General features: G+C 38.7%; 1 protein-coding gene and 1 pseudogene across 1 annotated transcript; one reads left to right on the plus strand and one right to left on the minus strand.

Annotated features, from left to right (window-relative positions):
- LOC136148655 (endogenous retrovirus group PABLB member 1 Env polyprotein-like) overlaps window positions 1–611 on the plus strand; it is a 1421-nt pseudogene extending 810 nt beyond the window's left edge.
- An 18037-nt stretch (window positions 612–18648) lies between these two features.
- On the minus strand, window positions 18649–54456 carry HPGD (15-hydroxyprostaglandin dehydrogenase). Its single transcript, XM_065907878.1, has 7 exons — window positions 53994–54456; window positions 53593–53716; window positions 50958–51064; window positions 40157–40253; window positions 26599–26675; window positions 23325–23488; window positions 18649–20389 (listed from the first exon to the last, which is right to left on the minus strand). The coding sequence occupies exons 1-7, from the start codon at window positions 54084–54086 to the stop codon at window positions 20251–20253; spliced, it is 801 nt and encodes a 266-aa protein (XP_065763950.1). The 5' UTR covers window positions 54087–54456; the 3' UTR covers window positions 18649–20250.
- Window positions 54457–72089: the final 17633 nt, after the last annotated feature.

Genomic DNA, 72089 nt, shown 5'->3' on the forward strand with positions numbered 1-72089 from the left:
GCCTGCTAATTTACCCCACCTTAAAACTCGGTGGGAAAGGTCTGCATTTCACTGGTATGATTATTTGGCTGCAATGTTTGTTCCCACTCTTGGAACTACAGATGCTATGCTATGAGTGGATGCTTTGACTAATTTTACTCAACAGGCATTACAAGATTCTCAAAAAGCTATCTCAGCTCTTAATGCCAAACAAGCACAAATTAGAAAGGTGGTTTCACAAAACAGATTGGCCTTAGATATTCTGACAGCTGCACAAGGAGGAACTTGTGCCATTATTTATACCCAGTGCTGTACATATATACCTGATATGAGCACTAATTTTACTCATTTTACTCAACTCATGAACAAGATGATTGAGGCTATGAATACTCCTGAAACCTCAATTGCCTCACTTTGGGAGATGTTAGCTAGTTCCCCATGGTGGAAAACTATCTTAATTACAATAATTCTGATTGTTCTGTTTCTGTTGTTTGCTCCCTGTATCTGTAGATGGATATGTTTCTAACTGTCTGAAAGCTTTTAAGTTACAAATGGTTGTCCAAGCTTCTAGGAGTGCCCCGGCCTCCTTCAACTATTACTTGGGGCCCCTGGATCAGAGACCCTCAATATGAGGGTTAGGGGGGTATGTTGCATCAACAACTTAGGGAACAAGCCCTTAAACAGCAGGAGGTAGCTATGGAATGAAAACAATGCTCCTTTCCCTTGGCAACATAATTCTCCTAAAAGAAAAGGGGGGAGTGAGAGAGACAATTCCTAGGCAGGTTGATAAGAAGTCCAGGGGTCCCCAAGGAGACATGGGTCTGGAATTCTCAAGGAGGAAGAAAGGACAAACTTTTTTTTTGCTCTACATTCCTTAGGATTATATGACAAGAGTATATCCCGCTTGAGGACAGTCTCTGGAAAAAACCTCCTGGTTAATCCTGTTATCTTAAAACTTAAATTATGAGAGTGGGTCTAGTGAGGTCTTTACAACCTCCAGACATTCTTTTGATTCAGTGTAATAAGTAATTAAAAAGTATATAACTCCATTGCTCACCATAGCGAGGGGGTACTCTTTCTGCCCCCTTCTAATGTCTATGTCAGAAGCTATCTGTATCTCCTTTATACTTTAATAAAACTTTATTACACAAAAGCTCTGAGTGATTAAGCCTCATCTCTGGGCCCAGACTGAATTCTTCTCCTCTGGAGGTCAAGAATCCTGGCGTCTTTCATGGTTCAGCAACAAGCTTTCAATAGGAAAGGCATTTTTCTAACACTTTAAAGACTTCTGAAATGCTTGAGGGAATTTCAGGTTTGTCATATTTATGAGTTTGATATAATATTAGGTTTACCGAAGTAGTTTAAATACTTGAGAAAGTACCTGGAAGAAAATTCACTTGTCAAGTCAAGTCAGATTAGGCAACAAATATATCAATCTTATGAATTCTGTCTAAAATGATAAAGGCAACTGGTTGCAAATCGGGAAAGGAGTACATCAAGGCTGTATACTGTCATCCTGCTTATTTAACTTATTCTCAGAGTATATCATTAGAAATGCTGGGCTGGATGAAGCACAAGCTGGAATCAAGATTGCTGGGAGAAATATCAATAACCTCAGATATGCAGATGACACCACCCTAATGGCAGAAAGTTAAGAAAAACTAAAGAGTCTCTTGACAAAAGTGAAAGAGGAGAGTGAAAAAGTTGGCTTAAAACTCAATTAAGAAAACTAAGATTACTAAGAAAACTAAGATTATGGCATCTGGTCCCATCACTTCATGGCAAATAGATGGGGAAGCAATGGAAACTGAGAGACTTTCTTTTTAGGGGCTCCAAAATCACTGCAGATGGTGACTGCAGCCATGAAATTAAAAGACATTTGCTCCTTGGAAGAAAAGCTATGACCAACCTAGACAGCATATTGAAAAGCAGAGACAATACTTTGCCGACAAAGGTCCTTGTAGTCAAAGCTATGATTTCCCCAATAGTCATTTATGGATGTGAGACTTGGACTATAAAGAAAGCTGAGCCCTGAAGAATTGATGTTTTTGAACTGTGCTGTTGGAGAAGACTCTTGAGAGTTCCTTGGACTGCAAGGAGATCCAACTAGTCCATCCTAAAGGAAATCATTCCTGAATATTCATTGGAAGGACCAATGCTGAAGCTGAAGCTCCAATACTTTGGCCACCTGATGCAAAGAATGGACTCATTGGAAAAGACCCTGATGCTGGGAAAGATTGAAGGCAAGAGGAGAAGGGAATGACAGAGGATGAGATGGTTGGATGGCATCACTGACTCAATGGACATGTTTGAGTAAACTCTGCGAATTGGTGATGAACTGGGAGTCCTGCAGTCTGTGCAGTCACAAGGAGTCGGAAACAACTGAATGACTGAACTGACCTGAACTGAATTTGTAAGAAACCTTGTTGTTTAGTGAATTCTGTAACTTAAGCGACCCAAACAGCAATCAAAAGCCAGTTTGAAAGTCATTGTTAACTTCTAAAGGTATAAATACAAGTTTATGATGTATATCTGTATATCTATTTATCTATGTCTATCTATCTATTTAATACCTATCTATAAACAATAAGATTAAGAGCTTAAGGAAAACTAAATTTTAGAATATTCACTTTTTTTCCCCCTTTTTTTTGGCAACACCACAAACTTGTAGGATCTTAGTTCCGCAACCAGAGATCAAGCCCACACTATCTGCATTAGAAGCACAGAGTCTTAACCACTGGGCTTCCAGGGAAGTTCCCTAGGATTTTTTACTTTAATAAATTAAATATCAATTTAAGAGAATCCCAATAGTTACTATTTGTTCTTTCTTTAAAAAAAAAATAATGCCCTCAGAGAAAATTAAGTCTGACATTCATAAAAGCAAATCTTCAGAGAGAGAGAGAGAAGATTCAAATAGACAAGAAGAAAGGGGTAGTGCTGATACTTTGAGATCTTGATCCCAGGTGCTCCTGCCATCAGATACCCATGAGTTATGAAATACATCTTGGTGTCCTTATCATTTTTTCTCTTGAAACCAAGAGGCTGAACTCATGTTTTTCCCTAGAAACTCTTCTGCAGAAATGTAATTTGTGAAACACAGACTAGAGACACTATCATCTCTAACAATACTAACTACGAGAGACAAAGGACTTCCTCGATGGCTCAGCAGTAAAGGATCTGCTGCAAAACTGGAGATGAGGTTTTGATCTCTGGGTCAGGAAGATCCCCTGCAAGAGGAAATGGCAACCCACTCCAGTTATCTTGCCTGTAAAATTCCATGGACAGAGAAGCCTGGCAGGCTACAGTTCATGGAGTGGCATAAGAGTTGGACACAACTGAGCCTGCGCTGGTGCGCGCACATGCATACACACACACATACACAGGAGAGTTAAAAAAAACTCTCCAGGATGGGAATGATGAATTTGAGAGTTTTATTCCTGATCTTCCATGCTTTTATCACAGATGTGTCAATTTCTCTGTTTATTAAAAACAAATAAATTTTATATTTGAGCCCTTCCTCAGGTGGCTATGGAGGAAATAACTTCAAAATGTGTTAACAAAAAGTGATTCTGGTTCAAGGTTTCTAATAATACTGTTGCATTTTAATGATGCTGTCAATGTTTTTTAAACTTAGTGGTTTTTTAAAATTTTGACTTGTCCTCCCTGTCACAGCTCACTTTCCACATGGCACCACTATTCTGATGCCTAACTGTGCCCTGTCTGTGTGTTTATCTTCATCTCCACGGTTACTGGATGTATTGAGTTTGCTATCATCTATCTTATGGAGTTTCTGATGTTTTTCCACTTAGTTACCCAGGCTTTCAGGTCAACTTTTATCTATTCCATTCTGAAGGCATCTCAATATCATCTTCTCAAATACAAAAACACCTGTACTATTTCTTTTTAAATATTATTTTATTGAAGAATAGTTGCTTTACAATATTGCATTGCTTTATGCCATATATCAACATTAACCAGCCACAAGTGTATGTACTTCCCCTCCCTCCTGAAGCCCTCTCCCATCTCCCACGCCACCCCACCTCCTTGGTTGTCTCAGAGCACTGGGTTGAGCTCCCTGTGTCACACAAGTTGCCACTTGTCAGACACCCTGGAGTGCAAAGTCAGGTGGGCCTTAGGAAGCATCACTGCAAACAAAGCTAGTGGAGGTGATGGAATTCCAGCTGAGCTGTTTCAAATCCTAAAAGATGATGATTTTCTGCACTCAATATGCCAACAAATTTGGAAAACTCAAAAGTGGCCATAGGACTGGAAAAGGTCAGCTTTCACTCCAATCCCCCAAAAAGGCAATGCCAAAGAATTTTCAAACTACTGTACAATTACACACCTATCACATGCTAGCAAAGTAATGCTCAAAATTCTCCAAGCCAGGCTTCAACAGTACGTGAGCTGAGGACTTCCAAATGTTCAAGCTGGATTTTGAAAAGGCAGAGGAACCAGAGATCAAATTGCCAGCATCTACTGGATCATAGAAAAAGCTAGAGAGTTCCAGAAAAACATCTACTTCTGCTCCACTAAGCTAAAGCCTTTGACTGTGTGGATTACAACAAACTGGAAAATTCTTCAAGAGATGGGAATACCAGACCATCTTACCTGCTTCCTGAGAAACCTGTATGTGAGTCAAGAAGCAACAATTAGAACCAGACATGGAACAATGGACTGATTCCAAATCAGGAAAGGATTATGTCAAGGCTGTATATTGTCACCCTGCTTATTTATGTGCAGAGTATATCATGTGAAATGCCAGGCTGGATGAAGCACAAGCTGGAATCAAGACTGCAAGGAGAAATATCAATAACCTCAGATATGCAGATGACACCACCCTAATGGCAGAAAGCAAAGAGGAACTGAAGAGCCTCTTGGTGAAAGTGAAAGAGGAGAGTGAAAAAACTGACTTAAAACTCAACATTCAAAAAACAAAGATCATAGCATCCGGTCCCATTACTTTATGGCAAATAGACGGGGAAACAATGGAAACAGTGACAGACTTTATTTTCTTGAGTTCCAACTGCAGATGGTGACTGCAGCCATGAAATGGAAAAGACACTTGCTCCTTGGAAGAAAAGGAGTCAATGCTATGGTTTTTCTAGTAGTCATGTATGGATGTGAGAGTTGGACCATAAAGAAAGCTGAGCACTGAAGAATTGATGCTTTCGAACTGCAGTGTTGGAGAAACTCTTGAAAGTTCCTTGGACTGCAAGGAGATCAAACCAGTCTATCTAAAGGAAATCAATCAATCCTGAATATTCTTCAGAAGGACTGATGTTGAAGCTGAAGCTCCAATACTTTGGCCACCTGATGTGAAGAACTGACTCATTGGAAAAGACCCTGATGCTCGGAAAGATTGAAGGCAGGAGGAGAAAGGGACAACAGAGGATATGATGGTTGGATGACATTACCGATTGGATGGACATGAGTTTGAGCATGTTTCAGGAGGTGGTGATGGACAGGGAAGTCTAGCCTCTTGCAGTTATGGGGTTTCAAGGAGTCGGACATGACTGAGCAGCTGAACTGACTGAATGCTTATGTTTCAGTGATACTGTCTCTGTTTGTCCCAACCTGTCCTTCTGGCACTGTGTCCCCAAACCTGTTCTCTGTTTGTGTCTTCATTGCTGGCCTGCAAATAGAACCATCAGTACCATCTTTCTAGATTCCATGCACATGCGTTAATATACAATATTTGTCTTTCTCTTTCTGACTTATTTCACTCTGTATAATAGGCTCTAGATTCTTCCACCCCATTAGGGTTGACTCAACATCCATGAAAGGTCCCCTACTGCCAAAATAAATTGCAGATCCCTTAGAATGAAACACAAGATGCTTCACACCATCTTTCAACACTACATTTCATCCTGAACTCATAAGCAACTGCTTATAGTTTGTCGAACCAACTATGCACTTTCCCTCTCCTTGGAACATCTTCTGCCAAATTCTTGAAAATCTGTTAAAGTTGGGCTCAAGAGTCTCCTTTTTTACAAAGTCTCTCCTTTAAACAGAGTTTCCATTATAACTTCCTTATGTATCTGGTACATAAATCTGTTACAACCTTTATAAAGAATCTTGAATTGTAATTCTCTCTTCTGCATGCTTGTTTTCCGAACATGATTGTGAGCTCCTTGAAGGCAAACACATAATTTATTTATCCTTGCTGGCTTGATTTTTAGGGCTGTGCTTGAAACAAGAAGGTTATCCAATAAATATATGTAACTGAAAGTAGATCTATTCATATTCTTGGCATTTACAATATTAAATGTAATTTAAATTTAAAAATTCACTCAGTAGATATCATATTTCAGAACCCTGAGAAAATTATTTAGATTTTCTTACAAATTTCTCTTTAACAGAGCATTATATTAAAGTAAAGCAAGTTTGTCTCTTTCTTGAGACTGAGGGACAGGGAAGAATAGAAAAGTCCTTTACTGCTTTAATGTTTAACATGCAGGTCGAAACATCTTTAAAGTAAGATTTGTCACAAGCTGAAACACAACAGGGTTGATTGACTATAAGTTAAACAGGAGGAAGTTAAAGAAGGATTAGTTTTCCACTTTATTGACATTCGGTTTTGTTGTAGAAGGGGAGAAAGGGCTTCCCTGGTGGCTCAGTGGTAACGAATCTGCCTGCCAATGCATAAGATGCAGGTTGGATTCCTGGATTGGGAAGATCTCCTGGAGAAGGAAATGGTAACCCACTCCAGTATTCTTGCCTGGAAAATCCCATGGACAGAAGAGCCTAGCGGGCTACAGTTCATGGGGTCACAAAGAGTCAGACACTACTTAGTGACTTAAAACAACAACAAAATGGGAGAACATCAATAGGGATGGACTTAGGGAAGCTCTAAGAATTCTTCTGGGGCTGACTCAGCCTCTTCTCTTCTATAAAATGCTTGAGGAGCCAAGAGAAGGTCAATGAAACAAAGATACTAGCATTTGCCTTAGAAACCTCTACAAATGAGTAACCTTTTAAAAGAGAAAATTTTAGAACTAGTTATAGATGTAGAGAACAAACTTATGGTTCCCAAGGGGTGGGAGTGATAAACTGAGAGATTAGGATGAACATATATACACTAACACATGCAAAATAGATAACTAATGAAGACCTACTCTATAGCACAGGAAACTCTACTCAAGAATCTAAGGACCTATATTAGAAAAGAATCTTAAAAAGAGTGAATATATGCAAGCTGATTCACTTTGCTGTACACCTGAAACTAACACAATATTGTAAATCAGCTACACTCCAATAAAAATTATTTTTGAAAAGGAAAGTTTTATTGGCAGTCTGCCATTTCTCTTCATTCTGGCTTTCTACCCAATCAAGCTGTGTGTTTGCGTGTCTGTGCATGAAGAGCTTGACAAATAGTGTTACTGTTCTTAGTTTATTTTTTTAAGTTTTAAATATTTTACAGCAATGACGAAAAAAAATAGGACTGTTTGGAATTTAGTAATTGTTGTTAGTCACTCACCACAACTTATAATAAGATGAAAAAGATAATGGGAAGCAGAGATCACACAGGGCTCTGTTGTCCGTGTGTGAAATGATGCTGAGTGGCAGAGCAACCCCGCAACACTGGCGTCTGATTTGTTTTAGAACACAAGAAGGAGGAACAGTCAGGGATCAAGTCCTATGTTGGATGAAGCATATTGGATTATGACTGATAAGCCCCCATCACTAAAGAGTTCAGTAAACCAGCAAGTATTAACAATAAGCACTTTATGTGATAAGCACTTAACCAGTGAGGTATTGGGAACCACAGAAAGGTATTTACTGCTGTGATTATAAGAAAATCTTATTCATTGTTCAGTTGAATATGAATTCACAATGATGGCAAACATCTGTAGGCAGACAATTAGATTCAGAAATCTATTCCTTATGTTTTTATACTAGACTAAATATGGAAACCATATTTTTCTGAAATATATCCAAAAATGTTCCCAGTATCATTACCTTAAAACTTCCATTATCCCCTCCCTCTTTTCCAAATTTTAAAATTATTTCACTGCAGGAATTCTATCTGAAGCATCCCCCTGGCATATTCTTTTACTCTCTTCAATATGAGAGAGATTTACAGATGAGTACAAAAAGGAAAGAGAAGAAGCAAAAGTCAGTGTGGGGTTGGGGTGGATTTGAGGCAGCCTAAAATCACTGCAGATGGTGATTGCAGCCATGAAATCAAAAGACGCTTACTCCTTGGAAGAAAAGTTATGACCAACCTAGATAGCATATTAAAAAGCAGAGACATTACTTTGCCAACTAAGGTCCATCTGGTCAAGGCTATGGTTTTTCCAGTGGTCATGTATGGATGTGAGAGTTGGACTGTGAAGAAAGCTGAGTGCCAAAAAATTGATGCTTTTGAATTGTGGTGTTGGAGAAGACTCTTGAGAGTCCCTTGGGCTGCAAGGAGATCCAACCAGTCCATCCTAAAGGAGATCAGTCCTGGGTGTTCATTGGAAGGACTAATGCTAAAGCTGAAACTCCAATACTTTGGCCACCTGATGCAAAGAGTTGACTCATTGGAAAAGACACTGATGCTGGGAGAGATTGGGGGCAGGAGGAGAAGGGGACGACAGAGGATGAGATGGTTGGATGGCATCACCGACTCGATTGACATGAGTTTGAGTAAACTCCGGGAGTTGGTGATGGACAGGGAGGCCTGACGTGCTGTGATTCATGGGGTCGCAAAGAGTCGGACACGACTGAGTGACTGAACTGAACTGACAATTTGATAAGGATGAGCCCAGATAAGGCAGGACTGATGAGTAGTGGTTTGATTGAGAAAAGTCTGGAATGTTCAGCTGGAGATCTGGATTTTGTGCCTCTGGAAATAGGAGGTAGAAGAGTCTGAGCTGGGGAGTGACCCAAATGGAGAATGTGTTATGTTACACCAACTCAGTGTTTAGGAGTGATAGACTAGGAAAGACTCTGGAGACTTCAGAGCAGTTAATGAGAAAAATAAAAGTAAATTAGCACATGTAAGATATTATGAGAACTTGATTTGGGGCAGTGGAAGTGAATCAGAGGGATGAGAGAAACAAAAGATCATAGACTAGAAAGATCCAACTTTCTGACTCAATTTCACATAAAGCAGCTTATTCATCTCTATAAAACCCTAGGTGTCTGTTTGTGCTGGTCCTACAAACTTACAACATTCCCTCATTGGTAAGATACAGGGAGAGGAAGCAACCATAAAAGATCATTTTTGCCATAATACTTGAGCAGCCATCAGATAAGGATGACAAAATTTCCTTAAGAAACCCAATACTCAAAACATCCTTCTTCCCAAAGAACCCTCCCATTCCCATGGGCAGGAAGAATGGAGCAGGCCATTCATCAACTAATATTTTGTGAGACTTTTGCCACAAAATCTGAATAAAATAGTCTTTGGATTTATCCAGTTAGGTGGCCATAATGATGTTCTTTTAAGAACGTCCTGCCAGAGGCTAAAAGTAGACGCTTGGCTATACGATGAGGGTAGAAGCTGCAGAAGCAGCCTCTGTGTAGGGCCACAGAGTTTTGGAAAGCCTCCATATGTGAAATAGTTAGGGGAAACCAGACATTTTAAAAAAGTTAGAAAGGAAGCAAACTAGTGCAGGAATCTCATAACAATCTTTTGTGATTAAGAAAAGTATTACCATGGATCATATTTACTTTGTATAAACTTTACTGCAAAGACCATTATATAGTGCACAGAATAGAAATAAAGTTTAAAAGAGATATAAAGCTCTTTTGGTCCAATTTCTCACTTAGGTAGAAATGCTGTGCATAAGATTCCTAATCGGTGGCTAGTGGGCATCAGCTTCAATCATCTCACTGAGCAATGAGCTGTCTGCTTCCAGGGCAAATGCATTCTTTTTACAGTTGTTGTTCAGTCACTAAGTCGTGTCTGATTCTTTATGACCTCAAAGACGTCAGGAAGGCAGGCTCCTCTGTCCTTTGCTATGGCTCAGAGTTTGCTCAAATTCATCTTCATTGACTCAGTGATGCTATCTAACCATCTTTTCTTCTACCATCCCCTTCTCCTTTTGCCTTCAATCTTTCCCGATTTTGAACCAGTCAGTTGTTCCATGTCTGGTTCTAACTGTTACTTCTTGAATCATATACAGGTTTTTCAGGAAAGAGGTGAGGTGGTCTGGTATTTCCATCTTTTAAAGAATTTTTCAATTTGTTGTGATCCACACAGTCAAAGGCTTTAGTATAGTCATTGAAGCAAAAGTAGGTGTTTTCCTGGAATTCCCTTGCTTTCTCTATGATCCAATGAGTATTGGCAATTTGATCTCTGGCTCCTCTGCCTTTTCTAAATCCAGTTGGTACCTCTGGAAGTTCTCGGTTCATATACTGCTGAAGCCTAGCTTGAAGGATTTTGAGCATAACCTTGCTAGCATGTGAAATGAGCACAATTGTATGGTAGTTTGAACATTCTTTGGCATTGCCTTTGTTTGAATTGGAATAAAAACTGACTTTTTCCAGTATCCTAAATTCTGATGGTACCTTAGATCGCATCCCTCAGACTTCCTGGAGAAAGAAATGGCAACCCACTCCAGAAGTCTTGCCTGGAGAATCCCATGGACAAAGGAGTCTGGTGGGCTACAGTCAACGGGGTCGCAGAGAGTCAGACACGACTGAGCAACTAACACACACACACAGTTGGACTTCCACTTATTTAAAGTTCTGTTCCCTGGAGAAAACGTTGTCTATTCTATCTTCCTGACAATAACTCTAGTGAGAATTTTGTCTTAACTTCAGAGGGAAACCAATGAAGGTTGTAAAGAGAAGTGTAGGATGACATATTAGGATTTGCACACTCAAACACCTAATACTGTTTTTTGGGTTCACCATTATATGTACTGTTTTTTTCTTCTTTTGTTTGGACTTATCAAATAATTATTATTAAAATTTCTTCTCAGTTAGCTTACCAGTTATATATGATTTATCATATTTTACCCTAGGTATGCTTGGTTTATTGATATCTAATATTAATTAGTGGTTTCAGCAAATTTTAGAAAATATAAATACCTTAATTTTATGTACTCCTTAACATTTGTGCTTTCATATATTTTCATTACAATTTTAATATGATAATTTCACTGATTTAATTTAAATATTAGACCAAATTTAATTACTATACTAACCAACTTGTTGATTTCTGCTATTGTTTTGATGTGAAAGAATTTTTTTGCTAACTCATTGAAAATTTTTGTGTTTATGTTTATTACAGAAAAAGTGTTATTGGCCTATGCTTTTTAAGATAATATCTTTGGCAGGTTTTGGTGAAAATTAATAAAGAAGAACCTCAGGGACTTCCTCAGTGATCCAGTGGATAAGACTCCACACTGCCAATGTAGGAATGCAGGGGGCAAGGGTTCAGTCCCTGGTTGGGGAACTAAGATCCCACATGTTATGTGGTATGACCAATAAAAAAGTAAAACAACAATAACAAAATCTCCAATGAAAAAAAATTAAATTAAAAAATAAAGAAGAACCTCACTAAGAGTCAGGAAGCCAGAAGGGGGATCTCTCAGGCAGAACCACCTGATGTCAATTACAGGAAGACTCATTAATCACACATCCCAACAGTCACCGACAGGAAAGAACCTTCAATCACAGGCCCCAACAGGGAAAGATGTGTGTCTACAATAGGAAACTGATAATCCCCGCAACTCAGTCAGTGAGGAACAGTCATCAGCCTAAACACTCACTTTTCTCCAATAGATTTTTGTTCAAAACAATCCGTTTCAACTTGCCCTTTTTCAACTTTCCTTTTCACTGTATTGGACTTGCCAACAGTTTTTGCTATAGCTTGTTTGTCCCAAATTGCTGTTTCTCTGATATTCCTGAATAAACCCATTTTTGCTGGTAAAATAATCAGCTGTTTCATTTTTAAGATCAATATTTTGAAATCAAGGTTATAAGTTGGAATTGACCTCTGGAAGAGTCAATGGAATGTTGGAATTACTTCATCCTTAAATATTTGAGAGAATTAACCAGTGAAGCCATCTGGGTAAAGACTTTTTTTATGAGAAGTATTTAGTTATAGATTAAATAAATTGGCTAGTTTGCAATCTCTTTAGTAGTTATCTGACTAATCCAATTTTCTTTCTCTTCTTGTGTCCATTTGAATAAGTTATATATTTCTAGATGTTTTCCCATTTAAAGTAAATATTCTGATTTACTATTGTAATTTGTTAATAATATCCTTGTACTATCTTTTCATTTTCTAAAGAACCTATTTTTATTCCTAAAGTTGTTATTCGAGAATTTTCATTTTATTTTTAATAGTGTGAAGTGTTTTACCTCCATTTCACATAATTTAAACTTCATTGACAGAGTGCTATTGAGTGAGAGTAGCAGCTATGGCTAACAGTCTTTTGATAACTTTCAGTTTATTAGTAATAGTTCTGGCAGGAAAGAAATGGCATTCTCTCAAAATGGGAAATTTGTGGGTTTTTTTCCCCATTTATTTTTATTAATTGAAAGCTAATTACTTTACAATATTGTAGTGGTTTTTGCCATACATTGACATGAATCAGCCATGGATTTACATGTATTCCCCATCCCGATCCCCTCTCCCGCCTCCCTCTCCATCCCATCCTTCTGGGTCTTCCCAGTGCACCAGCCCTGAACACTTGTCTCATGCATCCAACCTGGGCTGGTGATCTGTTTCACCCTTGATAGTATACTTGTTTCAATGCTGTTCTCTCAGAACATCCCACCCTCGCTTTCTCCCAGAGTCTAAAAGTCTGTTCTGTACATCTGTGTCTCTTTTTCTGTTTTGCATATAGGGTTATCGTTACCATCTTTTTAAATTCCATATATATGCATTAGTATACTGTAATGGTCTTTGTCTTTCTGGCTTACTTCACTCTGTATAATGGGCTCCAGTTTCATCCATCTCATTAGAACTGATTCAAATGAATTCTTTTTAATGGCTGAGTAATATTCCATACAAACTGGGCAATTTGAAGCAAGTTTAATAAAACAATTATTTATTAAATTATCTGTGGTGTTCAGGGAAACTGCAAGGGGTGGGAACTTCAGTAGATTGTTACCACCCTTGGACCTGGAGGAGAAAAGGAGAGAATGGTCACCAGGACCGATGCATTGTGTGGAGCTGGGGTGGGGGGCAGTGGTGGTGGGGAAGGACTCTCTGACAGATGCTGATACCAATAGCTCAGAAGTGAAGCCAAGGAAAAGTAGCCTGACCTCACTTTCTTCGGTCTTCCAACCTGTTCTGAGAGCCTCCTGTTGACTGGACCAAATCAGGTGCTGACAGGTAAAGGGGTAGTTAGTCTTTATGTACATCAGCAACCTAGGATGGCACACACAAGATATTCAACACATCTTGGATAGCCATTCTGTTACACGTCCCAGCAATTCGGAAACTCACAGACTCCAAGTGAAGGATTACAAATCCTTTGGCAGGAAAACTGACCTTTCTTTACTTTCAAAAAAAATTGAAGGAGGAAATCACTGAGTTGTCACTTAATAGATTTCAGAAACAACACTTTTTTGAGGACAGATTATTGCATGCTTTTGGAATAAAATTCAGAGAGAATTCAAAGAAGACAACAAACTCCAAGCTCTTTATTTACAAAGTTTCTTAAATCTTAAAGTTATAATAGGAATAGATTTGATATTGATACTTATTTTATCAACAAGTACTATTTATGCCTATTCTTGAATACATGAATAATTTGGGGGAAAATCTCAATTTCCATATACGTTTCTACTGTATTGTAGTTTTTGAAAGTGGACTTGGATTTTTAATATTTTTAAAAGATTATATATATTAATAATGGTGCATTGTGCTTTTAAGAATAATTATTACTTATAAAAATTTAACAAGCATACTTGTTATTAATAATTTTAATGTTACCAAATCCAAAAGAAATTTTTTACCATCTAGAGTATTATATGCAAAGCAAAAATTAATTTTTAACTTGTGTGTGTGTATTTATACTTGTTGCATAAAGTATGCAAGAGTGATGATCATATAATAATTCCTAGGAAAGCATTCTTTAGGATAAAATGGTATAGAAGATGAGTATGAGCTAAACAATAAAAAAAAATAAAATAAAAATTCTGACATTTCCAAAAATATTTATTCTTGAATTTTAGAGCAGCCGATATGTATAAAGTGGTTATGGTGCTTATTTTTCCCACTGGATATTTTTAAATGCCAATATTTAAAATATGCAAAAGTACATTCTTTGGAGTGATTTAAACTTGTATATTTATTCACTTAAGAGAATTGGTTTATTATAAAAAGATATAACTCAGGAACAGCCAGATGGAGCAATGCATAAGACAAGGAAAGAGAAAATGGTGCACAGCTGTCATGACCTCTCCAGCCTTCTCTCTTCACATCTGCATGTGTTCACCAACCTGGAAGCCATACATCATATATTTAACTTAAATCTCAGAGCAGTATGGCAGAGATGGCTAGCTCTTTACCAAAGATTTATACCCCCTTTCCAGGGAGTAGTGTTTTGCTGGAAAGTGGGCTCTCTGGCTAGGGTTACACTTCTCAGCACTGCACCCCCACCTCTTGTATCTGGAGGAGGGTGTCTGAGCAAGTCTTCAAATGGTTTGTGGGTTGGAGTGGATAAGAAGCAGGTGCATCTGGCTACTCCATGAGTAGACTCTGAGGCTCCCAAAAATACTGGATGTGGAGGATGGGAGGAAGCTGAATCCTTGACTCAGCCTCTTGGAAGTCTGCCCACTCCACAGCTGTATTAAATCCTTCTGTCTGACAGGAACTCTGTCTTATCAAGCCCCTGCAGTTTGGGGATTTATCCCTTATAGCTCTGAACACTACCTTAGCTAATTCACTCGGTACCAGAAGTAGAGCTGCCAAACACAACAACAATAAGCAAACAAACCTAAAACATGTGTCACTGACTTAGCAAGTAGATGGTGCTGCTGCTCACTTGTGCTCAGCTGTGTCCAACTCTCTGCGACCCCATGGATGGTAGCCTGCCAGGCTCCTCTGTCCCAGGGATTGAACCCATGTCTCCTGTGTCTCGTGCAATGGCAAGCGAATTCATCACCACTGGACTACCTGGGAAGCCCCTAGTAGGTGGATACTTAGACTACAAAACTGGAAAACCCTGTTAAGCAAAGATAAAGCATCTGACAAGTATTTTGTCTTCCCTTTCTCCTTTCTAGATAAAGAGGTTGGAAGACGGAATGCTAGTGATGTCTTTTGGTGCTCTCTGGTTACACTTAGCAGGGAAGAGAACTAGGAGGTAAGTTCAGGCTGGTTTAGGCTAGTTTGTGGTAAAAATGAAAATAAAAGGAGAAGAGAGGATCCAGAAATTTGGAACCTTTTGGGTTGAAAACTCAACTAGTTTTAGTCTCCGAAAATAAAAAGGTCCGATTCAGAAATGTTTTCTGCATTAAAGATCCATTAATGCAGAGTTCTGCCACAAAGTATAAGTGTTGAGTTCCCTCCAAGCTGGCTTACCTCAATGTAGCTGCACTTACATTGAAAGAAGAGAAGGAATGGAGAGAAAAAAAATTTACCAGGCTGGAGAATTATGATAATTAATTATGAATATTCAAGATATTTGGGCATTTTTCATGCAACTGAAATCAACTGGAAGCAAATAATCAGAAGCCTAGACATTTTTTTTCAAATTGCTCAGCTAAAGAAATCACAAGCCAGACTTTTCAACCTTTAACTGTTTAAGACTGAAAAAAAAACCCTCAGGTTTTGAAACTTGCATTGACAGGATAGCATGTGTGAAAACTATACCACTTCCTAGAAGATCTGGTACCAAAACAAGAAAAACCAAGAAGCCAAAAAACAAACAAACCATGGAGGATATTACAGTAAAAAGAACTCCCCTTAGGGCAAAGCTAGAGTCCACCTCCCCCTCCCCCTTTCCCAGCACAATGATAAAATCATTTAATTATGAATTGACTTGTGGCTTTGGGGTAGGGGGAGGATGGGGGGAATGGATAGTTAGGGAGTTTGAGATGGTCATGTACACACTGCTATATTTAAAATGGGTAACCAACCAAGACCTGCTGCACAGCACATAGAACTCTGCTCAATGTTATGTGGCAGCCTGCGTGGGAGGGGAGTTTGGAGAAGAATGGATAAATGCATATGTACAGCTGAGTCCCTTCATCCTATCACAGGATTGTTAATCAGCTCTGCCCAAATACAAAATTAAAAAAATTTTTTTAAAAATCGTTATTCTCAAATTGAAGACTGAGGTGAAGTCAAGGAAGTTCCCCACTTTGGGGCAGAGATTTCATAGTGCCTGCTTGCAGGGTTGTACTGTGGCTATTGACCAGTGATCCCATTCTTCCCTTTTCTAAATGAGAGAGTTGACTGTAGATTTTCTCTCTGCTCATGACTATAGAGTGTGTGCACAGGTCAGATAAATTGTCCCAGGATCATGAGAAGTCACAGAATCTTAATGGAGAGATCAGTACAGCTACTGGAGATCTGGATTTGAGCTGGGTACAGTAACTGCATAGAATTTTAGGATGTTTCTCTGGAGTAGGAGTGAATGTATTCAATGTGAGGGATTTACAGACATAGCAGATGTGGCAAAGACAAAAGATGCATTTGTCTCTTAAAAATTCATGCTTCCTTTCTGTGGTGTAGAGTTGTTTCTGGGAGGCATGTGTGTGTCGGCATTTCCCAGCATCTTTTGCTTTCAGGTAGGGCTTTTAGACTAGCTCTCATCAATGAGCTATGAGTAAAAATAATGACTGTTATTTCCAGGCTGAAATGTTTAAGAAGCAGGTATACCTTCTTCATTTTTTCTTCTCTAGTCAACTGGCTGGACTTGAATGACTCCAGAGTCCTACACGGTGGGGCTACAAGGCAGAAGCAGTCTAAACTACCTCACGGAAACATGCTTACTGAATACCAGCATTGGACTCTTGTGTGACCAAAGGAAAACAATTCTATTATGTTAAATCATGAGTTTCAAGGTTTATCTGAATCCTCTGCTACTCATACTAGATAATTACAATGGACACATAGTTCTAAAAATTATTTTGTGGCTATAGGAGCAAATATATATTTATATGTTTCTCTGTATATATCACACACACATGAATTTAAGGACAAAGAAATAAAATTTTTAAATACATTTAAATTTAAATCAAAATTTAAACTTACACATTTAGATTTTAGAAAATGGTGCCTGACTAGCATGAAATTACTTCAGGGCAAACTAAATCTAGGAATTTACCAGTTTATCCTTTTAATTTAAGCCCAAGAGGTTAAACACACAAAAAATGTGATAGGATTTAATAAGGCAGGCAATGTGTTTTAATATCATTGTATTCTTGGGGTTTCCCTGGTGGTTCAGATGGTAAAAAATCCACCTGCAATGCAGGAGACCTGGGGTCAATTCCTGGGTGGGGAAGGTCCCTGGGAGGAGGGCATGGCAACCCACTCCAATGTTCTTTCCTGGAGAATTCCCACAGACAAAGGAGCCTGGCAGGCTGCAGTCTGTGGGGTCACAGAGTCTGACATGACTGAACAATCAAGCACTGCACAGCACATCCTTCACAGCATCTATACAGTGATGGAGAGACGGTACTTTTTGAGTATAAGATAAAGAAAACAAATGCTTGTATGGATTAGTGATAGGAATTAGTAATAAGTCCATACATCATGCAAGATGACTGCAGGGTCGCTAGCTATTGTGGACCTAGACCCCAGAACGTCACATCATTATAGTATTATGGAGTTAGTGATATCTTTGGGCTTCCCTGGTGGCTCAGATGATAAAGAATCTGCCTGAAATGCAAGAGGCCCAGGTTCTATCCCTGGGTTCGGAACATCCGCTGGAGGAGGGCATGGCAAACCACTCCAGTATTCTTTCCTGGAGAATTCCATGGACAGAGGATCCTGGTGGGCTACAGTACATAGGGTCGCAAAGAGTCAGACATGACTGAGCGACTAACACTTTCACTTTCACTTTATTCATGGCTCTTAAAAACAACCTTTAGTTGGTGCTAAGTGACAAGCTCAAGTCTATAGCAGGGACACTATCAGGGAAAATATCAAATGTATGTCATGCCTGTCATTTGCCTATTTATTCTCAAATCCATCCCTTTCCACTACACTGCTCAGTTCTGTATCACCAGGGGCTGACCCTGCAAACTACATGCAAGAAAAAGCTATTTACAAATGATACTTAATTTGTGAAATGACTTAAATTTTTATTAAATATGTACACTGTCAGACCTCCTCAGTGTCGTAAATTTATACACAGGGCAAAGTTAGAAATTATCACATAATCACTTCTATTTTAAATGTTACTACAAGTATATAAAATTATGTTCATATGGGACAACTAAGTGTGTTAGACATTTCAGTGTCATTATCCAATCTCAATCTTTTTTCAGTACCCATATATTTTTAGTTTTGCTACCTTGGGACCCCTACTTCACATAATAAGAAAAAATTGTTCAAGAAAATTATTTACATTAAGGTTTTCACTGAAAAATTCCATTTAAGATTTCACCATTCTCTTCCCTGCAAATTTAATGTTTATTTTTCTTAACCAGTATATACAGCACCATATAACATTATGATTTATTTGAAGTTGTTTATAGAAGAAACATTTTAATGGAAAAATAATCTTAAAAACTAGAACACATTTTTTTCAGTTCTACTCAGTATTTGGGTTTAAATGTCTGCATAGTTTATTGATTTAAAAACAATAATTCAAAGTACAATGTATAGTGAAGGCCACAGTACAAAGACTTCTCCATAAATTAAAAGCTTAAGCTATAGCTTTGAGCATTACAGTGGAAGACAGAGTAAAATAAATGATATTCCTCATACCTACATCACTAACTGGTTTGTTACCGGCACAAATTATGAACACACTTGTGCCTAATTATACAACTTAACTTTTCTTAGATTTTCACTGATGTTCACTTCTTGGTGTTTTTCAAATATCTGGACATCTAGACAACAGTTCCTCATATTCAATCCACTCCTTAAAAGTGAAGGTAATAGATGTCTATGGCAGAATTAAAACAGAGTCATATCTGACAATTCACCAATATCTCTAAGAAATCCATACTAACCTCACATAGATGGATTTTGCTCCCACCTGGGAGCTTAGGAGCTAGCAGGCAGAATGAGGTACTTTTCAATATTTCTACAAGAAAATGACTGATTTGGAAATCTTGCATGTCATTATTATTAGCATTAATTATTGCTTGCAAATAGCATTATCCAAAGCAGGTGCATTTAATGATCCTGTCTTAAAATACCTGACAGGGAAAATGACAAAACACACAGTTATTTTTACCTCTTGCTATTATGGCTTTGAAAACACAAAAACATCTTCAGTTGAGGCTGTCACAATTGGTTTCTTCTCTACATCTATACATAGAACTCTGAATGAAGATTAGAACACTCATGAAGACTAGAAAAAAAAAAAGTTTTACTGAAAAGCAGGCATTTTTGAAATTGTCACAAATAAAGAAGGAATCTGAAAAAAAATTACATTTGTATTTCTTTCTTAACAAGTGTGTCTTTAATACAACATTTTAGGAGTACTAACTATGCTTATTTGCTATAGCTTTTAAAGTTTCATTCCTGAGATTTTTGGAGTCAAAATTTTTAAAGCAAGCACAGAGGAAAAGATGTTTTCACCAGATGGAAGGGTCAACTGTAGATCAACACCTCAGTCGTTATTTTTTGTCATTTTTCCATACATTAGATTTTTTATTTAGGATATATTCATACAGTCATTTACTCCTTACCTACTGGGCCCTAAATATGCCATGTTCTCAAAGAGCTAAAATAGTCAGCTGAAAGATGGTGCATAAGTAAAAGTTATTGTTACTAAATATTTGCCATTGTAGGTAGCTTCCTTCTTTAAAAGTGTGAACATAGAGACAAAATGAGCTTTTTACATCTGCTTTGAATTAAATAACAATCCAAGTATCTCTTTTAAAATGAAGTTCTGAAGAAATTAACATTTATGAATCACAAATTTAAATATATCTTCTGAAAGGCAGAATATTCCTGGAATATCCCTTGTTTAGATTATAAAGATCAAAACCTAGCTTTGGTCCATGTCATATTTTTGATAGTTCCTCATTTTTAAAAGTCTATATACTTAACTAATCATTTAGAGAAAATGAACATCACATGCAAGAAAGGAAGGCTTAAAACAGTAACATTTCACTTAAAAAGCTATATTCAATAGAAGATGGAGTATGTCATTTGTGCTTATTTTCAGTTAAAGCTGACATATAAGATGTTCACTGCATTTTCGTGTGAAATGGGGTTGTGTCATAATCTTGAAAATGAATTCCCTTAGAAGTTGTGATCTTCATAATAGCACCATTCAAAGCATCGTCCTCAATGAGTGTTATTAATCCATTGGCAATCATTGAAGGGCTAAATATAAAGGGAAAATCAATATTTTAAAATTAAAGAATAAGGCATAATTGTCACATCACTTTGAGTTACTTTTGAAGTATCTATTACCTTTAACAAATAATAGGGAAATGTATGTTATGCAGCACTGCTACCTGAGTTTTTAATTCAATGAGATATTCACTGAATTATAAATTTGCTGTAGATGTCCACACCTAACCTTCTGTTATTTTGATAGGAAGGATTAATAAATTTATCCTTATTATTTACATTGAGTAAATGATTATTTTCCCACCTTTAGCCTATCAGCAGAGTTTAGACCTATCAGAAATGTTCTTAGAGTAGAAATGTAAAGAATTGTCAGTTTAGTCACTCAGTCGTGTCTGACTCTTGCCGTCCCACGGACTGCAGTATGCCAGGCTTCCCTGTTCATCACCAACTCCCAGAGCCTGCTCAAACTCGTGTCCATCGAGTCAGTGATGCCACGCAACCATCCCACCCTCTGTCGTCCCCTTCTTCTCCCACCTTCAATCTTTCCCAGCATCAGGGTCTTTTCAAATGAGTCAGTTCTTCACATCAAGTGGTCCAAGTATTGGAGTTTCAGTTTCAGCATCAGTCCTTCCAATGAATATTCAGGACTGATTTCCTTTAGAATAGACTGGTTGGATCTCCTTGCAGTCCAAGGGACTCTCAAGAGTCTTCTCCAACACCACAGTTCAAAAACATCAATTCTTCAGTGCTCAGCTTTCTTTATAGTCCAAGTCTCACATCCATATATGACTACTGGAAAAACCATAACTTTGATTAGATGGACCTTTGTTGGCAAAGTAATGTCTCTGCTTTTCAATATGCTGTCTAGGTTGGTCATAGGTCTTTTTACAAGGAGCAAGCGTCTTTTAATTTCATGGCTGCAATCATCATCTGCAGTGATTTTGGAGCCCAAAAAAATAAAGTCTATCACTGTTTCCGTTGTCTCTCCATCAATTTACCATGAAGTGATGAGACTGGATGCCATGATCTTAGTGTTCTGAAAGTTGAGTTTTAAGCCAACTTTTTCACCCTCCTCTTTCACTTTCATCAAGAGGCTCTTTAGTTCTTCTTCCTTTTCTGCCATAATGTTAGTGTCATTGCATATCTGAGGTTATTGATGTTTCCACTAGTAATCTTCATTCCAGCTTGTGCTTCATCCAGACTGGCATTTTGCATGACGTACTCTGCATATAAGTTAAACAAGCAGGGTGACAATATACAGCCTTAACATACTCCTTTCCTTATTTGGAACCAGTCTGTTGTTCCATGTCCAGTTCTAACTGTTGCTTCTTGACCTGTGTCCAGATTTCCTCAGGAGGCCGAATTGTAGAAGGAAGAAGAATTTTAGAAGGAGAAAGAATTATAGCCAACATTTATTGAATATCTATTATTTATCTGCTGCTGTTTTAAGTACCTTCCATTTATCAACTTGTTTGTAGACTTTTCAAAGTCCTGTAAGCTTGTTATACTATCACTCCCATTCTACATTTGAGAAGATTGAGGTACCCAGAGGTTGACGGATAAGTCTGTGGTCGGTGGTGGAGTTAGGATTTGATACCGATGACTCCATCCTGTGAAATGTCGACTGCTCTAACTCAGACATGGTTAGCAAAGTGGTTGAAGTTAGAGGGCCACATGAAATGTCATGAAGGGTATATTTAAATATTTCTTGGAATTTAGGCTTGAGAAACCTGTATGCAGGTCAGGAAGCAACAGTTAGAACTGGACATGGAACAACAGACTGGTTCCAAATTTATTTAACTTATGTGCAGAGTACATCATGAGAAACGCTGGGCTGGAAGAAGCACAAGCTGGAATCAAGATTGCCAGGAGAAATATCAATAACCTCAGATATGCAGATGACACCACCCTTATGTCAGAAAGTGAAGAGGAACTAAAAAGCCTCTTGATGAAAGTGAAAGAGGAGAGTGAAAAAGTTGGCTTAAAGCTCAACATTCAGAAAAGATGAATGGCATCTGGTCCCATCACCTCATGGGAAATAGATGGGGAGACAGCGGAAACAGTGTCAGACTTTTTTGGAGGGGCTCCAAAATCACTGCAGATGGTGACTGCAGCCATGAAATTAAAAGATGCTTACTCCTTGGAAGAAAAGTTATGACCAACCTAGATAGCATATTAAAAAGCAGAGACATTACTTTGCCAACAAAGGTCCAGCTAGTCAAGGCTATGGTTTTTCCAGTGGTCATGTATGGATGTGAGAGTTGGACTGTGAAGAAAGTTGCGCACCGAAAAATTGATGCTTTTGAACTGTGGTGTTGGAGAAGACTCTTGAGAGTCCCTTGGACTGCAAGGAGATCCAACCAGTCCATCCTGAAGATCAGTCCTGGGTGTTCATTGGAAGGACTGATGCTGAAGCTGAAACTCCAATACTTTGGCCACCTCATGTGAAGAGTTGACTCATTGGAAAAGACCCTGGTGCTGGGAGGAATTGGGGGCAGGAGGAGAAGGGGATGACAGAGGATGAGATGGCTGGATGGCATCACTGACTCGATGGACCTGAGTTCGAGTAAACTCCGGGAGTTGGTGATGGACAGGGAGGCCTGACGTGCTGCGATTCATGGGGTCACAGAGTCAGACACGACTGAGCGACTGAACTGAACGTAACTGAAATTTAGGCACTTCTTCCAAAGACAATTAAACATCACCTTTTAAAAAAGTACTTCCTTATGGCTAAAGGTATTAATAATTCATTCTCTACATCTAAAAATAAAATTCATGATATATAAATAGAGGCTATTCAGAAACCCAGAAAAAAGTTTTTCGCAGAGATTTTGCCAAACCAAAACTCTGAAGCTCGCATGAGTTTCTCAGATGTAAAAGCTAATATTTTTCCGTTTTGATTGTTTATATCTAGATAGCCCTTTGCTTTGTCATATTAAAGCAAGATAGGTATAGCTTTACTTACTCCAAAATTCCATAGTATTTCATCATATCCTTGATAGGACCCATGTATTCTATATATTTCCCCATGTTTTCTTCTTTTTCAATGGATTTGAGGATGGGTGTATCAACAAAGCCTGGGCAAATTGCGTTCAGTCTCACACCACTGTTCATGAGATTAGCAGCCATCTGTCAATTGGAAGTAGAAGGTTTCAGGAGTTTTGTAAATGTATCATGTATGGGAAACTGATAATTAAAGCTACTTAGAAGACTCTGATGTGAAAACCAACAGCTATCCTTCTAGCTCTATAAAGATAGCTATGGTAAGGCTGACTGATGGCAGAAAGTAAAAGAATACATAACTAAAGTGGTAAACTAATTCCAAAAGCCTCACTTGATTACTTTCTAAAAAATTCAGTATTGAGCACTTCTGAAAATACTTGATTATCTAAAGTATTCTTACCTACTCAACATTGCAGGAAGCTGAAGGTAAGAAGCTAAGGCTTAGGTGGAAAGATGTATATGTATGACTGAACCCATTCACTGTCCACCTGAAACTACCACAATGTTGCTAATCAGCTGTACCCCACCACACACACAAAAAGTTTAAAATAAATAAAAAATAAGCTAAGGCTTTAGAATTGACATCCTAAGCTTTCTTTGAAACGGGTTGTATTAAAGTATTCTTACTTACTTAAAAATACTTTTAGTGGAAAATTTTAGGACTTTGATTATTCTAAAGACATTTAGTAATTGGCACTATCTGGAAGACAATTTTAAGTATTTTCAGACTAACATCTTTTGACTTAATTTTCAACCTATAGATTTTATTTGAACTATTTGTAAAACAAAATGTAAGTCAGTTGTTTGTAGATTCCTTTTTCTTCCTTGCTAAAATCAATACTCATAGTGCTTCAAGGTTATCTGTGGACAAACACAGAGTAATCAGAAATTTGAGTTGCCTGATGTGGACTAAGGTCAAACAAAATGATGCTCTGCTTTCTTGTTTCAGCTCCTCTACCATAAACAAGCATACTTTTCAGGGTACTTGCCCAGGTTTTTCTCATCTTTGTGCTTTTTGTTGGTTATGTTACTATTTGAAATGCCCTCAAGGCATAGTGCTGAAGTGCTGTCTAGTATTTCTAAATGCAAGAAGGTTGCAATGTGCCTTATGGGAGAAAATACTTACATTAGAGGAGCTTCCTTCAGGCATGAGGTATAAAAGCTATTGGCCATCTATTAATAACACAATACTTATTACACACAGTACATATTAAATAAGGTGTCTTTAAATAGAAATATACTTAAAACTATGCAGCGTGTGGATTGGTCGAACAGGACATTGTGACCAGAGGCTTGCAGGAACTTAACCCCAAATTTCCCTTAGAAGTAATAGTTCAGTATCCTCTAATTCAGTGTTTGCAAGTGATTTTACAGAACATAACTAACAAATAATGAGCATCAACTGTACAAGTTCCAGTCTTGTAACTGTAAACACAACATTTCTGGTCTTTGCTTTGATTTACTTTGCTTCCCTGGTGGCTCAGCAGTAAAGGATCTACCTGCAATGCAGGAGCTGCAGGAGACATGGGTTTAATCCCTGTGTCGGGAAGATCCCCTGTAGGAAGGCATAGCAACCCACTCCAGTATTCCTGTCTGGAGAATCCCATGGACAGAGGAGACTGGCGGGCTACAGTGGCAAAGAGTCTGACACCAATGAAATAATTTAGCGTGCACGCATGAATGCACTTTGTTTTGAAATAATGTTATGTGTTCATTAAAAGTTGATTTAAAGATTAAGACTTTGCAAGTTAAATTAAAATTTCCAATCAGTTTTGATTAAGAGTGTGACAGCTGCTTATTTTCCTTTTTGACTGAATATTTACTATTCACCGTCTGCTTTCTCTATGCCAATCATTTCTTGCTATTAATGATTTCCTCTTCATCAGGCCCCTCTCTCCGTCTCAACCAGAGTAACCACTGCAGAGATCTCCCAACTGCTCTTTTGTCTTCTACTTATGTCCTCTCTCATACATTTTCTTTGTTTTGTTTTTTGGCAGCACCACACGGCTTGTGGGATCTTAGTTCCCTGACCAGGGACTGAACCCTCGCCCCTGGCAGTGAGAGTGCAGAGTCATAACCACAGGATCATCAGGGAATTCCCATACATTCTCTAAATAGTAGCAAGAATGGTCCTCTTCACATGGAAATATAATTTTGCCACTCCTGTGCAGAAAAGACCCAATGACAGCTATACTTAGAATAAAGTCCAAGTTCTTGACCTTGACCGGTAAGTCGCCTTTGGTGTGGTTCTTGCTTATACCTCCGGTCAAACATCATTCTCCTTTACCCTTGTTCATCAGGCTCCACTTAAGCTGTACTTTTTTTTTTTCAGTTATTATAAAAAGGTACATCATACTATCAACGCATGTGGTCAGTTACAGTTAAATTATTTTTTTAAGCTCCGCACACATTTACCCTAGATCTCTATGGAGACAGAATCCTTGACAATGCTGCCAGGTAAAAGCTAGCCTCACCCCTTCCTCCATCCTCCAGGCTCTGACTCATTTTTACCATATCTTCAGGATAAGTAATGCATGGAGCATTTAAGGAAGTCTATAGTTAATGATTTTTTAATTTGGAGTCAATTTCAAAAATAAAGGTTTTTTGCTTTTTTAATCCTTAAGGATTTTTTCAGTAACCTGTGTTTAGAATCTACTTCATGTTAACATAATCTACTCTATAGTTGGTCCTTTATGTTACCCGGAAACTATTTTTAATAATAAATAAGGATGAGGTGGTTAGCGAGCATCACCAACTCAATGGACATTAATTTGAGCAAACTCTGGGAAATAGTGAAAGGCCAAGGAAGTCTGGCATGCTGCAGTCCATGGGATCACAAAGAGTCAGACACGGCTTAGTGACTGAACAACGACTCTGAAGTATAATTTATTTTTCTATCTTTAATCGAAATGTATCTAAAAATTTTAAAGCAAATTTTGGCTTTTTTTTTTTTCATAAAAATGTAAACATACAATGCACTCTACCTGCACTGTTTACTTTTTCTGTCTTTTTTTTGTTTGTGTTTTGGTCATACCATGCAGCATGTGTGATCTTAGTTCCTTGACCAAAGATTGAACCCATGTCCCCTGCATTGGAGGTGAGGAATCTCAAAAACTGGACCACTAAGGAAGTCCCTAAATGTACTGAATTTTAACTCTGTTCCCCTCTACTTTATAGAGCTCATCTGTCACATTTGCACAGAAAGAGAGAGAGAGAGATTGTGGCTGTGCTCTCACCGCCGCCGAGCGTGTGAATCCAACTATGCCATGTTTTGAAGCACAATAAACAGGCTGCTGTGCAACAGGCATGAGCCCTGAAACAGACAAATAAAAACCAAAAACAATTTTACTTTAAAAAAGCAGACAAACCCCAACAGTTGCTATGAAAATAAATAATCTGTGCCTGTTCCATTTTAAGATTGATCTTAGAAAATACTCTAAGGTCATCACTGGACAACTTTGCAAAACTCACTAGTCCTAGCATCGTATATTTCTAGCATGACCTCTGCTCTATTGTTCTGACTTTATAGTTGGTAAGTTACAGCCTAGGGATACAGGCAAGGGTGATATAAAAGTTTATCTGCTTCCTTGACAAAGTCAAGAAAAGTTGACCTTATCTAAAACACCAAAAGAATCATCTTGAAAACCAGTAAGTTACTATCTAATTTTCAGTTTTTAAGCCTGGATTTTAAAAAGTGTATATTCTACATTTTTTAAGGCTGAAGGAATTTAAATAGCTTAAGCAGGATTTGGAGAGTATTATTTGTCTTCATTTTAAGTTGGTCAGCATTCCTCTGCCCTGAACTGCCCTGAAAAATGCCTCTAAGTGTTGAAGAAAATTAAAATTTTAACTTCTTTTGATTCTGATCTGTAGCAGATGCCTAGATCTTCTCGTTCCATGACTTAGGAAAAGAAAACCAGAAACAAAAATGCTTGATCCTAATTTATTTCCTTTCATAATTACATACTCAACAACAGAATTCAAGCAATTTTACAATTGGCTTAATTTTCCATAGACATGCAATAGCAACTGTTCAAATATATGATTAAATTCACAGTCCAGGAAAAGGCAGTATTGTAGCATATATAGTATCTTTTCTCTCCTACCTCCCAGCCCAATAGCACCTCCCAGCCAAAGAAACGAAACAAGAAAAACAAACTTTACTGTAGATATTTGTACTACCAAGCTGATTTTTTTTGAAAAAAGTTTTTTTGTTTTATGGGAGTATAGCCAATTAACAATATTGTGATAGTTTCAGAACAGTGAAGGGTCTCAGCCATACATCTACATGTATCTGCTCTTCCCCAAACTCCCCTGGATGAGAGGGGTTTTGGGGAGAGACAGTAGGTCCTTGTTGGTTATCCATTTCAAATATAGCAGTATGTACATGTCCATCACAAACTCCCTAACTATTCCTTCTCCCATCCTTCCCCTCAGCAACCTAAAGTTCGTGCTCTATGTCTGTGAGTCTGTTTCTGTTTTGTAAATAAGTTCACTTTTATTTCTCCTAATTGTCAATTCTCTATCTCAATCAACAGTGAAACTTTTAATTACAGCCGTTTTTCCATCTTGGCTTTTAACTTCCTAAGTCAATGTGCTCTATCATTTTTAAAATTTGTGCCTTCTCCAAATCAGGAAGCAGCAATCCCTGATTACTATAATGTTATTACTATCAAATATCATGCTAATACTACTAAATGATTCTGCTGAGATGTGCTCACCTCCACCCAGCTAACTAGTCCCAGAACACTACTGATCATGAGCTGGTTACGCCAAAGTTCAGCGAACCTTAACCACTTCCTGGGTGCCTGCCAGGTCTCAATTTATGAAGTATGTTTGCTCAAGAGCAGTTTAAATCCCTGGGATGGGAGATCACACAGAGGGCATCCACCCAGTGATCTCAAAGCATGGAACATGTGCTTCTCCTTTTCATTTTGTTTTTGTTCAGTAACATGTGCAAGTTAATTAAGGTCTTCAGTGTCAGTCAACAAGAATTCATGATTCTTTCACAGATGAATTAGGTATACAGGTGTATTAAGAGATCAAGATAAAGCAAATAAACAGGCACAGTCAGACACTGCTGCTTCTTGTTCTTGTAAGTTAGTTACTGTTTTACCGTCTCCTTCAATGTTTATGAGGTCAAGGCAGTGGTTGTAGGTGGTGTTCACAGACAGCAGAAAATGCAGAGTGAACCTGAATCAGAGATGAGCTAGTTGACAGCCACAAAACTCAGAAGGACGCTGATCACAGATGTTGTCAAAGATGAAGGTGGGGTGAATTTCTGTTATATATGTGAGAGCACTCAACTTCTGAACCCAAACTGGTTCAAAGTGTCACAGCAGTGAAGGAGATCTAATACTGCTGTGTTGCTTCTAAGAAGCAAGCTGCAAAACGCATTTTCCTTTAAAGGTATATTGGAGATGCAATCAGAATTTGTCTGTATTTAAAGTGGCGCTTGGTCTTGTGCAAAGTGGCGCTCCTAGCATTCCAGTGATATTTTCACTGTGATCCTGCAAAATGTTTCCTCTTACTCTGCTTTCACTTTCTGGTATTAGATCAAAGGCTGCATGAATCCTTTTCAGACATTTTAAAACCAAACATCCTTTTAAGATATTTTTACAGCTTGGTGGTATAACTGGCATAAAATAAACTGCACATATTTAAAGTGTGTGGTTTGATAAGTTTTGACGTACGTCAACACCCACGAAATCATGACCACAATCAAGATATGGACACAAACATCCCCCAAAGTTTCCTTGTGCGTGCTCTGTCATTCCTTCCTTCTGCCTTCTCCTCCCCTCTAAGCCACCACTGATCTGTTCTGTGTCACTATAGATTAGTTTGCCTCTTTTAGAAGTTTATATAAATATAAGCACACAACATAAACTTTTCTACCTGGATTCTTTCAGGATAATTCTTATGGGATTCATCCCATGTTGTAATGTCTATCAATAGCTCATTTCTCATTCTTTCTTTTTCTGAATAGTATTACACTGTAAGGATATACCTATCAATTGGATGTATCTTGCTCTTTTGATACATATATTCAGTTTGGAGGATGATAAAAGAAAGAAAATTCTATTTTTCAATTATTTTATTTAGGCAAGTTGTAGTTAACTTAATTAAATAGTTTTTCTTTATCTCCCTACTACATGCAGATTTTAGCTATTGCTTCTTACATTTTGAACAGCTAAAAGTCCTACAGGGTTTTGCCCCCAACTTTCCAACTGACTTTCAATGTAGACATTTGCTCTCTCTCCCTCAGTTTGCTGCTTTGGAAAGGAGGGCTAGAGGGAGAGAGAAAAGTGTTTTTGTTTTTTTTTTTTTGACAATGACTTTAACTGAGGTTGAAATGTTTCAGAAATCCAACATTTCCTCTTGGGTCTCATGACCCAAGTATAAACATTATTTCTGTTGCAGTTGCAGTCAACTTCAGTATTGGTTAGCCATACTCTATTACTGACCTTAGACTCATAGTACTAACATATACTTATATATGGTTTCCACATGCTTCAGATAAAAATCTGTTCTGAGGCTAGAAATAAGGGTCAGCACAGAGAATTGTTCAGGGTGTGTCCAATATGACTCTGGGATCACCACTCACATGGTAGTTTATAGAAATTGTGCCCCACAGAGTTCCTGTAGTTTATAACCTGCACAACCATACATGGAAGCCCTCGGTGGTAGAGGAGGATGAACCAGTGAAAGTAGGAAGAAAACAAGTTTAAGCATCGTGTCATAGAAATTAAAGATGGAAATACTTTAAGAAGGCTACATTGGTTACTTTTATCAAGTGCAGAATCAAAAGAGAATCACTTTTCTTTAAGATATTAACAAGTCTTAAAATCTCTCATCTAAAATTGTAGCTGTCACCCAAAAAGTAAATAAAAAGAAAAAACTGGTGCCAAAAAATCCATGATGAACAACAACAACAAAAAATCAAACTTAAAAAAATAAAAATAGTAGCCCTCTTGGCTTCATCTCTTTCTCCAGCTACCTCTGCATTGCTCCATTGTTCACCCTAACCAGGCTTTCATCTGACCAGTCCAGTCAAACAGATCTTGTGGAGGTTGCCAGTGACCTATGTCTGCTAAGGCTAAACCTTAGTCTTGCTGGACACTTTCCTCAGCAGCAACCAACACAGTGAATTAAGCTCTCCTTGAAACACTTTCCTCCTGTCTCTGGTGTCCTTCCACCTCACGCTTGCTAGCAGCTCCTCCTCCTCCTCAACCAGACCCAGGAATAGGCTGGAGGACCCAAGAACTGACCTTGGCCCTCTCTGCCTTTTTAAATAATTTTATTTATTTGTTTATTTATTTTTGGCTGTCCTGGGTCTTCCTTGCTGTGTGGGCTTTCTCTAGACTCAGAGAGTGGGGGCTACCATCTAGTGCACAGGCTTCTCACTGCAGTATCTCCTCTTGTTGCAGAACATTGGATCTAGGTGCGTGAGCTCTATGGTTGCAGCTCCTGGGCTCTAGAGCATGGCTCAAAAGTTGTGGGGCACAGCTTAGTTGTTCCAAGGCATGTGGGATTCTTCCTAGACCAGAAGTCAAACCCGTGTGCCCTGCATTGGCAGGGAGATGCTTTATCACTCACTGAGCCACCAAGGAAGTCTCCTCTCTTTCTATGCACACTCTTGCCCTCCGTGACTTTAACCACTCTTGTGGATAAAATACATTCTCTCAATGTCTCTTTCATTCTCTCTCTCACATAAACACACATGATTTTCAAATTTAAATTCCACATTTCCAGCCAGGATCTCTTCCTCTGTCTCGAGACTTCCCATTAGTTTTCTTCCCTTAAAATACAGTGTGTGCTAATTCAAAAGCTTTTATAGGAGTGAATTCATTTTAGAAATATGTGTTTGGTACCAATTAGGTGCCAAATAGAATGAAAACATGTTTTAAATTGTTAGTTAAAAATGTATAAAACCAAGGGGAGGATCACTATTTGACCAGAATGTCATCTCGTATATTATTTAACCATTTAAAAATGTCCTTTTAATTGAATTTGTTAAGAGGAATTACAGGAGTTTGGATCTGGGGTGCCAGACTGCTGCTGCTACTGCTAAGTCGCTTCAGTCATGTCCGACTCTGTGCGACCCCATAGACGGCAGCCCACCAGGCTCCGCCATCCCTGGGATTCTTCAGGCAAGAACACTGGAGTGGGTTGCCATTTCCTTCTCTAATGAAGGAAAGTGAAAAGTGAAAGTGAAGTCGTTCAGTTGTGTCCGACTCTTCGTGACCCCATGGACTGCAACCCACCAGGCTCCTCTGTCCATGAGATTTTCCACGCAAGAGTACTGGAGTGGGGTGCCAGTGCCAGACTAGCTGATCTCAAATCCTGAATCTACCACAGTGAGCTCTACCTTTAGAGGGGTTACTTCTGGATACCGTGGTGTTTTCCTTGTGTGAACTTGAGGAGTAATAGTAGCTATTGTGAGTCCTAAATGAGCTAATTTACACAAAATACTTAAAACTGTGCATACCACATAATAAGCTCTACCTACCATTTGCTGTTATTTTTCTATAAATGCAAATTAAACATTTTTCTTAAGATGAGCCATCTCAAAGTCTTGTTTTATTAATTAGTTTACCTGTTTATCCACAGTGCACCTTTTTTATGAAAATGTATCTTTTACACTAAAATGCCACAAATCTGGTACAGCATCCTAACTCGATTTGGTTTCTGACCCTTAGCCAACTGTGGACTATTGCTAGTCCTAATTCAAAAGTCTTTACAGAGTGCCTTCATTTAAGAAGTATGTATTCAGTAACTTTAAATACAAAGGATAATGAAGTAGTATTTAAAATATGCTCTGATGAAATATGTAAATGAAACCGGAGGGCCCCTCAAGCAGGGGGAGGGTAGAACTTTGATATTCAACCAGCCTGATGACCCCGTCTGACTTCACGGGGAGTTCTGCCAGTATAATGACTGCAGGCGCAGTTGCTGGAATGAATTTAGATATTTTAAAATCTTGCAAATTAATTCCCATATGCACAGAGAAATTCTTTTGTCTTCATGTTAAAGGATTTAAGAATAACAAAACAAGGATTGTGACCAGGAGAGAACAGTCATTTTTGGACGTTGTGAGGAATCCTCAATTGTGCTTTAAAATAGATGCCTTAAATTATAAAAAAGTTAGGAAGAAACTTATAATGCTTATTTATTCTAGGCCCAGCACTGTGCAAGTTTACTTAAAGAATTGCAAAATGGCTCTCTCCAAAATAGAACACATTTAATTAGTAGCAGGTTTATGTCTGTCATAACTGAGATTAAGAAAAATAATATCAACAGAGGGAGACATTCTACCCATGAAACAGAGAAATATTTTCTACAACCACTCAGGATAGAAACCACTTAAAATAATGTACAGTGTAAAATAATGTATAGTGTATAATAATGTACAGTGTAAAATAAACTATACAGAAGTGTTAAAGAAATTCGACTTAGGAAAGTAAATTGAGAGTCTACACATACTGATTTCTTTGCATGATAAACTTTGGGCTCAGCATCTGTGCCCAAAAGCAGGAATTGGAACTCTTCACATTTTCTACCCATCTCACATTGTCTACCCACCTCTCTGCGTATGACCACTACTTCTTTAATAGAAGGGGAAAAGAGAACTAGTGAGAATGCATTTATCTATGTTTATGCAGAAAGCTAACTGAAGTACCTGGTGGATGTCCTCATTATATGATCTTTCACACAGTAGATTTTATCTGACCTTATCTGATGCCGCTTTTTCCCCCTCAGTCTCATGCCTGCCATTAACAAATAATGCTTTGAAATGTGCCATGACGTAAAAAGTGGCAAAAATTTTCACAAAACGACTACATCTTCTGTAATAAAAATCTTTCCAAAAGGTAACTTCAATAGCACTTTCCAGGGATTGTTAATTCTCAGAAAGTTGCCCCTAATGTCCCATCAAAATATCCCTTCCTAAAAGTTCAGTTATTGCTTATGCTGGGTTTAGAGGAAACCAAGATGAGCTTTTTTAGCCACTCAAAGAATGTCCCTGTGCAAACTTTAGGGGCCTGCTCCTCAAAGTGGGGGCCAAGGACTGGCATCATAACTGCAAGACCCACCCCAGAGTCAGAATTTACCTCTAAACAAGGGTAACATCTCTCATACTGAATTCTGAAAGACTATCCATTTCCTTAACGGTCTTCCCCACCCCCAACATGGTTAGGAAATGCTAAATTTTTTATTCATTTCTCAAAGGCCAATATATAAATATTTGATCTTTCCTATTGATTCATTCTAGTGTGTGTCTTCTTAATAATTTTAAGTCAAAAGACAGCAAAATGGTACCATGAAGACTTTCTTTGGTACTAAAGGAGGGAGGTGGTTCTTTGGACCAGTGAAAATCCAGATAATGCAGAGTCATCCATTGTACAAGATACACTAAAATTGTTGTTGTTCAGTCTCTGTGTCCGATTCTGCGATCCTATGGACTGGAACACGCCAAGCTTCTCTGTCTTTCACTATTTCCCTGAGTTTGCTCAAACTCATTTCCATTGCTTTCTTCACTAATTCTCACCACTTTTCCCAAGTTATGCAACTTGTTCAAGATGAGTTGTTCAACTATAAATTGAAGATAATTAAACGGACTTCTATTGTGTGGAACTGTGAAAGTTAAATGTGACATCATACAACCAATGGTTTATCACAATGCCTGGAACTTGGCATTTGCTAAATATGTTAGTCCCCCTTCTTTAAAGCAAGAAGAGTTACAGAGGGTTGTACCATGTGATTACCTGAAATTTCTGGTCTGTTGTGACATTCCAGTCCAAATGCTTCTCTTCAGGCCACGTGAGTCTTAAAGACTTTCACCACTTACTATGTTTCTGTTTCGTCTATGCCATGCTAATGGGTTGGCCAAAAAAGTTTATTTGGGTTTTTCCATAAGATGTAACAGAAAAATCCAAATGAACTTTTTTGGCCAACCCAATATTTAGTGCTGCATACTTACAAGAGACACTGACATATAGCTCCTGGGGTAGAAAGTTTGCTTTCATACCCCAATTCCTTTCTGTAGATGTTCAACATGTTTGGTTACCTTGAATGTGTTATTTAAAGTGGTAAACTTAGCATTTTTACTGTAACATAACAAATTATATTGTTCTAGATATGACATAGCTCAAATGAGTATGTCACTGGGCTGGTATTTAGCTACAAAAAATTCTAAGATATTCAAATATTTTCACAGGACTCTTAATGTTTTCAATTCAGTGATATGACCTTCATAGTGTCACTCACAAAATGCCACTGAGTGACTTATTTCTGAAGCACATAGATCACCTGCAGCAAATACCAAGACCACAGTAGCTGAGCACCTGGGAGCAGGTTTGGTGGGCAGACTCCTTTTCCTATGATGACTTCTCCTCTTTTCCCACTATTTGAGTAACTAAGTATAAAGAAGCATATTTGACCCTATTGGATGTCTGGGGCTTCCCAGATGGCTCATTAGTAAAGACCCACCTCCCAATGCAGGAGGCATGAGTTTGATCCCTGGGTTGGGAAGGTCCTCTGGAGGAGGAGCCACTCCAGTATTCTTGCCTGGAGAATCCCATGGACAGAGGAGCCTGGCAGGCTACAGTCCACGGGGTCACAAAGAGTCAGACACAACTGAACATTCACGCACACATGCTTGGGATGTCTTAAGTGAGTAGAGTTGTTTGATTATCTGCATTAAACCAGATTTTGCTCTTCTCTGCTGTTCAACTTTTTCTAGCTTAATAATTAAGGATGAATGTGACAAAGTGAGTGCAGGTTTATATATTATATTTATAGACAAAAGCTCATACAAAAGAGTCTGTGTGGTTAACAGAGACTGGAACAACTTCCCTAGCTCCAGACTGGAGACACACTTCCCTCAACACAGCAAAGAATCACTCTCTACTGTAACTACTCCTCTGTTTGTTAAACTTATTAATTACATCTGATACTCTGTCTGCGTCAGTGGTCATTACTCATTAACTTCTCTGCCCAAACCAGTGTGTCAACTTGAGGTTTTACTATGACACTAAATGATTCCACTGGATCTGGTCACGAGATCAAGGGATGGACTCTGGCTGGACTGAATAGTACCCACTATTCACTTCAACAGAGAGAGCAGTAGGGGGAAAGAGGAAAGGTCTATAGGGAAGGAACATCCAGAAAACACAGGAAGCAAGCACTAGAACTATTTTTCCTATGATTTCATTTGTCAGTTATATCTCATATAAGCTGAGAAATAAAAACAAACAAAACTTTGACTCTGGTAATTCTCAAAGATGTTTTTCGTCATCTGACATTTGCCAACATGCTCTGACTTCAAGGGTACAAAATTTTTGATATTAATTCAGAGGAAAGTGTGAAGATGTGAGACACCCACAATTTATTTTCTGCTATACTATTACAAAATCTTGTATTTTTATCAAACTGATAAAGGAAAGACCTTTCATTTCATTTCATTAAGGGAAGACCAGAGGCTCTTAGTGACTGGATAAAACACAAAACAGTATATTTTAATATTCTTTCGGAGATGAGGGAACCTCAGTATCAAAGCCAAAGGTCAGAAGACGGCTAGCAGAGGCTGCCAAGATGGGCCAGAGGCAACAAGGAAATGGTGTTAGATGTTGCAGGTATGGAGGATGGGCATTATGAAGGTACCCAGTCAAGTGTAATGGATAGAGATGAACTAATGAACCATCATCAGTGGAGTTACCCTGCTTATTGAAAGGAATATCAGAGGGAGAATCATTTTGGATTGCTCTGATTTTCACTAGATTGTAAGAGTGTCAGAAAAGTAACTCAAAGCCAGAATAGTCTCCTCATTGAATTTCTATCCACTCATTGCTTTGTCTACACGACTAGCAAAAGATTCACACATGGTTCCCAATATTAACTCTGGGATAATTAAGAAGAGAATTCACACTCAGGAGGGGAGGTGTGACAAACCAAGCTCTCAGCCAAGAAAGGCGAGTGGACATCTAAGGTGAGTGGACATCTAAGTTGCTCTTCTGTATGGCATGTTTTGACTTGTGACATTGGTAATCTCCCCACATGGTTCCAGGGCTTTACTGTGTGTGTGTCAAACAGGGCAAAAGCTTAAGCTTTCACTGAAGGTTGAGTAAGTAGTCCTGAGATTAAAATAGTGCCCAGGAGTCCTGAAGATACTGGGACATCACACTGGCTTAATCAAGTTACAGGACTTTAGTTTCTCCTTCTTTATAGTTAGGCTAAGACAGACATGGAAACAGACAAAGATTTAACAAACTCATAGACAGAAGAGAGAGAAAATCTCATGGTTAAGGCATAGGGGATCTCCTCTCAGGCTGCTGGTATGAGAATTCCAACTCCCCAGCTTACTCCCCAGTAAGTTTGTGCAAGATACTTGTTGTGCTTTCCAGCCTAGGCTCCCTTATCTTCAAGATGGAGATCATAGAAATACTGCACAGGGCTTTGAGAGAGTTAAGTGAGATAAGGACTTCCCTGGTGGCTTAGTTGGTAGAGAATCCACCTGCAATGTGGGAGACCTGGGTTGGATCCCTGGTTGGGAAAATCCCCTGGAGAAAGGCATGGCAACCCACTCCAGTATGCTTGCCTGGAGAATCCCCATGGACAGAGGAGCCTGGTGGGCTACCATCCATGGAGTCACAAAGAGTCAGACACGACTGAGTGACTAAGCACAGCACAGATACCCACAGTATTTAAAAGAGTATCCTGTAAATGGTGAGTGCTCAGTTAAAGTTAATTGTTGTTATATGTTTAAATAATTTCATTGGATAAGAGGCAGTACATTTCTCTATTCATGCTCTTGGGGGAAGTTGAGCCTCTTCTGCTACAGAATCTCTCCCAGAGAATCCTATATTGATTCAGCACTGAGGGCTTCTAGTCTTCTTGAGACTGAGATCAGTGTCTCCAATGATACAAGGTCAAGGGTCTCCCACTATATGGCATTCATGGTTCTCCAAGTGTTACTAGATCTCTTAACTTTTAGAAGGAATCCATGGAATTACATTTTGATTGTCACTATAGGTTCTTTTCCATGTTTATATTTTAATAAACATTATTAAACATTTTTCTTAATTCTCCAATCATTTATATATTTTTCCTAGGATTTTATTACAAAGGTGTATAGATTTAGCCTTGACAATTTCCCTTTAGGATTCCAGTCTCTGAGAATCTAAACTTCAGCCTTCTCTAGGATCAAATATGTCTTTCAAGTATTGCCCATGCTTTCACCTTTTTCTTAGATTTGAAATATTATAATTTGTAAGTAGATGTCACATTAGGAAAACTAACCAGATTATCCTGGAAAGTTTATATAACTACATCTTTAATAACCCCAGAGATGTCATTTTTGTCTTGAAGCAACCGAGAAAATGAAATGCTAGTTTATTTTTGAGAACCTCTAAAGAAGGAATGTCTGCATTTCTACTTGGGTGAAGTTCACAGTGGTTTAAGCACTATCTGACAACGATTCCCAATGGAATGAGAAAAACACCAAGCCTCAGACACGTATGTGATCACAGGCACCTCCAATGTGGATGCTCGCAATGCTACTGGAACTGAGAACAGGAAGTGGGTACACTGATTCTGCCATTACCACAGTAACTGAAACCAGCCTGATGATTGACAAAGTCTCATTGGTTTGGACACAGATAGTTTAGACTTGCTGTCAATATTGCTCAGGTTTCTACAATTTCACGATTCCACTTGAACTATTCAAGAACCATTCATGATGACTTTCCTAGAATTTTCAAAGTGACGACTTTTGCTCCAAAAGTTCCTGCCAAAAGGATTATAGCTGCCGCTGAGCTGCGCTTAGCGGTGCTTGACTCTTTGGAATCCCGTGGACTGTAGCCCACCAGGCTCCTCTGTCCATGCAATTCTCCAGGCAATAATATTGGAGCAGGTTGCCATTTCCTACTCCAGGGTATCTCCCTGACCCAGGGATCGAACCTGCATCTCTAGTGTTTCCTGCATTGGCAGTGGGTTCTTTGCCACTGTGCCACCTGGGAAACCCTAAAGGTTTATGGCTTATACCAAGTAAAACGATATCAGCTGATCGCAAGTCACACTACCCTGAATAAAACACAATTTGAATTGCACATTGTGGAAAGAATGATCAGCTCTCTGCTGATGTCCACCCTTAGGCACACAACTAGCCTGCATTTTCCAGATTCCCGGCTTCGGCCAGCCTGGTTTCCCAAAAGGTCGCATACAGAAAAGGTTTCCTGCAGTGAGCATCTTGCCCTAGGTTGATCCAGGAGTGAGGAACAAGTTTATGCTATATTTAAGCCACTACCCATTTGGATCTATTTATGAAAGAAGTTTAGCACTGGAGGGAGATGGAGTATGGCATATCAAAGTATGTCACCTGGGCATAAGGGCGACTTTTGAGCTAAAGGCACTTGCAAAACAGCAGGTGCAAGGGAGCACTTTAATCTCTCTTTTCTTCCTGAAAACAGGACACAGAACTTAAAAGATGCTGTCCCAGTACCAGGAGGAAGGAAACTATTATCAGATACTGGTGTCAAGCAGAAGAGACATCTTTACAGATCTTGTTAAAATAACTCCTATCTTTCTTGAGTCTCCTCATATATTTTAGTTACTTTCCCACAAATGCCTCACTTTGCTCAACCTAGTTTACAAACACTGAGGTCTCACCGTTTCTTTGGATCTTCATTTTCCCATGGGGGCTCTCGTGGACATGTGAAAACCTGTATGCTTTGCTCCTCTGTTGATCTATCTTATGTCAATTTAATTCTCGTGCTGGGCTAGAGACACTGAGAAAGAGATAAAGTTTGGTTTCCCCTACAGTGTTTCCCAACTAACTATATATGCTGTATTTTAAAATTATACACCCTTACTACCATCACACATGAGTAGAGATACTTTAACTTCATTTTAGTCCTTTTTAGTCCATCAAAGTTGTTTTCACAAACTTTACTGTTTAGGAATCTCACAATAACCTTGACAAATAGCAACACTAGGAAAATATATATGTTAAGTCAAAGCTATGGCTTTGTCAGTAGTCATGAATGGATGTAAGAATTGTACCATAAGGAAGGCCGAGTGCCAAAGAATTGATGCTGTTCAATCAGAATTCCAGTCTCTGAGAATCTAAACATCAGTCCTTTCTAGGATCAAATATGTCTTTTAAGTATTGCCCATGCTTTCACCTTTTTCTGGAGAAAAAGGTCTTCTCCACTTTGTGCTGGAGAAGACTCTTGAGAGTCCCTTGGACTGCAAGGAGATCAATTCAGTTGATCCTAAAGGAAATCAACCCTGAAATTTCATTGCAAGGATTGCTGCTGAAGCTGAAACTCTAATACTTTGGCCACCTGATACAAAGAGACATCTCATTGGAAAAGATCTTGATGCTGGAAAAGATTGAAGGCAAAAGGAGAAGGAGGCAGCAGAGAATGAAATGGTTCGATAGCATCATTGACTCAACGGACATGAATTTGAGCAAACTCTGGAAGACAGTGGAGGTCAGGGGAGTCTGGTGTGCTACAGTCCGTGGGTTTGAAAGAGTCAGATATGACTTAATGACTGAGCAACAATGACATGTTTCTTCAAAACAGTACTGCAGTAGGTAACTTTAAAGTCACTAAAGAAACTTTGAGTTCAAACTTTCGCTATTATGAAACAGAAAATCCCATAGAACCAGTAAAAAGAAAAGTAAACCAAGTTGCCATTTCAAACCTGAGCTGGTAATAAATACACTTTGAAGAGATACTTCTGTGGCCCAAATGACCAGTAAGAAATAATTATTGACATCATAATTGTCCTTACCTGCTAAAGAGGACATATTAATAATGATGCCACCTTCACCTCCATTTTGTTTGCTCATGTAATCCAAGCCCAGGTAGGTTCCACTGATCACTGAAACCTAGTCCAGGGGTAGAAATAGGAAAAGCAACAGAAGCATTATATTTTATGATATAATAACACCCCAACATTTCTATTGCTACCTCAGACACTGATGGAGACTCCTGCAAATGTAATCAATGAAAGGTTATAAAATGGCTGTGTTTTTGTTTTAAAGCCAGTCATTAACTCTTTTGTTTGCCTAAACTTCTAGAGCTCATCACATTTCTTCAAAACTTCACTTAGTTGCCCAATTTCTGAGATTTTATGATAAATGTTATATTGCAACAGTGTCTTATTAACTTGCATTAATTCACAGCACCTTCAAGAATTCTATATATTATTTTTCTCTTCTAAATACTGGATACAAAATTTATTCACCCTGTTTAGCCCATAGTTCTCTTGCCCAGGTATTCTACATCCATCTGTTGTGTTTCATTCTCTTGCCTCTTGGAATATATCATAGTGGATACCCTTGATTGCCTGTACAGTTCTCATTTCCTTCTTTTTTGCATTTGTATCTACTTCTTCATGTAATACAAAGGAAGGCAATCTCCCTTGCTTTAGTGCAGACAGTGGTTAATCTAATTGAGTCACAGAAATCCCATTCCCCTTGCCTGTGACTGGTTTAGGAGATGAAAGTGACCCATTTCCCAGCCAGTAAGACCAGAGAAGGAGTCAGCTGCAAGTGGGGTCCAGGTTGGGGAGGGTGATGAAAGAGGATGCTGCAGAGAAAAATTTCAGTGCTCTTAAGAAAACCAAATGATTACATTACTCCTTTTTCATTGCTTTGTACACAGGGAATGGCAGGGACATTGCCTTGAAAAGCAGGGATATTACTTTGCCAACAAAGGTTGAGTTCAGTTTCTCAGTCGTGTCCGACTCTTTGTGACATTGGGTGCTGCAGCACAGAAGGCTTCCTTGTCCATCACCAACACCCAGAGCTTGCTCACACTCATGTCTATCCAGTTGGTGATGCCATCCAAACATCTCAGCCTCTATCATCCCCTTCTCCTCCCACCTTCAATCTTTCCCAGCATCAGGGTCTTTCCAATGAGTCAGTTCTTCACATCAGGTGGCCAAAGTATTGGAGTTTCAGCTTCAGCATCAGTCCTTCCAATGAATATTCAGGACTGATTTTCTTTAGGATGGACTGGGTGGATCTCCTTGCAGTCCAAGGGACTCTCAAGAGTCTTCTCCAACATCACAGTTCAAAAATATCAGTTCTTCAGTGCTCAGCTTTCTTTACAGTCCAACTCTCACATCCATACATGACTTCTGGAAAAACCATAGCTTTGACTAGATGAAGCTTTGTCGGCAAAGTAACATCTCTGTTTTTCAATATGCTATCTAGAATGGTCATAGCTTTCCTTCCATGGAGCAAGTGTCTTTTAATTTCATGGCTGCAGACACCATCTGCAGTGGTTTTGGAGCCCCAAAAAAGAAAGTCTCTCACAGTTTCCATTGTTTCCCCATCTATTTGCCATGAAGTAATAGAACCGGATGTCATGATTTTAGTATTCTGAATGCTGAGTTTTAAGCCAACTTTTTCACTCTCCTCTTTCACTTTCATCAAGAGGCTCTTTAGTTCTTCTTCACTTTCTGCCATAAGGGTGGTGTTGTCTGCATATCTGAGGTTACTGATATTTCTCCCGGTAATCTTGATTTCAACTTGTGCTTCATCCAGCCAGGCATTTCTCATGATGTACTCTCAATATTAGTTAAATAAGTAGGATGACAATATACAGCCTTGACATACTCCCTTCTCGATTTGGAACCAGTTTGTTGTTACAAGTTCGGATCTAACTGTTGCTTCTTGATCTGCATACAGATTTCTCAGAAAGCAGGTCAGGTGGTCTGGTATTCCCATCTCGTTAAGAATTTTCCAGAGTTTGTTGTGATCCATGCAGTCAATGTGCCACACAAGGCTTTGGCATAGTCAATAAAGCAGAAGTAGATGTTTTTCTGGAACTCTCTTGCTTTTTCTATGATCCAACGGATGTTGGCAATTTGATCTCTGGTTCCTCTGCCTTTTCTAAATCCAGCTTGAACATCTGGAAGCTCATGGTTTATATACTATTGAATCCTGGCTTGAAGAATTTTGAGCATTACTTTGCTAGCATGTGAAATGTGCAATTGTGCAGTAGTTTGGACATTCTTTGGCATTGCCTTTCTTTGGGATTGGAATGAAAACTGACCTTTTCCAGTAGTCATGTATGGATGTGAGAGTTGGAATATAAAGAAGGCTGAGTACTGAAGAATTGATGCTTTTGAACTGTGGTTTGGAGAAGACTCTTGAGAATCCCTTGGATTGAAAAGAGATCAAACCAGTTAGTCCTAATGAAAATCAGTTCTGAATATTCATCGGAAGGACTGATGTTGAAACTGAAACTCCAATACTTTGGCCACTTGATGCAAAGAACCGACTAATTGGAAAAGGCCCTGATGCTGGGAAAGATTGTAGGCAGGAGGAGAAGGGGATGACAGAGGATGAAATGATTGGATGGCATCACTGACTCAATGAACATGAGTTTCAGCAAACTCCGGGAGTTGGTGATGGACAGGGAAGCCTGCCGTGCTGCAGTCCACGAGGTGGCAAAGAGTTGGATATGATTGAGTGACTGAACAACAACAATGGCTGGAATGAAGTTATAGAGATAGCATCCTTAAGAGGGAACCACCATGGAGGATGGCAGATGGAAGAGATGGCAGGGACTGTCCTGATGATATCACAGAGCTGCAACATGCAGCAGCCCTGAACTCAGCGTCCTGTGAGATCACATAGCTGTTTCGCCCAGACTGAGCGGGGGATTCTTGTTCCCTGGACACATGGTCTTCAGTAATGAAATCACTTAATTTTCTTCATCACTCCTGCAGCTACCTTTTTGATAGCTTATTCTGTTTTATTACTGACACCCACATATAGGCACCTTTTCAGTTTTATTCCAACATTTAAGAATTAATTGGCGCTTCCATGGTGGTCCAGTGGTTAAGAATCTGCCTTGTAATGCAGAAGACACGGGTTTGGCCCCTGGTCCTGGAAGATCCCACACGCCACAGAGCAACTAAGCCCATGTGCCACAACTACCGAGCCTGTGCTCCACAACAAGAGAAGCCTGTGCATTGTAACCAGAGAGCAGCCCCTGCTCTCCACAATCAGAGAAAGCCTGCGTGCAGCAACAAAAATCCAGCACAACCAAAAATAAATAAATAAGAACTAACCACTACCAAAAGCAACTTATGACATGCAACGTATTTGAAACCTTACATTCCCTTTTAGATTCAAGAACGCCTCTCCCTTCAACTCAGACTTTTAGAAGAAAATTTCCTTTTGAAACCTTAATTCCTATGACTTTCATTCTTTACAATACTGCAAAGAAAACAATATAACAGAGAATGAGATAACGAGTCTGAACCTGAGGGCATATATTGATGGTTACCTTCTTTTTATTTTAAAAATTCTTTTTGGAGTTTCCTTGACAAGCATTCAGAGTTGCCTCTATACCTAACAGTAGTTTTAGCACAAAGAAGTAAACTGGATTCTATTCACTCAAGCCATGCATCAGTGTGATATTAAGCAAACTCAGGGAGAATGCATAAAATGTGCACATGATTCTCTTTTAAAAGGAAAAAAAAAGTCTTCAGTGGTTTATACAAGAAGGATTTAAAAATGTACATGGCTGGAATTACTGAAGTCAGATTCTGTGTGTTTCTGCCCAGGTCTCTAGCATGTCTGAACAGAATTTCTGTTTATGTGTATTGGCACTACTCTTTTATTCTCAGGTATTTACAGCTTTGCTGACACCTGTTTTGGGTTTTCAACATCTACATGATGCAGCCAGATAGAAGACTGGGGAATGTTTCTAAATTTTTTAAAAGCCAGATTTATTTCCCAGTTTTTGATGAAGGAGGAAAAATAATTATCATGCCATCTGTTATCAGGTTAAGAATTGAGTAATTTTTCAAATGAAAGTATTCTTCAAATAAGTCTACAAGAAAAAAAAACTAATGTTTTAGCGGAACATATATATTTTCACCTCTCTTCCTTTACTATGACAATCTCTTCCACATCCCAGATCATATATTAAGGAAAATTCAATGTCTAATTTTATGTGTGGTTAGTCGTTCAGTTATGTCTGACTCTTTGCAAGCCTATGGACTGCAGCCTGCCAGGTTCCTCTGTCCATGGGAATTCTCCAAGCAAGAATACTGGAGTGGATTGCCATGACCTCCACAGGATCTTCCCAACCCAGGGATCGAACCCAGGTCTCCAGCATTGCAGGTGGATTCTTTACCAACTGAGTCACCAGGGAATCCTTAATTTTACATAGTGAGAATAAATAAAAACTTGACTATTGACAAAAAAATCTAATGAACACATGCTTACTCAATATTTTCAGTTATGAAAAGAGAATTTTTTTAATGTACACTGAAATTACAATTGTTTAGTATCCCAAATCTTAAAATTTTTTTTTCATGAATTAAGGCATTCTGTAACTTAAAAATCACTCTCATAAATTCCCCTATCCTGGAAATAATTCTCTAGTAATAACGATAAATGAATAAATGAACTTAACTCCTCTCAATAAGCATCATGTCTTCTATTATACACACATATATGTATAGGTAGGCTTCCCTGGGGGTTCAGCAGAAAAAAAAAAACCACCTGCAATGCAGAAGACCCAGGAGACGTGGGTTTAATCCCTGGCTTGGGGAGATCCCATGGAGGAGGGCATGGGCTTCTGTGGGGGCCCAGACAGTAAAGAAGAATCTCTCTGCAATGTGGGAGACCTGGGTTTGACTGCTGGGTTGGGAAGATCCCTGGAGAAGAAAATGACTACCCACTCCAGTACTCTTGTCTGGAGAATTCCATGGACAGAGGAACCATGGAGACGCAAAGAGCCAGACACAACAGAGCAACACACACAGACACACACACACAGACACAGACACACACACACACACACATGTATATATGTTCCTATCGTATTTGTGTGTGTGTTTACTACTGAAATTTTCTAATCTGTTATTTGCTTTATCTCATTTCCCTCCACTCTGGAGTCGCTTTCAGTTTATTTATGGTTCTTGTGCTACATAGTAACTAAAGCAATTAAAAAAAATTCTGTCATATAATCATAAAACTTTACCTTTCAGGTCCTTGTTTTCCCTCCAGTCAATTTTCGAGGGATACTACTAATAAAGATGATCATTTTTTTTCTGAAATCTATTTTCATCTTTTTTTCTTCCATGTTCAATCTTTCAAAATTTCTACTTATTTAGGCGATAAATATGACTGTGTTCCCCCTTGCAGAAGCTACTTATAATTCAGGAAGCCTTGCCTAACTAACTAAAATAGGTCTATAGGGTCCTCAGATATGATAGAGTTGCAATAATAGAAAGTAGTTATTAATTTAAGTTGTAATCAGCATGCTTGGGAGCCAAGAAAAAGAAGTATGCTTGACAAGTGTTTCTATCTGTTTCCTCAACTCTTCATTAAAGGCAGAGTAGAGCAGAAAAGTCTACTTCATTTAGAAATGAGATGGTGGGAATGAAGAAAATGTGACTTCATACAAATTATGCTTTATTAAAGCTTAACCAACCTTAGAGTTAAAAGGATTACTTTCATCCTTTCCCAATCTGGGAAATTCAAAATCAGAAAAATGAAATAAAAATTCACAAATTTTAAAAAATATTTATTTAGTTTACTTTTATTTATTTATTTGGCTGTGCTGGGTCTTAGTTATAGCATGTGGGCTCTAGTTCCCTGACCAGGCATCAAACCCAGGCCCCCTGCATTGACAGCATGGATTCTTACCTATTGGACCATCAAGGAAGTCCCAAAAGTTCATGAATTTTAAATTCAGGTACAGAACAAATCCTTTTAAAGAATCCCCAGTGATAGCCATCAATTTTATTTAATTTTTATTTGAATATGCTAATAGAGTCAATACAAGTTAGTCATATGTCCAAATTAAGTCATAAGTCCCACCCAAGTATTAATGAGTTATTTAGGCTTATTAAAGTTTCAAATAGTGAAATAAATACATTACCAAATGACTTTATCAGTATTCAAAGTGAAGTCTACCTCTGCTCAATGACCAGACCAACCTTTGATAATTATGCAAAAATTCTTTCTTTCCTGAATGTTCCTTGTGAGTCTGAGCAACTATAAATAAGGCTCCTGTGGCTGATTTCAGACTGAAAAGGAAGGACAGAGAAGTCTAATGGGAAAAAAAAGATTGGGAAGAGGTTTACTGGAGCTCTTATGTGCAACACATGGTGAGAACCACTGTCCGAAGAATAAAGAAGGGATAAATTTGGTAAGGAATAAAAGTGGAAGGATAGACAATACTGTTTGCAATACTGATGTAATAGGAAACCATCCAAACATTGTGCTGAAAAACTAAAATGAATATCCATGTCTGCAAAATATCATAGGATAGCAGTTCATTTTTCTAATACATTTTAATTGAACATCTACTAAGCATGCAAAACAAAACAAAAGAACTTACAGCATATTAGCATAAGTTGTACATGTATCAAAATATTACTACTAAAATTTCAAAAACTGATAAGCCCTATGAGGATAAGTTATGTTGTATAAGTTTTCAGAAGAGGGAATGATATGTGGTGAGGTTCTGTAACTAACTGATGACTCTCTGACATGGACAAGAACATGGAAAAACATGGAAAAGACCACAAATGGAATTGTATAATACAAGGAAGCAAATTACATCCAGAGCAGAATTGAAAAAAAATATTATACACAAACCACACACAAATATTTGCATTCTACTACTAGAGATAATCAAGTTAGGAGGACAATGATTAGTCAGACTCTAATCTACTCTTGCAAAGAGTATTGGAGGTAGGAGTGAAGGAACTTGTTTTTAAGTTATATATGGGTGACAAAGGTTATAGCTTGTTCTCTTTCTGTAATATTAAACAAATGCCATCAGTCTCTGGAGTTAAGCTAAGGAGTGGCCTCTGTCAGCAGAGTTCAAAGAAAAGTAAAGGCCAGTTGAGTTTCAATGAGGAAGAATCCTGGAGAGTGAGCTATAACCAAATGGGACAAATAAAATTCCCGTCTTCCAGAATTCTCTATCTGCAGATAATGCAAGAACTTCCCAGCTTGGAGCAGATGTTTATTCACCTGTGTTTTTATTATAATAAAGCAAACATGACCTCTCTGCTGGATGAAAACAGATCATTAGAATCTAATCCTATTCCCCCTGTGATATCTCTTCACTATTTTCATGTTTCTTTATATTAACTCTAATCATTACACATGTTTTCTGACAGCTGATTTCTCAGAGAAAAGACACAGTAGGTGCCCATTATGAATGAACTGAACATGGGAAATTTACATCCTAGGGACCGCTATCTATAAAATATCTGGAGTTTTACTGATGAAACTAAAAATAATAGTGATACACAAGGGAAAGAATTGTTGTGTGCTCTTTTTTATTAGTATAGCTCAATTTAAAAAATTTGGTCACTTTATGTGGTTTCAGAGAGTGGCATAAGTTCATAAAAAATATATCTTCTTTAAATTCCTGAAGTTTCCAATTGGTTGCATGTTCAAAAAAAATTGTTTTTAAACCTGGCAACCAAAGGATATACTGAAATATGGTTCATAATCAGCCAGGGATAACCACCAAAGAGTACGCATAAAATGTACTATTTTCTTGTCAGCCAAAGAAAATTAAGGCTATCCAATGGAATTTAAGATAAGAATGGAAACAGAACATAAACAAAAAGAAAATTTAGTGAACATGAAGTATGAACTAAAGCAAAAGGAATAAATCCTAACAGAAGAGTAAAAATAAATATGAGTGGCTTAAATTCACAAATATAAAAAGCATTTGTTCTAGGATGTGATTTGAAAAATAAGATTTTACATTATACTGTTAGCAAGAGACAAAATTAACATTAAAGGTTATTTTCATTTTCAAAATAAAGAAACAGAAAAAAGAATGCCTAGGTAAATGAGAATCAAAAAAAAAAAAAAACATGGATGCCAATTTTATATCTGGAAATAGAAAACAAATAAAAAATCCCAGGTTGCAATGGGGTTAAAACTTTAAAAAGTCAACACTAGTACAGCCACTATGGAGAACAGTGTGAAGATTCCTTAAAAAACTGGAAATAGAACTGCCATATGACCCAGCAATCCCACTCCTGGGCATACACACTGAGGAAACCAGATCTGAAAGAGACACGTGTACCCCAGTGTTCATCACAGCACTGTTTATAATAGCCAGGACATGGAAGCAACCTAGATGCCCATCAGCAGACGAATGGATAAGGAAGCTGTGGTACATATACACCATGGAATATTACTCAGCCATTAAAAAGGATTCATTTGAATCAGTTCTAATGAGATGTATGAAACATGGAGCCCATTATACAGAGTGAAGTAAGCCAGAAAGATAAAGACCAATACAGTTTACTAACGCATATATATGGAATTTAGAAAGATGGTAATGATAATCCTATACACAAAACAGAAAAAGAGACACAGATGTACAGAACAGACTTTTAGACTCTGTGGGAGAAAGTGAGGGTGGGATGTGCTGAGAGAACAGCATTGAAACAAGTATACTATCAAGGGTGAAACAGATCACCAGCCCAGGTTGGATACATGAGACAAGTGCTCAGGGCTGGTGCACTGGGAAGACCCAGAGGGATGGGATGGAAAGGGAGGCGGGAGTGGGGATCGGGATGGGGACCACATGTAAATCCATGGCTGATTCATGTCAATGTATGGCAAAAACCACTACAATACTGTAAAGTAATTAGCCTCCAACTAATAAAAATAAATGGAAAAAAAAAGTCAATGGTTGATAAATTATGATCACAAGCCATTTATGCAGAATTAAAACTGACAGGATGACTGAAAGAGATAGGCAAATTGACAACTGTCATTTGAGATATGACTACATTCTATTCAGAAACAGACAAATGAAGGAGATAAAGCAAAGGAATAACTGACAGCCAAATCAAATAGAAATATTTTCAGAAAATGATAAGATCTTATCATTCATAACAGAGACACAAACATAAAATTAAATTAGATGCTAACTAAGCAAAATCAATGGTATTAGACATTGATATACCATGATAAAGTAAGATTTAGCCAAGAGATGTAACTATGGTTAACAGAATGAAAATATTTCATTTTACTTAACTATACTATTTGCGTAAAGTAGAAGAAAATCAAAGAGTTGTCTCAACTCAGAAACAGCAGTTGTGAGGTCTCTAAACATACACACACACATGGGAAACATTTTGAGAGACACTTGACAAACACCTTTGAAAGTTATTTTGAAATATGATACCCAGGAACGCTTGAGACAAATTTTAGATAGAACTAGAAGGAGGGTGTTTGCACTTTAAAATAGTACCTTTTGATCTGGGTCAAAGGATTTTAGGTATCTGTCAAGCTTGGGGTGCAACTCTGTACCTTAAAAAAAGTAGTGCTCACAGATTACCTTTTTTTGCATGTTAGGGTAATTCTCATCAATTCTATCAAGTTATTACAGTTAAGTCATTACTCATGAGAATGTCAATTCAAGTCAAATATTTATTGACTAAGCACTATGTTCAGGATATCGTGTTGATTACTGAGAGAAGAACAAAGAAAAACATCACATGGTACCTGTTTTTAAGAAGTTGAATATGGTGAAGTAGGCAGCACTCCCTGTGTGTTAATATACACACCGTGGCCCCTCTGCACTTTATACATGCCTGCTTTGCAAGACTAATAAAAAAGATTACCAAATAAAAGAAATTACCAAGGGCATGGTGACCCCATGCCCAGCCCAGCTCTGACATCTGGCTTTAGCTAAAGTTTGAGTATTTCTAAACCCCAATGGTTTATGTCATGTGTTTATAAAATGGGATAATCAGTAAGCTTGTAATACAATGCAGAAAACAAATTTTATTTCCTAATTCTACATTTTCACAATTCAAGAAAGAATTAAATAATCAACAAACATTGTGGACATGACACACACACATGCGTACATACACATACACTGACATTAATAATAAAATCTTAATTATTACAAAGTCCAATGGTCACTTTAGCCTTGTTTTCTATTGTAGTCCTGGAATTAAATTTAGTTTTTAAATAAAAATGTAAGGCAGAAATTGGAAAGATTTTTTTCTGAAAAAATTCAAATAGTAAACATTTTAGGCATTGTGCATCATAGGGCCACAGTCACAATTATTCAGCTCTATTGCTATAGCATAAAAGTAGCCAGAGACATGTAAATAAACCTTGGCTGTGTGCCAATAAAGCTTTACAGACACTGAAATTTGAATTTCATATATTCATACATTTCTTTCTTTTTTTTTTTTTTTACTATTTTTTCAACTATTAGAACATGTAAAGCCCATTTGTAGCTTGCAGGTCATACAAAAACAGATGGCAGGCTAGTTTGGCTGGAAATCATAGCTTGACAACTATTAAGTTACTCAATAAATGATGTTTTTTTCCTATTTCCTTTTAATATTTTAAGACAGATTTATTTTCATAATTGAAAATCTCAAATGTCTTCCTATTTGTGAATGGAAGTGCTTTTTCCCCTAGCTTTTTGTAAATTCCCTTTTTCTAAATTGTAGGTCATTATATTGTTTCCATGAAAAAAACCCTTTTTTCCTTTTAAGACATCCTTTTATGAAGTAATTGTAGAGAATGAACATGGTTTAGACAACTTACCAAATTAATCTGCAGAGTTTTTTCCCAGTTTTTCTCATTATTCACTCCAGCATTATTGACCAAGATGTCCAGCCTTCCAAAGTGATCTACAACTTTCCTAAAAGTATCTAATAAAAAAAGAAGACATTATAGATCTGTTCTTACTTTGCACAGATACATTTATCACAGTCTATGCCCTGAAACGATGTTTTAACTTATGCAGTCTTCTGGTGAAAATTACACTCCTAGACTGTGGCTTATTGCCTTGCTTCTCAGTGTGGTTTGTGAGTCAGCAGAATCAATCAGAATTACCTGGGAACCTGTCAAAAATGCAGAATCAGTGGTACCACAGACCTATGGAATCAGAATCTTAACTTTAGTAAGATCCGTAGACAATTTGTATGCACATTAAATTTCTGTAAGCAGTATCTCAATGGAGTAAATTTTAGAGAGCTGAGCACCCTGTGCTAAGTGCTCTTGGAAGTCAGTTGGGGCAGCCAGCATCTCTGTCCCTGAGAAATTACTAAAGTTCTGTGGTTTAGCCTATGACAAACATCCTTTTAAAAATAAGCCATATTATCTTCAGAAAGTGTCACATTAAACACTTGTGTATTCAGATCCATTATGATCGTTTTAGTGCATCTAGTACCTAGTGGGCTTCCCAGGTGGTGCTAGTGGTAAAGAACCTGCCTGCAAATACAGGAGGCACAAGAGATGTGGGTTCGATCCCTGGGTGGGGAAGATGTGGGGAAAATCCCACATCTTCCCCACCCAGGGGAGGAGGGCATGGCAGCCCACTTCAGCATTCTTGCCTGGAGAATCCCATGGACAGAGGAGCCTGGCGGGTCCACAGGGTCACAAAGGGTCGGACATGACTTAAGCGACTTAGCAGGTACATGCACACTCTTCAGAACTCCACAACCACCTTACAGGAAATTAGGTTGTCAAATACAAATGGCTTCTCACTTTTGGGCTCAAGCAACTCATAGTCTAGGTTTTGCTGACATTTAAAAGCCATGGCACCCTTTATAATTTGCCTAAACTCTTCCTGTTGCTTTTTTTTTTTCATCTGTAGGTCATCGCCAAGAACTTTTTCACCTCTGTATTTTTATAATTTCAATGCCATCTCTTGGGCCACGTGTCTACATAGTTTTAAAAGTTGTAGCCCACACTAAACCTTGAAACTGGAAGAGCCAATGCCAAGTTTTCCTAAAATGTAAATAAACACTGATGTCTAGAAAACATGTGGCTTTCTCATTGACCATCATGCCTTCTCCTGGTCACTCATTATGTGTCTGGTTTCCTCCTCCACAATCAGTTATCCTTAAGGAACGTGTTTACAGCCAAGGTACTAATTTTAAATACTGGGAAGCAAAACAATTAAGAATAAATGTCATGTGCAAAACTACATAAATTCAGACAGAAATAACTTTCAGATGACCTCTACTGTTCGCTATTCTATCAGCATGGCTGTTGGGATTTGACATGACTTTACCCCTGAAGAAAAATACCCTGTGCAATCAGCAACACTTTATCCTCTGGCAAAATACATTCCTCTGGCACTGTGTTTACAGGTCTCTTCTGTTCACACTTATAATCCATGTTATGGGTCTTTATAAAATTTTCAGAGTTTAATTACATAATTTCCTTTAAAACAATTTCCCTGAACAACAAGGTGTTTCCTTCTAACATACCACTCCATTTTCACTCTTTCACAGAACACTCCAACATTAAAACACACACACACACAGACTCATCCATGTTAAGAAAAGTACTAAAGTGACTTTCATGAAAGTTTTTGATCCGTTAATTAAAGATGTGCCTAACAATTTTTTTCACTTAGTCTTTCAATAAAAAACCTTGTGAAATATAAATGTTCTATTTTCTCGTTTTTCCTCGAAATACATGTATTTTTTCATGCAGATCTGTTGGACTCCTAAATGACCAAATCTGTTTTTTGTCTGCACCAATACTGTCTCTAGATTGGTCAAGTAGATCTGTCTGTCTTAAGCGAGTAGACAGAAACAGGAAAGCACTGAGGAAAGTCTGATAGAAACTTTTCTTCTGCAATTCTAACTCTGCAATACAACTATTGCTGTTTTTAAAGCATTTCATAGGGGAAAAATCAGGGAGAACATCTGGTCAAAAGCATCCAGCACAGCTGTGATGACAACCCTTGACCTTGCATTCTAGCATGTTCCAAGGAGAAACTGCCACATTTGATTGCCATTGGACTCTGCAGTCTTCCAGCTTTCTGGGAGAAGTAGTTTGCAGTAATCCCCTAGCCTATTTTATCTAAGTTCCATTTGCAAGTTCAATCATTTAATAACTACTGAAGCAGCACTCTCTTGGAATACACCAAGGAATTTTGATTACATTAGGTGCTGCCAAATGACTAAAAGAAAAGGATTTCTCAAACATGCTTGGCTTTTCTTCCTCCTTAGTTTTTTTATATTTATTGGGATGTCAGAGGAATTTATGTCTATTGGGATGTCAGAGGAAACGTAGCAGTCGGCTATCTCTTGGAGCTCAGCGGTAGTTGCTTTGCAGGTTGCCTGCCGCCACCCCAAGCTGGCTCTCTGGCGCAGGCTGCCTTCAGGTTGCTACTTGCTCAAGGCGCGCTCTGCGCTAATGGATTGATTTCCCCCTCGCTTACCTCTCAGTTGTTCCTGATCGGCCACATCGCACTGAATAAACAGAGTCTTCTGAGGTTCAAACTGCTCATCCAGGGCAGCTTTACACTTGACACCTGCTTCGAGATTCCAATCGACCAGCGCTACCTACGGACAAAAGCAGAGGAATCGAGATCCTTCGCGCCTGATAAAACAGACAGACCGACAATGCAGAGACAACAGGAACCTCCTCGTTTGGACCTGAGATCGGGCAGTCTACAGATCGGGTTCTCTGCCGGCGCATTCGAAGTCAGCTGGAGTGAGCCAGCCTGGACAGCTCTGGAGGCGGCAAGGAGAGCACCGGGGGCGCAGCCTGGTCGCTCACGCCCGGGGGCCGCGGCTGGAGGGCGGGTCTCGGGTGGGCCGTGCGCCTCGCCGCGCTTACCTTGGCGCCCTTGAGCAGCAGTGCCTCGGCGGAGGCTCGGCCGATGCCCTGGGCCGCGCCGGTCACCAGCGCCACTTTGCCGTTCACGTGCATGTCGCCGCCTGCGCTCGGTGGGCGAGCTCGGCGTCTCGGCGCGGCCGCGGCTTTTAAGGACCCTGCGCGCGCGCATGTGTGCCGGGCCGCGCTCGCCTGCCAGTGGGCGGGGATGAAGCTGTCAAGCCGCGCCGGCACCCAGGACTGTGTCACCTGGCCTGAGCGCTCCGGCCCGGCGAGCTTTGCCTTCCTGACTCGTAGCCGAGCCTAGGAGCCTCCCCCTGCACTGGGGCATGAGACATGCGGTAAATAAACAGCTCTGCCTCTGCGGAACTTGTAACCTAAGCTAGCTGGGGAGAAGATGATGATCTGGACGCCCGCTGGCTGGTTAAGGAGCACGCAGAAAGCTTATTCCCCAGGAAGAGATCCCTTCTGTGAGCCGAAGAGCACCCCGTAAAAGGAGGGCAGAGGAGAGGTTGAAGAGCTTGGATTCCTCCCCCAACCCCAACCCCCACCCCCACCCTCCAAAAAATCGAAAAAGGAGAAACAAAGCAAAAACCAAAAACAGTAAAGCACAATTTTAGGGACTGCACTTTCGTCTCAATCTAAGTTTTTAAATTCTTATTTCACGGACATCAGTGGGGATGGAGAGAGCAGAGGTGACTAACACTGTTTTTAGGGGTTTGTTGTTGTTGTTGTTGTTGTTTTTACTGAACTGTGCTTTGGACAAACCTGTAAAGGGGTTGGAAATGAAAAGTGCACTGGGCTCTGAACAGAAACCGCTGGATCCTGTCTTTCAAGACTGGAACTTTTAGGAGTGTTGTTGACACTCGGGTTTCACATCAGCGTCAATTCTGGGTCACCCTGAGAGTGCCCGGCAAGAACTGTCATCACTGACTGCACTGGGCTTCCAGCCTCGCTGTCAGCCTGGTGAGGTGCAGGTTCAATGGAATGTTTGCTGGTTGAGTCATGCTAGTTCTGGAGGCTTCCAGTTAAGTATGGGACAGAGGTTCCTGGTCCTCCAGGAATTTGAGCTTGAGCTGTGCACTAAGATGCATTCAGTTGGGAATATTCCACTGACTTTGTCTTTCTTTCTTTCCTGTTATCGTCTGCAGGCTTCAGTTCTAGTTCTGTAAACTGAATACCTGCCTGGCATTTATTTTCATGATCAAAGAAATCTAAGTACTTGGGGAGACAGAAGTCAGGCAAAAAGCTCACACAACAGGGATGAATCCTTTGTGTACTTCTTTGTTGCTCCCAAGAGGCAGCAGATGAGGTAACTGGCATGCAGGCATGTATGGGGAGGGTGTGTGAAATATATGTTGTCAGCACACCACTGAAACAGAAGTCTTTATATTGAAAGAGAATAGCAGAGGATTTTTTAAAAAAATTAAAAGGAAGCAAAGGAAAACCCAAACCTCTAGAAGCACGTACAGAACATAGAAGAAAGGAAATGTTTTTCTTTATCAGGAAAGAACTAGCATAAGAGCCAGAGAAGGAGCGGCTGGAGTGACATGGGGACGTGTTGGAAAAGCATATGGAAAAAAAGTTTCAGGGAATAAAGGAGTCATTACTAATGCAAAGTACTCTGATAAGCACAGGGAAAGAATGATGAAGAAATACTTTAAAATTTTCCAGACAATAATCGGTGTCAGTATATTTGCTTTTTAAATTTGATTTTTGTTCATCATGAATTTTTTTTTAATCAATGTTTATGTTTACTTATATTTTGGCCACATCCTGTGGCTTGTGGGATCTTAGTTCCCCAACCACGGATCAAACTCATGACCCTGCAGTGGGAACACGAAGTCTTAACCACTGGACCCCCAGGGAAGTCCTGGCGTCAGTATATTTAGATGGCACAGAAACCAAATGCTGAAATTTGGTTTCTGACCAAACAGGTTTAAGACCAACATGACATGGGAAGCAGTAGATTGCACGGTAGTTGGAAAGACCAGTAAGCAGATGAGTTATTCTTTTAAGAAAGGATAGGGATGGATTCAGGTTAAAAGCCAGTCAGTGAGAGTGAAAAACAGGAGAATAGAAGCGGTAAGGGGGTGGGTGGGTGCATGGCTGGGTGGGCGCATCAGCGCAGATTCAGACAAAGCTGGTTTGGGTCTTGTCTCTCTGCTCCTGCCTGATTGTGTGACCTTGAGCTAGCTGCTTCAATGCTGTGTTTCAGGGCCCTTATTGGTAAGTAGCAGCTCCTATCAGACTTTAGGGACAATGAAATTAGGCCTGGCATAAATTGATAACAATTTTAGCTCATATGAGATGGAGAAAAATGTGAGAAACAATTTTATTAGTAGAAAGGAAAGACTGGGAGTTTGAGCACAGTTGGTAACCCCCACCCCTTTCCTTCCCCTTGGTTTCCATGGTGACTGTCTTTGTTCAGACCCTCTACACTTTCTCTTCTGACACAAATAGCAGTTAGACTCCTGAATTATTTCTTTGCCTCCAGATAGCATTGACATATATACACTACCATGTGTAAAACAGATAGCTAGTGGGAACCTGCCGTATAGCACAGGGAGCTCAACTCAGCACTCTGTGGTGACCTAGAGAGGTGGGATGGGGAGCAGGGTGGGAGGGAGGTTCGAGAGGGAGGGGGCATATGTGTACATACAGCTGATTCACATTGTTGTGCAGAAGAAACTAACACAACATTGTGTAAAGCAATTATCGTCCAATTGTAAAAAAACAATTCCTTCCAATAAAAATCCTAAAACATAAATCTGATTATGTTTAGACATTCTTATGTTTAAAACCCTTAAAATATCTCAATCCTTGGCATGGCATGGTAGGCATTCCACACCCCTGATCTTTCTTGTAGCTCCTCTTTACAGCCTGGGAAGCTGCACCCTTTAACACTGACCTCACTGCCCAGTCTCAGGCCTTTGGCATACCACTAGTGTCTGCTCATCTGGGCATAGTCCTCTTCTACCTTCTTCACTCGTCTTCTTACTGAGCTGAAGAACTACAGGGAAAACACCACTCACGTTATTATAATTACCTTCCTTCCTGTCTCTGAGTGTCTTCAAGGACAGCTGTGTCCTGAGCATTCAGGGCAGAGTCACCCAAAGTGAGTACTTAGTAAATGTTAGTAGTTTAGTGTTAGTCGCTTAGTCATGTCTGACTCTTTGGACCCCATGGACTGTAGCCTGCCAGGTTCCTCTGTCCATGGAGTTCTCCATGCAAGTATACTGGAGTGGATTTTACTCAGGGATCGAATCCAGGTCTCTTGCACTGCAGGTAGATTCTTTACCATCTGAGCCATCAGGATTGAATGAAGAAAAATAGCAAGTATGATATGTGAGATAAATGTGAGATATGTGTTCGAGAGAAGACAGAAAATTTGAATTAGATGGTGAAAATTCCCGTATACTGTGATTAATTTTTTACACAACTTAAACATAAGATTGGAAAAAAATACATGGGTGTTATATCTTTGGAGAAGAATGTTTTGAGATCTTATTATATTTTATATGAAAGGTACATTTTCACTTAAAACTCTCTATAGGATATTATGTACAGTATATTTGAAAATCAAAACAGGCACACTTTATTCAGTAAACAAATCCTCCATTCCTCTATGACTTTTTGATAAACATTTCTCATCTTCTGTGCTCCTAACATTATTTAATTTCATTTACATTAACTTACTGTGATTCTATCATCAATGTAATTTATATAATTAAAAATATAATTCTTAGCTAAAACTAGGTTAAATCTGAAACAAACCATATTCATATGATTTTTGAAAGCATTCCTATTGATAGGTTATGTTTTAGTTTGTTGTACAAAGTTATCTTAAAATAAAAAACAACAGTTAAGAGTCAAATTAAAAGGGATTATTTTTTCTTTAATGCAATTGTAAGTATTAGGTTATGACCAACCTAGAGAGCATATTAAAAAATAGAGACATTACTTTGCCAACAAAGGTCCGTCTAGTCAAAGCTATGATTTTTCCAGTAGTCATGTATGGATGTAAGAGTTGGACTATAAAGACAGCTGAGCACCAAAGAATTAACGCTTTTGAACTGTGTTGTTGGAGAAGACTCTTGAGAGTCCCTTGGACTGCAAGGAGATCCAACCAGTCCCTCCTAAGGGAAATTAGTCCTGAATATTCATTGGAAGGACTGATGCTGAAGCTGAAACTCCGATACTTCGGCCACCTGATGCAAAGAACTGACTCATTTGAAAAGACCCTGTTTCTGGGAAAGATTGAAGGCAGGAGGAGAAGGGGACGACAGAGGTTGAGATGGTTGGATGGCATCACCGACTCAATGGACATGAATTTGAGCAAACTCTGGGAGTTGGTGATAGACAGGGAGGCCTGGCGTGCTGCAGTCCATGGGATCACAAAGAGCTGGACATGACTGAGCAGCTGAACTGAACTGAAGTATTAGGTATTTACTCAGAGGCAGGCATTCCATAAAGGCTAAATATATAGCCTCTGGAATCCAGCTCCACCAGCTACTCCTGTGTGATCTTGGGCAAGTGACTTAACTTCTCTGAATCTCAGCTTCCTCCTCAGTAAAATGAAGCTGATGATAGTACCTCTTTCAAAAAATTGTTATGAAGACTATACCAAATTGAATAAATATAAGTCAAGTGCTTAAGCCAGTGACTGACACATAGCAAGTGTTATGTAAATGTTATTCTCATGAAGCACTGTACATATATAATTGCATTTATTATTTACAACCAGACCATGAGGCAGTTATTATTGTGGTTATTTTACAGATGAGGAAAACCAGTTTGGGGAGGTTAGGGAATTTGGCCAAGGTCACTTATCTCGAAAATTGAAGGAGGTGACTTTGACTCTAAGTGTGGCTGACTCCTGAGTGGTGCTGCTTCTTCTTTTTTTTTTTTCAATTAAACTTTTTATTTTTTTGAGAGTATTGTAGCCGAGCAGTACTTTTCACCTTGACTGAATAGTGATTTCTTTAAGAAACACAAATAGACTTTAATTCAAATCAGAGTTCCTTGTCCACTTTATATTTTCACACAGGCACTAGGCTTTGTTAGCTCAGCCCTGACTTGTCGAGATGGGCCAGTCTTCACTTGATTTTCCTTTGTCCTGTTCTCCAGAGGTGAGCACAGACATCCCAAAAGCACCTAGTCACAGGCACCAGCTTAGACAGAGGCAGATCAGTCACTTAAAAGCCTATTTAATTTATAAATGATCACATATAAATCAATAGAGAAATAGGCTTTTTCTTTATTGAAACTGAAGGGCCCTGCTGAAACACGGCAATTTCTGCTGATACTGGTATTCTTTTCTTGACTTTGCCTCTGAAACAAGCTACAATAGAGGGGCTAACCACTTCTGAATATCTACTGAATTCTTATTCTTCTGCATATCATCTCATTTAATCCTTTTTCCAATCTTGCAAAGTAAATATCACATTATCCTCATTTTACAGATGAAGAAACTGAGCTCATGAAAGACAAATAATCTGACTTAAGATCAGACTTGGAAATTTAGCAACACTTCTGGGTTCAAGCCTTTGCTCCTTCTACCAAACTCAGCTCTCACAGAGATGCACTTTCAAATGTCATCTCTATCTTTGTGCTGATGGTATGATCTTGGGCTGGTTACTCAACCTCTGTGGTCCTAAGTGTCCTGGGCTGTTATGTGGAGAATAAATTGGCATTCATGAAGCACCCGTTACAGGGCCTGCCCTGTATATGTTGACCAATGAATGAATCCTTGTTATTAGGTTCTTCCTTAATGTTCATATTTATTTCTAGATTTAGAGGTAAAGACAGTTGAAAATGGAAAAATAATGATGATAAGGATAGATTTTTAAGCTTGAGAATGCAAGTGAGATATTTCTAACTTTTCATAGTGTACTAGTCTGCTCGGATTGCCATAATAAAACACCATAGACTCTGTGGCTTCAACAACAGATATTTATTTCTCACAGCTCTGGAAGCTGGAAGTCCAAGGTCAATCAAGGTGATAGCAGGAGTCGTTTCTCCCGGGGCCTCTCTCCTGCGCCTGTAGAGGCCACCTTCTCGCTGTGTCCTGTGCATGTACTTTCCTGGTGTTACCCTGTGGGTCCCAATTTCTGGCTCTTATACGGATAATAATTAGATTAGGGCCCCATCATGATGGCCTTTACTTTAACTTAATCCCTCCTTTAGAAGCCCTATCTCTAAATACAATCACATTTTGAGGTCCTGGGGTTTAGGGTTCCAACAGATGGATTTATGGTTGGTGAGAGGAGAGAATTCATCCCATAACAGGTTTTCCAGTTTGAAAATGGAATTCCATTTATTGACTCTACCAAACTCGGGAACCTTGTAATCTACATGGCGTTTGAGGCTGAGCTAGTCTTGTGACTTATAATTGACAAGGCATCACATTTTCCTGCGGGCATTTAGATCTGGAAGGCAAGGGAAATGGGAGAAGGAGAGTTAAACGGTCAAGGTCACAGCTGCTAAATGCTCACTTGGTGGTGATCTGTGATGGCGGTAGAGGGAGCAGAAAAACAAATTCCTCACTTGATGATGATGGTGGTGTTGAAGTAATGGCAGAAGGTAAGGCTGGAAAAAAAGCCAAGAACCAGATCCCAGGAACCTTGTAAGCAATAAAAAGAACATCAAATTTCACTCTCGGACATTAACAAGTCACTGACTGGCCTTAAAAACCAGAGATTACTCTCAGATTTAAGTGTTTAAAAGTTTATCTTCAGGAAAATTATTTTTTAATATTGGTTAAATGTTTGATGGAGGGTATGTACAATGATGTACTAGCAATTCCTCAGTTGCTGAAAGCTAAATTCATCTCCACTTTTCAGTTAATGGTATGATGAATAAAGATTATTAGACAACAAATGCTGAAAAATTAGAGAAACTTCTGATATAGCACTAAGCTGGAATCCTAATGGAATGGAATGCTAAACTCAAAATACAGCAACACCCAAATCTTGATTAAAAATTATGTATATTGCTTGTGAAAACAGAACTGTTAGAAAAATCTATCAATGCTTTAATGGTGACAGTTTTTTAGTGGTGAGATTTGGGGTAATTGCTATTTCCTTCTTTACCATGCTGTCTACTAACATGAATAAATATATATTAATAACAATTTGAAAAACTTCTTCATTGCTTTATGATTTTATGTGGTAGAATATAGTCCAAATAAAGGATTCATTAAGCTTTTTTTAAAAAGTTTACCTTGATTCCATTTGGAGAATGAGTTGAAGTTGACGGCAATGAATGAGTTGAAGAATGAGGGCAAGGGAAGAATATCAACTGTATTTATCTTGTTTTACACTGACAGAGTCTAGGGGTTTGGGAGGAACACTTCTGGTGGGGACAGCAGGAGAAGGGAAGGTTCCTTCATGACACTGACCACAAGAATCCACCTGGCAAGATAGAATCAGGAGGATGCGTGTCAGTGAAACCTCCTGGGACAGCCACCTAGTCACATTTCCATTAAATTGCTTCCTGTTTTTGAGTTTGTAGCACTCTTGATAAGTGATAAAAGAATATGTTGTGTATGTATAATACTGAATGTTGGGGCTTATACATCTGATTTTTAATCTTGGGGAAGGAAATTTTCTTGGTACTTGGCTGAGCTGCTTTATCTTTGGAATGTTATTTATTCTTTTTGAATTTTTAGGTAGTGTCCTAGAAAATTCTTTAGGACTGGCCCTTTTCTTAAAATTTCTTATTTATTTTTACTGAAGCATATTTTCTGTACAATATTATGTAAACCACATGTGTTCAATATAGTGATTCACAATTTTCAGGATTGTTCTCCATTTATTATTTATAAAATATTGGCTGCATACTCTCTGCATTGTACAACATACCTTGTAGCTTATTTTATGCCTAGTAGTTTGTATGTTTTTATTTGACAATTTAACCATTCTAGTCACAGAAGGGTAATCAGATTAGTCCTTTCTAGTGTCATAGTATGATGGGGAAAATGAGATGCAAGTTTCCTATATTGAAGGTTTTCTATGTAATTTTTAGACCCTCCCATGCACCGTGGAGAAAACACTTCCCCATTCTTGTGGTTCTCCAGTGGGAGGAATTACCAGACAGGAAGAATATGAAAGGTTCTGATAAAACTGGCCTATGCCTCACTATGCTCAAACACACAAGCAAAGTCTTCTTTGGAGGAAAGATTTAAGAGTTCAGGAGTGTATATGTTGCTCATGTGCCATTGGTGATCTGAGATTTTTTCTTTTTGGTTGTCAAAAAAGGCCCTGCTCTTTAGCACCTAGTAATGGTTTTTGTGTTGTTGTTCAATCGCCCAGTCATGTCCGACTATTTGTGACCCCATGGACTGCAGCATGTCGGGCTTCCCTGTCCTTCACCATCGCCAGGAGCTTGCTCAAACTCACGTCCATTGAGTCTGTGATGCCATACAACCATCTCATCCTCTGTTGCCCCCTTCTCCTCCTGCCTTCAGTACTTCCCAGCATCAGGGTCTTTTCCAGTGAGTCAGTTCTTCCAATCAGGTGGCCAAAGTACTGGAGCTTTAGCTTCAGAACCAGTCCTTCCAATGAATATTCATGACTGACTTCCTTGAGGATTGACTAGTTTGATCTCCCTGCAGTCCAAGGGACTCTCAAGAGTTTTCTCTGACACCACAATTCAAAAGCATCAGTTCTTCACTGGTCAGCCTTCTAGTAATGGTAGAGGACAACTTTCAGAGACATCCAGTGCCTAGACTTGCAAGGGACTTTTAAAATGCATGATTTTCCATGTTTTGTAAATTTGGGGGCAGGGCATTAAGGCAATAGATTTAATGGCCTTTATAAACGAAGGTTGAAAAATGTTCCTCGGTGAAACTATTTTAGGTTCTGAGAGTTAGAATATGCAACAGAAAACCAAATTCAGAAACTTCTAGGATCTATGACTTGGAAGCCTGGAGAATTTGCCCCTCTGTAGGTTTTGTGGGTATTTGCAAAGTGAATCCTCAGTTTTCTGGTCCTGAAGATTAGGGCTTGGGGAGATGGGAGAGCTCCTCCCTAACCACCCCCATCTTCCTCCTGTCTCTCTCTGCCTCTTTCCTCCCCTTCGCCCTGTACTCCAATTCAGGCTTAGAATTCCTTGAAAATAGGGAATGAAGAATGGAAGTAGGATAGGGAACTGGGTGTCAATCGGACTTCTTCCTTGGTTTGGAGGCTTTGCGTGTGCAGGTTCAGGACAGGTCCTTCAGAGTCCCTTGAGTCCTGGCTAAGGTGGAAGATGGGAGAAGCCATCGTGGAGAGTGGGGTTTCAGGGGTTCACATATGTCCATCCCACCTACCACATGCTCTCTGCTCTTGAAATATGGGTGAAGATCAGTGACACATGATAACAACACAGAGTCATTTGAAAGAAAAAAAATAGGAAGGACTAGATACTTGCATTTGCAAGTACTACAAAATTCAGAGTTTATGTCTCAGTTATCTTGGATCTAATACCACTAACACATAATATATATTAGGATATGGAATCAGGACTAGCTATCTCTATGCCAGAGGCCTATGATCAGGCAAATCTGTTTCAAATAGGGACAACTAGGTTAACTTTTAGTTTGGGAAAAAATGACATAATAAAGTTATTGTCTTTGATCCAGAGCCATTGATATTTATGAACTGACTTCCTCAAGCTGACCTAAAAATAAAGGTTAGTTGTGTGCTGTATAATTTATTGGTTACATTTCAGGAACATTTTCTCATTGATCTGGGAACACTGGAATTTCTGGAGCTCTATCTGACCAAAGAAGACTTCTACCTTCTCATTTGCTCTTTGATTCACAAAAGACCATAAATAATTGGAGAAGTTAGGCAAATGTATTTTTCCAGACACCCCTTAAAATGTTGTAGTTTGTTTTATTTTGCTTTAAAATATATCTGGACACACCTAAATAACTCAAACAACCAGGCTCTTTAATTGAAAACTGACACTGAGGTGGTCTTTTCAAGACTTTAACCTTTGGGAAAATATGCTAGCTTGCTTCCCCTCTGCTTTCGAATTTAGTTTTCTTAATTGCTGTCAAACTTTGGAACCAATAAGGTGAGACCTTATATTATGCTATCTAAATAACAATGGAAGCTAAGGATGGAAAAATTCCTGCTGACAGGCTTTATGGGTTTTAACTGTAACAGTGCAAGTAACCTGGGTATCCTGTGGAATTAGGGTCCATAGTCTGGCTTAGAAAGTGAGAGAGAGAGGACAGAGGCAGAAGCTGAAAGAACAAGGAAGAAAGGAAGGAAGGAAAAAGGGCAGGAAGGTAGGAAGGGAGGGAGAAAAGATGGATGCAAGGAAAAAATTTCAGAGGAAGGGGGACATAATTAGATAAAATTAAAATCCAAATTCTTTGGCTGGGTTTCCCGGTAACTTTTTTTTTTACCCCCACAGAATGATAATTTTATTAAATTTTTTTTTTCCCAAACTTTAAGCTTTTTATTTTGTATTGGGGTATAGCTGATTAACAATGTCGTGGTAATTCCAGGTGAACAATGAAGGGACTCAGCCATACATATGTGCTCTGTGCGCATGCTAAGTTGCTTCATTCATGTTAGACTCTTTGTGACCCTATGGACTGTAACCACCAGGCTCCTCTGTCCATGGGATTCTCCAGACAAGAATACTGGAGTGGGTTGCCATGCCCTCCTCTTCCCAACCCAGGGATTGAACCCGCATCTCTTATGTCTACTGCATTGGCAGGCAGGTTCTTTACCACTAGTGACACCTGGGAAGTCCAGCCATACGTATATATGGATCCATTCTCTCTCAAACCCCAACTTCCATCCAGACAGCTATCATTAAAAAAAAAGTCCACAAATAACAAACGATGGAGAGAGAGTGGAGAGACAGGAACCCTCCTACGCTGTTGGTAGGAATGTAAATCGGTTCAACCACTATGAAGGACTGTATGAAGGTTTCTTAAAAAACTGCTACCATATGATCTAGAAATCCCACTCCTGGGGCATATATCTGAAGAAACATATGAACCAAAGGATAAATGCACCCCACTTCTCACTGCAGCATTGTTTACAATAACCAAGACATGAAAGTAACCTAAATGTCTGTCAGCAGATGAATGGATAAAGAAGATATGGTACATATATACATTGGACTATTACTCAGCCATTAAAAAGAATGAAATAATGCCATTTGCAGCAACATGAATGGTCCTGGTAACTCTTAAATGAAAGCAAAAGGAAAATGAATAAGAAAATGTGAGTGATTTGGAGCAATGAATAAAATGACATTTAAATGAACCAGAAAGAGGTAAACTAAATCTCCCTTATTACTGGGAACTAGTGAGATGACAGTCAAGACTGGAATATGGCAGGCTAAAAGCTTCCTTGTATTAGATCTCTGAGAACAGGATAGGGGAGTAGACAGCATGTGCGTAATTGAAATTCCAAGAAGCTAAAGAAGAAATTATTGGGCCAAGAAAGAAGGAAAAAGAATATTCAATTCAATTTCACTAAAAGCTACTCTTCCCATTTATAGTCAGACTCTGCTGCCTAGTGGTGAGGATTTGAAAAAATAAATAAATGAGTCATGACTTTAAATAACTTACTCCCTGGGGGCCGTGAGTAGAGCAGGTGGGCAACACTTGCCCAGAAGGAAGACAGGAAGGCAGGATGATGGGGTGGTGGATTGTGTCTCTTTTCAACTGAAAGAGCAAGGCATATGAAATATATTTGATTTTACTCATTCTCAATCTCAAGAGAGATGAAGCAAAAAAAGAAACGTGCAACAAATTTGCATTCTAATCTAAAAGGAAGAATTGATTTGTATACTGAGACTTTGTAATAAGTTGGGTCTCTTGTGTTCACATTGGACAAAGAAAGAAATGCTAGAATTAGAATCAGTCTTAAGACTTCCCTGGTGGTCCAGTGGCAGACTCAGAACTCGGAATGTAGGGGGTCCAGGTTCCATCCTTGGTCAGGAAACTAGATCCCACGTGATGCAACTAAGACCCTAGGCAGCCAAATAAATAAACTTTAAAAAAAAAAGAATTAGTCTCGCAAAAGCCAGATTATGGAAAATTCTGAGAAAGTATGAGAAAGATCCCATGACTAGATGTCAATATAAAGAAATATTACTGGAAATATTTGTGAGGTTTGCAGTAATAACGTTCTGCTGTGTAACTACAAGCGGTGACTCTTATAAGTGCAAATCTGAGAGGCATTCCTGAGAAGCCAGTGAGGAAAGCAGCACTCCATTTCTGGACAGAAGGCAGGTGACGTCAGCTGAGACTCTCATTCATTTAAGGAAAGCCAATGTTCAATCTGTTCAGGCCAAGAGGGCACCCCCAGTTGTTCACTTCTCACCCCTGTTCTGATTGCCCGGTGTCTGTCCTGTACCAGTTAATGTTTGGGGCATCAGCACTGGATTCAACAGATATTTATTTGATATTTACTGTGTGCTTGTGTCAGGACTAAGCCCTAGGCTGTCAGTAGTTGTCCTACCTTCAGGGAGCTCACCTTCTTGTTGAAGGAGACAGACAAATAATTATTGCAGGTAGCAATAAGTGGTACAAAAACAGTAAGTCAGGACCGAGTTCCAGTGATGTGGGTGGGAGAAGTGCAAGGGTTTCATGAGATCCGCCATGAAAGGAGGCCTCTGAAGAGGTGCCCCAGGAGTGGAGAGGAAATGAGGAGGAGTTGTGTGAAGATTGGTAGAGAAAAGCAAGCCCAAGGTTTGAAGAAGGGTTTTGTGAAGGCCAGGCTTCCCTGGTAGCTCAGACAATGAAGAATCTTCCTTCAGTGTAGGAGACCTGGGTTTGATCCCTGGGTTGGAAAGATCTCCTGGAGAAGGGAATACGATTCCAGTATTCTTGCCTAGAGAATTCCATGGACAGAGGAGCCTTGCAGGTTACAATCCACAGGGTTGCAAAGAATCAGACCAGACCTGAGTGACTAACACTCAAAGCCTCTCATGAACTGAGATTTCTAAACTGTGGATGGGTTATAAAATGCTCTTTAAAATATGTGAAAAAACACATATGTGTGTATGTTTATGTATAGATAAATGTATGTGAAATGTATAAAAATAAAAATATGTACATATACATAAATAAATATATATGTGTGTGTATATATGTGTATATATATTTATATATACATAATGCTATACATACATATGCATATGTATATATATATAATGTATATATATACATACATACATGTGTGTATATATATATACACACACACACACACACAAATATGGGTTTCCCAGTTCCAGCCAGTGGTAAAGAATCCACCTGCACCACTACAGGAGACACAAGAGAGGTGGGTTCGATTCCTGGGTTGGGAAGATCCCCTGGAGAAGGAAATGGCAACCCACTCCAGTATTCTTGTCTGGGAAATGCCATGGACAGAGGAGCCTGGCGGGCTACTGCCCATGGGGCTGAAAAGAGCTGGACACGACTGGAGCAGCTGAGCACACACAGCACAGGCGTACACAAATACACGGAGAGGAGCTTGCAGAGAGGCTGACGTAACAAACGATCCTGAACACTTGAATATCCATAACACTGTAGTGATGCTATTTATTTGTAGCCATCTTTGAGTGCATTATTTACACTAAATAGAACAAAAGAAATGTGTTCTGAAGACCGCAAGAACTTTAGAAGATTGAAAAGTCTAGTTTTAAAATGAGTTACTTGTTAATCCAAACAAATGACATTCTTCAGTGTCTAAGTATTTTCTTTTACGGTTGAAGATCTGCTGAGAAGATTCTTGGAGGGGACTGTGCCGGGTGTCAGATGACCAGAAATACACAAATGGCTATGTTTTCAAAGGACAAGTCAAAATGAGGACAGGGAAGCAAGTTGGGGGGAGAAGTTAGCATAGGAACATTCCAGAAGTTGTAGTGGGATGACTTTGATATCCATCTCCAGCACACTTTTATGCTCTAACATGAATCAATGTTTTTTAAGCTCTCAGGGAGTTGGGATGGTTAGCACTAGGAGCCAGCCTGGGTTCCATAAGAATTCCTCATGTCAAACCATCCCAATATAATTTCCTCCCAACAGTTCAGTAGGCAAAACAATTCTAGATTTGAGAAAGGCATATGAGGAAAAAGTGTGGTTTAATAGCTTTCTTTTTTAAAGTTATTTTGCAAAATTTTCAAATTTCCTTTATTTTCAAAAATTGTGTTAGCTACGTTAGAAATGGTAATTTTATTTGCCGGTAGTAACATAGCATATAATTTTGCTATTAATCTCTCTCTCACTGTCTTTCATTTTAGTGATTTACATTCCAAATAAAATGCATAAGGTAAACGGCAAAGTGTTTTCAGTAAATAAAATACCCATTTTTGCTCTGTCATAAACTAACACAGTCCAAATTTGCCTTTGAAGACTAAAAGACAGGATAAATCTATTTATAATGAATATGTGACTATATCTACATCTGGTAAAACAGTATATGACCCTATGAAGCACGGAGTTTATTTATGCTTTGAAAGTGAAAATATCCCATCAAGATGTGAGATTAAATAATACACGTCAATCAATGATAAATAAAATTATGTACAGAGGTGTTGTCTATCTGGTGTGGTAGTGAGTCATAATGCTACACATGTGACTTATGAATGAATTTACTTGGTAAGATTTTTAAATTAGTGTTTATTTTGGAAAAATCTCAAACTTGGAAAAATATCCAAAATATAATAAAGGAACTTTTTTCCCACTACTACCTGAGAATAAGTTGTCAACACATTTCCCTATAACCCCATAACATCTTGGGTATAAACAAGAACATTATCCTACATAAGTATAGAATAAGCATTATATTTAAAAGTTAAGCTGAACGATATAATGGGTAAGTTATAGAATAATGTCAGACAATGCTTTCTTGTTACTCCCCTCTGCAAATACTGTATTATCTTTATTGTTGTTGTTATTGTTGTTAACAATAATCATTTTATAAATGTTTCTGTACGTATATATTTATAATTCTTTTTTATTATATTTTTGTGAACATTATATATTTCAAATGTCTTTCTGTTATACTAAACTCATGTGCTCTACAAAGCATATATTAACTGAATATTGATTGCTTGAATTATACTGCCATGGACACACTATTTCCAACACATGTATGACTTTGTGAACAAAATGTCGACATTTAAACACACAAATAAATCAGTGTTACTTATATTTACATAACAATGTGATCCATCAAGAAAAGTCATATTTTAGACTTCGCACATGAATTAAAATGCATTTGCTATCCTATTAATGCTGTTACATTATATAATTTTTTAAACTTCTAATTTTATATTGGAGTATAGCCAATTAACCAACTTGTGATAGTTTCAGGTGGACAGCAAAGGGACTCAGCCTCACGAATACACGTAGCCATTCTCCCCCAGACTCATTTCCCGTCCCAGTTGCCACATAACACTCAGCAGATTTCCCTGTGCTATACAGTAGGACCTTGTTAATTATCCATTTTAAATACAGCAGTGTGTACCTGTCGATCCCAAACTCCCTAATCACCCTTCTCCCATCCTTACCCCTGGCAACCGTAAGTTAATTTTCTAAATCTGTAAGTCTGTTTCTGTTTTGTAAATAGGTTCATTTGTATGATTTCTTTTTATATTTTGCATACAAGGGATGTCATACACTATTTCTCCTTCTCTGTCTGACTTACTTCACCCAGTATGCCAGTCTCTAGGTCCATTCATGTTGCTGCAAATGCATTATCTTGTTCTTTTAATGGCTGAGTAATATTTCATTGTATATATGTACCCATCTTCTTTATTTAACAGCATTGTTTTAACTGACACATATTACTCCATGGAAGGAAATATCTTGTTGGATATTTCAATTATTTGCATTTTTACTTTAAAAAACCCTTTATAATTATTTCCTTAAGTTAAATTCCAAAAAGTAAAAGTTCTGAGTTAGGATATACCAGATTAAATTTCCAAAATGTGATACCAATCAATGTATACTCCCACCAACTAGTATAAAAATGACCATTTTCCTATTAGCTAATGCTGTCACTCTTTTAAATCTTTGCTAAATTTGAGCAAAAAATTTTATACAGCTGGTTGTATTTGATTGTGTATATCTTGATTGCTAGTGTCGGATATTTTTTATATGTTTATTGGTCAACTTTAATTTTTTTTTTATTCTGTGAATTGTAAGCTCCTTCACCTTATCCATTTTTGGTCATAGTTTGAATATTTTTATTTTGCGTGATAGCTACTAAGGTTATGAAATTACATTTTAGAAATACACTCTGAAGAGGTTATGCATTAAGTGACAGGATGTCTGAACTTATAAGTAAAATAACCCTGTAATGTGGTGGAGACCAAAGATGCAAGAATGGCTGTGAGATGACAGTCTGTGAAGGATGAGGCTTCATAACAGGGTCCTCACCATCTGTATGGACATATCAATATCTACTCCAAGTGAATAGCCACTCTGAGAGTCCTTGTACCAATAATTTTACAAGCCACAAAGGATGGGTTTTAAAAGGCTGAAAAAAGACTTTTGGTGTCAAAGATTTAAGCATGTATCAAAACATCAAATTATACATTTAAAATCTGCAGCTTTCTCTCTAATAGCCCCAAACTGGAAGGAGCCCCAATGTCCATTAACAGCTAAATAGATGAACAAGTGGTGGTATATCCAAACAGTGGAATACTACTCAACAACAGAAATAATAAACTATTCACATAAATACTGTTTTTGAACCTGAATGAAGCATGAAGAAAACCAGAATTTTCTTTCAAAGCAAATGCTATGATTCCAGTCATAGAAAATTCTAGAAAGTTGAAATGAGTTTATTGTCAAAGAAAGGAAGTCAGTGGATTCCCAGGGGCTGGTGAGGGCAGGATGAGATTATAAAAGGACACAGGGTGAACACAGGGGCAATAAATGTGTTCGTTAGAATGGTTACAATGGTTTCATGAATTCATATGTACCTCATACAAATCCAATAGTACACTTTAATTATGTGCAGTCTAGCATGTCAGATGTCAATAGAACTTTTAAAAAATGATTCAGTAAAAGTTTTGATCTGTATTTTTTTCCAGAAACCAGAGTCTTTGGTAAGCTTATAATTACTTGACCTTCTGTCTCTACGTGCCTTGGGAAGGGCAGCCCTCCTTAGTAGCTGGCCACATTGGCAAGCAGTAAAAATCATCTCTATCTGAGTCAACAAAACTCTGGCTGCCTGATAAAAGACTATAGGATTTTCCCCTCCTCTATCTTCATTTTCTTGACTGTGCAGCAATAACCTTAAGGTGAACAGTCTGGAGGCTGGGGGAGTAAACAAACCTGTATTTGCTCTGACAAAGACCTCAATTCCAGGAAGAGTCCTAGTATGGGGTGTACACACTCATCTCACAGACTTAGTCACTGGGACATCTGTGGATGTACTTTCAGAAAAGGCACCTTCCCTCTAGTTCAGGGCAGTCAGCTCCAGACCCATATGCAGTGTCTCTGCACCAATTATGTTTCAGCCTGGCCCCTGTCAACTTACCACAAGTGATTCTAGCAAACCAAATTCTGGACGTCAGCGTGCACGTTCCTTTGCAGTACCTGGGAACAGCTCTCCTCACGTATGCTGGGTGTTATGTGACATCCCCAGGGGAAAAGAGAATCAATTCATCCTTCTTCCGAAAGCCCTAGAGACTGTCACAGCTTCCCCCTCCACAGGGTGACCTCTGACTCTCAAAAAACCATGGCATCCAGAACACAAAATAGTACCACAGAGCCTGTAATCTTCCCTAGGTGATGTTTGTCAGCAACTCAAATTAGATTGAAACTGGAAGAACATATAGTTTTTTGCAAGTTGCCAGTAATATCTAGACTGGGTCTTATTTTCCAAAATGGGGTCAGAACCATGTCCTAACTAGTCAGAAAGGAGGAACAAGCTGTTCCCAAGAGGTAGGTTAGGTATGCATTTTTGACTTTTGATGTTTTCAAATTATGATGGGCTTATTGGGACACAGCCCCATCATAAGTTGAGAGAGATTTGTATAGTTAACTGACCTTCATCAGAGGAGCAAAGACAATATAATGGCGCAAAGACAGTCTTTTCAACAGTGCTGGGACAGCTGGAACAC

The sequence above is a fragment of the Muntiacus reevesi genome, chromosome 17 (assembly GCF_963930625.1).
Source record: "Muntiacus reevesi chromosome 17, mMunRee1.1, whole genome shotgun sequence".
Classification (NCBI taxonomy): domain Eukaryota; kingdom Metazoa; phylum Chordata; class Mammalia; order Artiodactyla; family Cervidae; genus Muntiacus; species Muntiacus reevesi.

Coding starts and splice junctions, on each gene's coding strand:
- HPGD (XM_065907878.1), bottom strand. CDS start 54,086: ATGCACGTGAACGGCAAAGTGGCGCTGGTGACCGGCGCGGCCCAGGGC. Junction 23,489..26,598: donor GATTCACACGCTCGGCGGCG/GTGAGAGCACAG, acceptor TCCAATTGACAG/ATGGCTGCTAATCTCATGAA. Junction 20,390..23,324: donor AAATACTATGGAATTTTGGA/GTAAGTAAAGCT, acceptor CTTTATATTTAG/CCCTTCAATGATTGCCAATG.